We start from the raw sequence: 60,948 nt of genomic DNA, 5'->3' as shown, positions 1-60,948 counted from the left end.
ATATAGTATTGCGAATTACAATGAGTAAAACGCAGTACTATATTGCGTTTTACTTTAACGGCTAAATTTCCGTTAAAGTAATTCGCAGTATAGTACTGCGTTTTACTCATTTATGTAACTTTTTTTTTAAGTAGTAAAAAGTGTTTTTTATCCAAAAAATCATCAAAAAAGTTTCGGACTCTGGATTAGTACTGCACCAGTTCACTCAATAAAAGAATCTTCTCAGCCTTTGGAGGGCTGCTATACTGATGAAGCATCAGTTGAAAGGTAATTATGCTCGAATGATTATAGGTTTTTGCTTACTAACCCTGACATCAGGCATGATCAAGGTACTGATCAGCACAAGTAGAATAAGAGCTTGCTCGTGTATGAGATCTGAGACTAAAACCAATTTCATTTTGCCTCAATAAATTTCTGGGATTTCTTTTGCAACTGAGATGCACAATTTGAACTACAGAAAGAAAGCGTTCCCTTTACCAAATCCAAGTCTAAATAAGCGTCTCAAACTAGCTAAAGGGGACTGTTCTTCCACTTATATACTGATGATCTGGTGGGAATAACACGAATAAGACATGCAATTTTAAATGCCCTGTACATTAAAGGTTCTTTGTTTACCACGAAGCTCTATTCTTGATCAAAAACCATAATATTGTTACAAGGGTAACAATATATTCAATCCAGTTTCCATGAGGTTTTCTAGTTGCTGAGTGTTTGGACAATGGTGTTGTGCCATGGGTTGGAGAGGTGCTGCAGAAGGTTGTCAAAAGGTCCCTTTCCTACTACCTTATGCTGCACTATGAATCCCAAAAATGCCAACATTGCCAATCTTCCTCCAAATTATCCACGTGAAAGTCAGTAACTACACTATTAGGGTCGTTTGGTATACGGACTAAATTATCCCGATACTATCGTCCTGAAATTATAATTCCTAGAACAATTTATGAGACTAAGAGCTCGTTTGGTATGAGGGATAAGGAATAATTAATCCCCGAGACTAAGTTTAAGAAGAGTTTATCTCATATTTGGTTAGTAGAAAAATGCGGTATAATTAATCTCGGGATTATAATATTTTTTTTAATCCCCATAGAAAGGTGGGGTAACTAATCCCAGGATAATTAATCCTGGGATTACTTCTTTCCAACCAAATGACCCCTAAGTTTATACCATATTTGGTTGACGGTATAATTTTATCCCGGGATAAATTTATACCATCAACCAAACATGGTATAAATTTAGTACCACACTTTATCTCACCTTACCGCGTACCAAACGACCCTTATAGTGGATAAAAGTTATTTTTATGTGACAAAGACTAGTTTTGTGATACTATTGTTACAGCGGATAAAGTTTAGTGACGTGAAATACAACAAGGTTGCAGTTGTTAAGGGACTTTCCTTTTCTTTGGCCTCCGCAGTTGGTGTATTATACAGAGAAAATAATAGTGTATAAAAAAGACTATTAATTTACTAGAATTGCAGCTATTGTGATTGTACTATCTTGTTGTGATTTTAGTGTCAAGTAAGTTCATCTAAGTGGTTTCAAGAAACTTTCTTTGGTTTCTCTGAGTTGAGCTGGCCAGCTATTAATTGATTGACATTGGCTAAATATTATAATCTGAAAGCACCTTTAAGCTTCAAAACTTTTTACAGTTCTTGAAAACAAACTTGACAAACATATTTTGGAGGATGTTCTTCCAATATAACAGAAGATTTTCTACAAACACACATTAGTTTCATTTTAATTTAAGAAAAACAGGATGATATCAAGTTGGAAAACTCGTAAACACGGTCAAGTTTCTTTCTAGCTTTATATTTCCTGAGTCATACGTCACGACCCCAAAATCCCACTTTTAGGATAGTGTGGCAAGTAGGGGTGGGCATAAAATCCGAAAAACCGAATTCCGAACCGAACCAAATTAATTTGGTATTTCGGTTTCGGTTTTTTCGGTATTTCAGTCTAATTCGGTACTGGATTTTCGGTATTTCGGTTCGGTTTTCGGTTTTATAATTGAACTATTTCGGTAAACCGAAATACCGAAATTTGGTAATATATTATAGCATACAGCCCAAACCCAATTACCTATTTTATAGGCCCACACGGCCACACACCCACACCCAGCCGCGTCCCACTCCCACCCAGGCTCATCTCCCCCAACTCCCAACCCAAGCCCAATCTTCAGCCTCAAATAATCGATTAGACGATTACCCTATCAGACACTAGTGTTCTTCGACACTTCGTTTGCCCAATGGGAGATATCATCGAGATAGGGTTTGCTTATTGCTTCAGTCTTTAGTGCTTACTGCTTAGGAGATATCATCGAGAACGAGAAGAAGAAGACGAGAATCGACTGCGACTCTAGGATATCAGTCTGCGAATCGAGTTACGATCAGTCAACATTCGAGCTCGAGTCTCATCTCATCTTCACCGGTTAACTTTACTACTTTTGTAAGTTTTGTAAGTCTCATCTCATTCTCATGATCTCATCCCAGTACTCGACTACTCTCTGAGGTTTTTTTTTGAGTTTTAATTTCTGATTTTCTGCATCAAACTAATTTAGGATTGTAGGCGGCGATTCCCAGCTCGATTCGATTCCTCACTCCTTACAAATTCTGGGCAAACGAAGTGTCGAAGATGCTGCTGTCCTGTTCCAGTATTCCGAGCTCGATTCAATTTCAATTTCAAAGGTATGTTTCGTTTTCTTTTGGTTGTACTGCTGATTGAATGAACTGTTGTTCCGAGCTTTTCCCTTTAGTAGGCAAATATCATATGTATCACGTTCATGCTGTTTAATTAATTTGCTTGTATAATAACAGTTGTGAGTACACGACTATGTGTTACGCTTACCATATGATTACTTTGTTTAGGTCTGATTTTTAGAACTTTCCTTCCATTTTTCTTGTGATAGACACTTTAGTATGATGACAGTTGAGTGAATTCACTGTTAGTCTTCTTTGTTGTGACATTCTTATGGTTGTTGATTGCTAGAGTCATAATAAGTTAGCTTATTGAAATCTTAGTTTCTTTCTGGAATATTTCACAAGGATAACAGAATGTGAAAAAAGTTATAATCATCTCTTGCTGGAATCTTAATACTTTTGCTGTTGGAAAGATATTGTTAAGCTGATGCATCTGTTGGTTAGACTGCTGCATCTGCATATGTTAATTGGTAATGCAGCCAGTAGATGAGCTATTTAGGTGTTGCATCTGTTGCATCTTTGAGCCTTTGAAGTGTGCATACTACTGCTGCATGTGTTGTTGCCTTTTGAATTTTTAGTTTTTGCTTAGCTGTAGTAACATTAGACTGCTGTTGCATCTGTTGGAAAGATATTGTTAAGCTGCTGCATCTGTTGGTTAGACTGCTGCTGCATCTGTTGGTTAGACTGCTGCTGCATCTGTTGGTTAAGACTGCTGCATCTGCATCTGTTAATTGGTAATGCAACCAGTAGATGAGCTATTTAGGTGTTGCATTTGTTGCATCTTTGAGCCTTTAAATTGTGCATACTGCTGCTTCTTGGAATATTTGATACATAATATTGTCATGGCCATGGTATTCCTTGCTTATTGACATGATATTGTTCAACCCACTTTCCCAAGGGCGCTGACACGCAAAATATTTAAGGGTTTGTCAAACTATCAACCATTGTCTACTTGTCTCTGGTGTGTGGTAGCTGAAGAGCTAGCAACTTTCACTTGAATCAATTTACATGGACTCGTTTACGGGCATATATTACTCCCATTGTTCTAATTTTTTTGGTTAAATTACTGAAATGCAACAATCTGAATGGGTCTTGGTTAAACCGAAACCGTACCGAAACTATACCGAACTAAAATAAGAAATACCGAACCGTACCGAAATAATTTGGTATACACAATCGATAAACCAAATACCGAACCGAAATTCTTAAATACCGAACTAAAATACCGAATGCCCACCCCTAGTGGCAAGATTGAGTTATTGCTCTTGTTCTTGAATGAAAAAAAAAAGTGTACATTAAGCATAAACGAACCATTATTTGATTATGCCATTTGGCAATAGGCTACGTTGTGCATTTGAATCACTCGTCTTTCACGAGTCACTAATTTTTGCCTTTTTGGTTGAACGAATCAAATTTGTTTTTCTGTTATTTGAAATTGAATAATTTTATCTTCAATCAAACTTATAGTCTATTTATTACCTCGTTGTTAGAAATTTTTTATTCTACTATTGACTCATCACGAAACGTAGGGTAAATCCAGGAAATTAATAACTGAGGTAACGACAACAATTTAATATTTATATAAGAATCTGGAATCTTGGATTTTTGGATTATAACTATTTCACATCATTAATTTTGTTGTTTAGACCATTTCTTTTTTTATAATAATGTGTCATGGAGATATATTTTTTATAATGGTATAAAGTCTTAGCATGTGATATCTACCTTCTTTTTTGGTTTTCACTGCTAGTACATGTTAATACATCTAGGTATTAACTCTAGAAATATTTCGAATCTGCAAACTGGACAAAACCAAATCTTGAATACATCAAGAAATACATTCTCACCTCTCAACTTAGATTGCTTAAGTTATACGCCTATACATGTACAAGACCTGCTTGGAGGTAAAATGAATGTTACTGGCAGAGACAGACCTATGTATAACATTGATATATGTGTGTATATACCTTGCAAGAAGCTAAATCATTACTGCTTAGTACTTGTCTTCCATTAGCTTTGCTTCTTTTCCGTTTAGTTTGTCAATTTTACCATAAAGACTACAAAAAAAAAAAAAAATTAAAAAATAGTATTTTATTTTATTTTCAACTTTAATATAAAATATTATTTGCATGGCCAATGTTTTGTTTTATAATTTGGTCAATTATTTCTAACTTCAACTGGAAATAGAGAATTAGAAATTAAAATATGGGGTTTGGTGAGTATTTCAAGTGAAATAATGGTTTTTGCTCATAAAATTTTAAATTTTTTTTCCAAGTGAAATACATGTTCAGATAGATCCAATTTCAACTTCAACTCTTTTATTTCCACTTTAACAAAATATTGTCCAAACACATGTTTAGTTTTAAAACATTTAATAGAATAAGGTGTTAAACTTCTGTACCACCTTAGTGCTATTCCTCTCAAGGTCGAAGAGATTTATTCTTGGGATTTTTACATATTTATACCATATATCAAACCTTATTACCCTCAATGTTTAAGGTTTGTGTTTATTACATTTAAGCATACCAAATTACCATCTCTATACCATAATTCAAATTAGGGATATAATTAAGGGTTCATTTATATTAGGCATAATTATAGGACTGTATCTTCCCACTTTCTCTTTTCTTTCATCTCAACTGTTCACAACACACACACAACTCACGATGCTCCTATGCTTCCTCTCGTTGATCATCCCCAACTGCCCACCACCGTCGAAGAATATCATATTTTCAGATTCACAAGAAAATTTTAAATTCTTTGATCCAACCGCTTGAATTCCCACTAGAAATAATAATGGCAGAGGGTTCGAAATTCTTTGACCTATTTTTTTTTTTGGACAGTGGTTGAAGGTTACTGGTTAACACAGTCGATTGAAATTCGAAGAAGAAGATGAGGAAGACATATTTCCAGAATTTGTAGATATTTTGTAGTCAAATTGTAGTCAAATTAGAAAAATTGTAGATAAATTGTAGACTGTTTTTTGCAGAAGATTTTGTAGAAGCTTTAGTCGTTTTGGATTTGTGAAAACAGAAAATAATGCATCTACAATCAGAATACAAATAATCTACAATTTATCTACAAGATATCTACAAAATAGATACATTGAATTTTAATATCCAAATTCTCATTTCAATTGTAGCATAATTGACATTTTCGACATAATTGTAGAAGATTTGTAGAAGTTTTAGTCTTCCCAATCTACAATTCATCTACAATTTATCTACAATATATCTACAATTCTACAATTTAACTACAATTTCTGGAAATACGTCTTCTTCTTCTTCTTCTTCTTCTTCGAGTTTCAATCTAAAATTCAGTCAAAACCAAGTCTAATCTTCACCAAAACCCCTCAAAATTGAGATATAAACTCCTAAACATATTCCGAATTATTTACAACAACACTCAATCCAAACAAATAATGATTTTTGAAAACCCAAATTTGAATTCAAAGCTTTCAAGCTTTTTAATGGCTATCAATGGTGGAAAATATATGGAAGAACAGATGAAGATGAAGATGAAGATGAAGAACAGAAATCTCCTTTCCGTTTGATTACTGGAGCTTCAGTAGCTTGCGTTTTTTGAGAATTGTAGTTGAGTGAGAGAAGAGAGATCTCTTTCCGTTGATGAAGGAGAGAATTACGCAGCAATTCGAATTTGATGTTGACAGAATCACACGCAGATCTGGTGCCTCATTTTAGGGCTTTTTTTATGGCAAAATCTACCTATTTTTGGATTGATATATAATTTGTAGTAAAAGTGTGGACTACATGGGTAAATAACAAATTATAAACATTTTTAGTAATAAGATTTGATATATGGTATAGATAGGTAAAAATCCCTTTATTATTCTTTAACAAGAAAATGGTGGGTGGTCAAGTACTTATTCCTCATGCTTGTGATATACTGCTAATTGACGGTAGTGGGATTAGCTGTGACATAGCGATTGTGATTGTGTCCTCCTTTGATCTGCTTATCAATTTCGGGTCGGGTCACTCTAGCCCATATAGCAAAATATCAAATTTGCTAAGTATACATTTGGCATTTAGTTTGATCTTAGCTTGATCCTGTGACGTTAAATTTGAATTTGATCACAGAACATTATCAAATAAATTTTAACTTTGTATTCTAGAATATTGTGGAGGCTCTTTTAGATAAGTATATCTGCCCACCTCTAATGGTTGCAAACATAATCATTTGAACTATTTATTTTTGGTGATTGCATATTTTATGTTACATATATATAGGGGAGGAAATGGCTGAGGAGATTACAAGGTGGGAAATCGAATCCTCATTAATAACATAAAAATTTAGGTAGTCAATCAATTGAACTAATAAGGTTCCCCAAATAAACAATTAGTATCTTAATATGGGACTTAAATTTTAATCATATTGAGTCATTAACTTAGATTGTATCGTTACACTTAGTATTAGATTGAGAACCAGCTTAATATATATGAGTTGCACTCTTTCTGCAGCTAAGAACACCTAATGATTGTTGGATAATTTTGTATTTTAGATAAAGGAAATCAATGAAAAAGGGTCACACGCTAAAAAACTATAATAAAATTCTAAATACCTCTAAAAATCCATAATCATAAACTTGCTCTTCTATATAGAGTGTAGAGACAAGTCTCTTGCTCAATACAACAAGTGTTATGTCTCTAGAGATAAGCATATTAGCACCTACGAGTCTAAGACAAGCATTTAAGTCTTCCAAAATGTAAAAATTTAAAATTACACAAAATACCAATTCACAAAGAGCGACTAGAGTACAAATATGAACTCTTCTAATATGAACAATCGTTTTATTCTTTTACTATGTCTGGAATTACCAAATACTACTTGTAGTATTATCCACATGGTTAACAAACTCAATATCGAATCACAAATGATAACACATGTGTTGGCCCAAGTAAATGTTGGTTTTGAATACTGACAAAGGAACTCAGGCCTCCATCCTTCTAGGTCCATCCCTTGTGTGCATAGAAACATACAGATTCGAGCATGTGGGATGAATATGAAGGAGATAAGCTTAACTTGGTATATTTGATATCTCCTGATTGAAAAAGTTGCATATTGGATAAGGAGAAAGACTCCTTACTCAAAGAGAACACGGTTTAAGAAAGGGAAGGAGTTAGAGGTTGAGATCAACTAGAACTCTTCCACCAAGGAAGAGTAGCATCAGAATTCTAGTCAATCTCTATTTACTAACTCTATAAATATCAGTGTTGTTCTCTTTTACAGGTAATGCACAAAAATACAGAAGTTAAACATGAATTGAAAGAAAAATAGCAAGGCTTTTTGCAAGCAGTTCGTGTGTGATTCAAGTGTGCAAACTTGAAGCTACATGAACCAGATCGAAGAACCAGCTCCATAAAGAGTTTTATGTGTCTTTCTTTATTTCTAGTTCAATTGTAGTAGGTGTTTTCATATTGTACCTTTTAGCTTCATTTAGAAGCAATTGTAATAGGTACTTTGAGTATTCAAGTTAGAGTTAACTTAAAGTTGTCGCAATAGTTAGAGGATGGTTGCTACAACGTGATTAGAGGTAATCCTTAGGTTTACAAAGAGTTTTGTAAATGTTGTTTTGACTCAGTGATTTAGTGAAGTGTTGGAGAAAATCCTACTGAGTAGTAGGTCGTAATTTTTTAACCTTTTGAGCTGGGTGTTTTTCACGTAAAAATACTTGTGTTCATTACTTTCTACATTTATTATTCCGCAACAGTAATAGAAGGAACACATAGAAGAACCAGGTCCTTCCATAATCAGTTTAAGCGAAAAATTGGTCACCACACAAATCACCCCCCTTTTGTGTGGTATTGAAGTATAAAACATCAATTGGTATCAGAGAAGATTATCCTTGAAGAGGCTAACACCTTAGGAACAAATCAAGATGAGCGCACCACCTGAAAACTGGGAAGGGCAATCCACTGATGGGCCTCTACTCTTTAATGGCCAGTACTACTCTTAGTAAAAAAACAGGATAAGAGATCACATCATCAAAGAAGACTATGAGGTATGAGACATTGTCATTGATGGTCCCCTAGCTACCATGAAGAAGAATGTTGAAGGAGTAGATGTGCCAAAAATAAGAGTTGACTGCAATGCTGTGGACTTGAGGAAATGGGAAAAGAATGCTAAGGCCGAGAAATGGCTTGTGTGTGGACTTGGTCCAGACGAGTACAGTAGAATTCAAAGATGTACCACTACTAAGAAAATTTGGGACACATTGTAAGTGGCTCATGAAGGAACACCTCAAGTGAAGAGGTCCAAAGGAACACTGCTGTATTCTCAATATAAGAATTTTACCATGAAGGAAGGGGAAACCATCCAGGAGATGTATACAAGGTTCACCACACTGACAAATGAACTTGAGTCTCTTGGAAGGGTTATTCTTGAAGAAGACAAAGTTGAGAAGATTTTGACAAGGGTTCTGCCAGTCTCTTAGGAAAGCAAAATCACTACTATTTATGAATCAAAGAACATTGCCACTCTTAAGTTGGATGAGCTAATTGGAAATCTTACGGCCTATGAACTTAGAAGGCAAACCATGAAGATGGATGCACCCAAGAAGGAAAGAAGCATGGCACTCAGAATCACTAAAGTTGCTGATCTAGAGGAGGATGAAATGACCATGATAACAAAGGACTTCAAGAAGTACCTAATGAGAGAAAAGGGTCCTTCAAGAAGTGGAAGCTACAACAAACCAAGGGTTCCCGAAAAAGAAACCAATGAGGGGTGTTACAAGTGTGGCAAGACTGATCACCACATCAAAAACTAACCTCAATGGGAAATTGAATGTAAGATGGAAAGAGCTGAACGAAGGAACAGGAAGAAGAAACATGTTCAGCCCAAGAAGAACAAAGGATCAACAAAGGCTATGGTTGCTGCATGGGGAGAAAGCTTAGATGAGGAATCAGAGGGTGAAGATGGAGATGAACAAGCACTTATAGCAATTGGAGAATCCGATGAGGAATCTGAGGTAAGTATAATTCATCTCAAAGATAAGATTAAATTTTTGTCTAAAGAAAACCTATATGAGTTACTCCTGTATTTTATTGATGAATCTGAGGATCTAAAGAATGAAAAGGAACAGTTGTTTAAGGAGTGTGTGATTTTGAAAGCTAAGTGCAAAAATCTGGAACTTAGGGCTAGTGAAAGTAAAAATGCTAAGTTAAAGAAAGCTTGACACCATTGTCCTAGAGGTTAGATTTGAAAATCTAAAATTGAAATTAAGAACTGGTAAAAAGAAAGCTGATCACACACAACTCACTTTAGAAGCAAATGTAGGAAAAATGAAAGATGAGTTGTACAAAAGAGATGAACAGATAAGAGTCCTAAAGGAGGATCTGAGCAAGTTCAAGCATGAGCTAGACAGAACCTGTAAATGGAACAGGTCCTCTGATGCATTTTCATGGCTACATGAACACCAAAGTAGCAACAAGAGAGGACTTGGCTATGGGACCCCTACACCTAAGCGGGATCCCAAAAGCAAGTACCTCACACTTCTTGAGAACAAAATTTGCATACACTGTGGTAAAATTGGTCACTATAAAAGTGAATGTATTGCAAAAGAAAAGGCTAGTCAAAAGAATAAAGAATTTGTTCAAGGAAAAAATAGGCTGCCAGGTTGGGCTAAAAGGAATCTAATTCACCCTTTTGCCTATAGAAAGGGACCCAAACTAGTTTGGGTTCCTAAGACTAACCCCTAATTTTTTTTTGCAGGTCCAAGTGAAGGGGAGCAGCCAAATATGGTACATGGATAATGGCTGCTCAAAGCATATGACAGGAAGCAGAACCAGTTCCTTTCACTTGAGGACCTCAAAGGAGGTAATGTCTTCTTTGAAAATGAGAAGAAAGGTGAGATCACTGGGGTTGGAAAGGTAGATAAGCCTGATTCTCACTCTATTGAGAATGTCTACTTGATAGATAGCCTAAAATACAGCCTAATCAGTGTATCATAATTGTGTGATTGGGATAACTTGGTAGCATTCACCTCAACAAAATATTTTGTGATAAATCTTACCACTAACAAAATTGTTTTGCAGGAAAAAAGAGTAAACAATATTTACATTGTAGATTTGTCCACACTTTCAGAAAATAAACTCACTTGCTTAAGTGTGTTGGATAATGATCCCCTCCTTTGGCACAAAAGACTTGGACATGCCAGTCTAAGTCAACTCAACAAACTAGTCTCCAAGGATTTGGTGATAGGACTGCCTAACATTAAGTTCAAGGAAGACAAAGTTTGTGAGACTTGTGCAAGGGGGAAGCAGGTAGGATTCTCTTTCAAAAGCAAAAAGTGGTAAGCACTACCAGATCGATGGAACTGGTCCATATGGATCTCTGTGGTCCAATGAGAACATTAAGCAGAAGTGATAAAAGATAAGTGATGGTGCTTGTTGATGATTACTCTAGGTTTACCTGGACATTATTTTTAACATCTAAAAATGAAGCATTTGACATGTTTACCTTTTTGTTAGAAAAACCCAGAAATAACTAGGTAATCAACTTGCATCAATTAGGTCTGATCATGGAACTGAATTTGAAAATGCTAAGTTTGCTGAATTTTGTGATGTGCATGGCATAAATCATAATTTCTCTACTCCTAGGACTCCACAACAAAATGGAGTAGTTGAAAGAAAGAATATGACACTTGAAGATATGTCTAGGACTATGATTCTTTCTAGTAAACTGGCCATATAGTTTCTGGGCAGAAGCTGTAAATACTGCATGCTACATAATCAATAGGTGCATGACTAGACCTCTTATTGAGAAGACTCCCTATGATTTACTTAAAGGGTGAGAGCCAAATATATCCCATCTTAGGGCATTTGGATGCAAGTGCTTAATGCATAATAATGACAAAGATTCCCTAGGTAAGTTTGATCTCAGAAGTGATGAGGGAGTATTCTTGGGATATTCTTCACATAGTAAAGCTTATAAGATATATAACAAAAGAACTATGTGTATAGAAGAAAGTGTACATGTGAAAACTAACATTCTTTCTGAGAGACAGGAACATGAAGATGAAACAATTGGGCTGGTAAGGAATTTAAATGAAATCACAGCCCAAACTGAAGCTGCAGAAGAAGGAACACTTGATGAAACATGTTCTTCTACTCAGGGCAACCTGACAGGGGAAATTGAACAAAGAGGAACTGAATCTCAAACCTCGATGGAACCTGTCCATAAACCTGTTCCACAACAACAAATCATTGAAAGAACATCAAGGGGAAACCAGTTGGTTGTAAAATCTTACAAGTATCAAAGTTCTCATCCCATGAGAATATAATCATTGACTTAACCTCTGGAATCAAAACAAGATCTTTATTAAAGAATATTTGTGCTTTTGATGCTTTCTTATCTCTTATTGAACCTAAAAATATTGCTGAGGCTTTGCAGGATACAGACTGGGTAAATGCAATGCAAGATAAACTCAACCAATTCGAAACGAGTCGAGTTTGGCATCTAGTACCAAGACCCAAGGACATATAAATAATTGGCATAAAATGGGTCTTTAGAAACAAAAGCCTTAAGTAAAGATCACTTTGAGAGGACCAAGTTGGAATTAGGGATGATTAAGATCACCTAAAAGGATTAGTTCAAAGTTAAACGAAAAAAATAAAGAAAATATATTTGAGAAAAAAATTATTGGTTAGAAAGTCTATAAATTTTGTATATAATTAGATTAAATCTTGGTCAGTCTCATACTTTCAACGGTATACTCATGCGTCATGTGCTAAAATGACTCATTAATCTCTAATGATATTTTCTCTGTTTTGGCAAATTTAGACTTATACAAGAGAACTTACAATGAAGAACCTGGTTCATCAAGATAAATATGTGTGTTTTCTACACTCTGCATAATTTGAAAAAATTATATTTGGATCATGAGCAAAGTCTTACCTAATTCCAAACTACTTTTGGACTTATCTGTTACAAGTGAACCAGTTTCGTTCAAAAGAGTCCCAACCGAATGGAAGTACCTAGATTCTAGGGATACACTCCAACGTCTCTTCAAAACTGAAATTCTGTCTGATTAGACTTCTAAGAGTCTGAAAAGCTATCGTTACCCCATTAATTATTCCTCTGTTTATTGATCAATTTTAGTGTATTTCTTACTTCATCTCTCTCAAGCTGTCAAAAACTCTCATTCTTCTTTCATCTTCCAAACACAATCTAATTCTCTTCTCTTCCATACCCTAGCCCAGATATGTCGAACACGTCTGAAAATCCTTCATCACCACCATAGGAAACTACTTCTACACCTTCTACCACTCCTTCAACCACACCAATCTCTAAGAAAAGTAGAGTAAAGAAGATGGCTCGCAAAATTGTCATTGAAGGATAGCAAATCAAGGAAATAAACAAGCAATTGAAAGCAGGTAGGGAAGAAGAATCCCAGAAATCTGAAGATTCATTTAAGTCTGCTACTAAGGGGAAAGAAAGTAGTTCTTCCAAAACTGAACAGGTATCTTCTGATTCTAAAGTTACTCCTGAGACAATTTCTAAAGTTGCTGCAAATTTGGAGAATAGATTTGTACTGGTAGGATCTATAGCAGGTGTTGAGACTACAGAATCTGGAGAAGTTGGTGGTAAAAATAAAAAAGGGAAAAGAAAAAGAGAGCAAGGCTGCTAGGAGTGCTGTGAGGGAAAAGGGTAAAAGAGTGGTTGATTCTTCACCCAATCCTGTTGGTCTAACAAAAGAAACTATTGCAATGGTTGTTTGGGGAGAGAAATTTACTAAAATAGAAGAGAGTGTGAGCAAAACATGGGGAAGTGGGTCTGGCGAAGCTGCTGAGGGGTTGGTTCAATTTGAGAAAAATATAGATGAACATGTTTCATCTGAAGAGGAAACCCTCGCGGACCTACTAATAGGGTTATAAATGGCTTCAAGACTCATACCATTCCCTATGGCTTTATTCTCACAACTGTGCTTGCACATTTCAAGGTACCTATGAAGAAGTGGGAGGTTAGTACAAGCAAGGATCATTTTTGGGTTAATACTCTGCTTGCTTGCGATTATGAAGTCAATGCCACTCCTAAAGAACCTGGCTCATCCAAAAGGTACCAGTGAATAGCAAGGTCAGAGCCTTGGTGCAAGAAAGTGGGTCTAAGGATGTTGAGATTGAAAGGCTGAATAAGAGGTTGGTTGAGGTGGAGACTAAGAGAGATGCTCCCAGAGCTGAGCTGGCAAGAGAAAAAGAGAAGAATGATGGCATTCTTCAATGCATGCTGAAACTCCTCCAAGTCAAAAACCAAGTACCTAGTTCTTCCCAACCTTAAACCTCCCAGCCTAGTGTAGATCAACCAATGACCCAGTTCGGGATTTTTTGTTTGTTTTTGCTCATGTTTTTAGTATTTTTATTTCTTCTTATGCTTTGTGGTAGAATCTTATCAATCATCAATGAAATTCATTATCTTTTGCTCTAACTATTTGTTTATATTTCTTTGATGGTTAAAATTCTTAGCTTGATCTATGATGATTAATCAATGATTGCATTTGAAGTAGTCCCAATGGCCATGAGCAAGCTTTAAAATCAGGCTATCTTATATTTTTAGGCAACTTTTCGATGATGCCAAAAGGGGAAAATATTATGCTTTAAACAAGTGATGTTTATCTTTGAATAGTGATGTTTATAACCTAATGCACATAGTCCTTGATGATAAATGATAAAAAGAAAAAAATGTTTCTAACATTGTGTTGATGTTGAGCTAAGTTTAAATAGGGCCTAAGTGTATGAAAAACACAGAGTTTGTCATCATCAAAAAGGGGGAATTTGTTGGCCAAGTAAAGGTTGGTTTTGAAGACTGACAAAGGAACTCAGGCATGAACTAGGCTCATCCCTTGTGTGCATAGAAACAGGCAGATTCAAGCATGTGGGATGAACGCAAAAGAGATAAGCTTAACTTGGTATATTTGATATCTTCTGATCGAAAAAGTTGCATATTGGATAAGGAGAAAGACTCCTTACTCAAAGAGAACACGGTTTAAGAAAGGGAAGGAGTTAGAGGTTGAGATCAACTAGAACTCTTCCACCAAGAATAGTAGCATCAGAATTCTAGTCAATCTCTATTTACTAACTCTATAAATATTAGTATTGTTCTCTTTTACAGGTAATGCACAAAAAAGCAGAAGTTAAATGTGAATTGAGAGAAAATAGTAAGGCTTCTTGCAAGCAGTTCGTGTGTGATTCAAGTTTGCAAACTTGAAGCTACATGAACCATATTGAAGAACCAGCTCCATAAAGAGTTTTATGTGTCTTTCTTTATTTCTAGTTCAATTGTTGTAGGTGTTTTCATATTGTACCTTTCAGCTTTATCTAGAAGCAATTGTAATAGGTACTTTGAATATTCAACTTAGGGTTAACTTGAAGTTGTCGCAACAGTTAGAGGCTGGTTGCTACAACGAGATTAGAGGTAATTCTTAGGTTTACAAAAAGTTTTGCAAATGCTGTTTTGGCTCAGTGATTTAGTGAAGTGTTGGAGAAAATCCTACTTAGTAGTAGGTCGTGATTTTTTCACCTTTTGAGCCGGGTGTTTTTCACATAAAAATACTTGTGTTCTGTACTTTCTATATTTATTATTCTGCAACAGTAGTAGAAGGAACACATAGAAAATCAGGTCCTTCCATAATCAGTTTAAGTGAAAAATTAGTCACCACATAAATCACCCCCTCTTGTATGGTATTGAAGTATAAAACATCTAACATGAAATATTTCAAAGGTTCAATGACAAGGCGACATGATTAGGACTCTTTGGAAGTGCCATATAATAAGATTGATTTATCCTTATAATTTATTTTAAGTTTTAATCATCAACTTATATTTGTGAGCTCTTTCACTACTAAATAAATTATCATATTTGTCAAATTAGATAATGAAAATAACGAAAGGACATCATGCTTGTCAATGCATGCAAACATTAATAGCTTTCTGCATGATGATATGGACAAAGCTATTAGATCCACACTATTTGCTAAGGAATTTCGAAGCTCAGAGGCGTATCCAGGATTTTAAGAAAATGGGTACACCATTATCTTTAAGATAAATATTTGGTTTGATTTTATAAAATTTATGGTGATAACAAGTTGAGAAGCAAACTATATTAATAATATATTCACAAAAATATCATTCACTTTACAATTTTCCTCAACGAGTTTTCATACTTTGAAAACGGTCAATAATAGTATCATTACTTACAGTTTTAAATATCTTATGCTCTATATAGCAAACTAAACAATCATTTAGAAAATCATCATCCATCTTATTGCGTAGATCATTTTTTATGTACTTCATTGATGAGAATGCTCTTTTCACGTTTGCGGTAGCAACATGTATAAGTAAAGTCAACTTCACAAGCAAATAAATAAATGACCAAGTAAGATCTAGTTTTGTCTCTATCATAACTCTAGCAAAATCCTTAATTTCCTTCAGGTTAAGAAATCTGTTATCACACTTTTGAGCATAGACAATGAAACTATCAAGTTAGAAACCAATTTCTCGAAGCTTGTTATCACCAAATTCACTTGGACAATACTCTGCCAACTTCATTATTCTGTCCTTATCAAAATTAGCAAATGAATCAACCAGACTCAAACTGGACATACCAAGTAGTAAGTCAGTAGTCACAACATCAAAACGATCATTAAGCTCTTGAAATTCCAAATCAATAATCGTATAAAACACTTCCACATGAAAGTGATGTAAATATGAAACTTTGGACCTCTTACGCTTCGACTTTCCTATAGTATAGTCTTCATTCATTTTGGGAATTAAAATATCATGCTTACTATAAAATGAGCATACCTCATCCAACAAAGAGTTCCATTCAATTTCTCTCGTCATTTGCAATCTTTTCTTTGCAAGGTCAAGCATTCCCATAACATTAACAATATCTTGATCTTTCTTTTGTAAAGCTTTGTTCAATTCATTTGTAAATAACAACACCTTAAACATCAAGTGCAATATAAAAACAAATCCAAATTCTTGAATTTGGCTCAAACAATTTTCCGCTGCAAATCTATCAAGATGATATGGACAGTCACGCTTCATATCCACGAAATGGAAATACCGAAATTAAAAGAAACCTTTCCACATCAATTGAGGCATTTAAGTGCATCCGGTAATCACTTTTACTTTTTCACTTTGCTTATCAAAAGAAGATTGAATCGATTGATGTTGATTTTTCAAATCTAGCATCCTATTGAAGTATTTATGATGAATACTGTTTACTTCACCAACATGTGCTTTAAATTTTTCCACAACTTTGTTCCAACCCCTAAAACCATCTTTTGTAAGTACATCCCCTGCATTTCCGTGGCTTTAAAGTTCATTCTTGAACAAATTACAACACAAACAAAATGCCGCATCTCCTTTTATGCTATACTCCAACCATTAAGAATATGGTCCCCTAAACTAAGTGGGACTAAATTGGCGCATTTTACTCCCAATATTAGTTTTAGGAAAGGCATGACCAATCGGTTGACAAGGCCCTTTGTTTATATAATATCCCCTCACTTCATCTCGAATATTAGGACTATAATCCGAAATTGGCATTCTTTCTTTGGGATCTGGTTCAAAAAATTTCAAATCAAGCACTTTATCCACATTTGAAAGTAGAGAAGGATTTCTCTCCCTTTGAACTTCCAGAGCGATTTGTAAACTCATAGACGACCAACTATCACTAGAACTTGGTTCACCATTTTTCGGCTTGGTGAGAAATCTATCCATTTTAATCTTATGGATCGTTCCTACAAAATTAAATATTCATACTTCTATTTAATCTATCTTAATTCAAATAAATTGTTAACTTCAAATCAATCATATTAAAGCATGTCCATCAACAAATGAAGAAGTTATTGCACAAAAATTAAGCATCAATTAAATATATTGTTTGGTTTGAAAACTTAATTTGTTTTGACTAAATTTAAACGAAGAAGTGTTATTATAGATATACAAAACAATATATGCAGTTTCTTGTTTAAATTAATATGACACATTTATGCTTATTTAATCTAGAGACTGGAGAGTGAATTAAAATACAGATCAAGGAGAGAGATAAGTTACATACCTGAGAATTTTAAAGGAGCGTGGAGAAGAAATTGCTGCTTTTTCAGTTTCTTGAATAATCCAGTCACATAGAGCTGATACAGAGAGAGAGAGAGAGATAGAGAGAGAGAGAAAGAAAGAGAGAGAGAGAGGGAGACATATAGTATAATTTGGTTTTAGGTATTTGATTGTATACCCAAATTGCCCCCTAAAAAGCGTGGGCCATGTTTTTGGCCAAAGGGACTTTCCCCTAAAAAAACGTGGGCTATGTTTTTGGCCAAAAGGAACTTTAAAAAAAAACTTAATTAAAAGAAGATTAAGGGACAAGGAATCGAACCCTTGATCTAGTGGCCATAGGGGCACTAACTTACCAATACACCAAGGTAGTCAATTGAGCATGGTGGTCACCAATATGTTTATATAGATAATTTTAAAATTGGTGCTATTTATACATAGCCTAGGGAGGGGAGCATAAGTGCATGTACCCCACCCCCTCCACATAAATCCGCTTCTGTCGAAGGTGCTACTATATAATAAGACCTATCATTCTCTACTAGTATGTATAGGCAGGATTATGCATCCATGATCCTAATATCAAGTAATTGGAGGAGTGTTATGTTTTTTTAGTTGATATTGTAAATAAAATCATAAATTTTATGGTGAAAAAGTAAATCAAAAGTTCTCGATCTTACAAGTGACACAATGAGAATCTCCCACACAATAGATGTACGTTCGATTCTCACTGTTCTCCTTTCATCCCTCCTTTCATCACTCACAATCCTGATAATACAAAACTAAAAACCAAATGTCTCGGGTTCAACTTGTTCTTTTTAGAGAAACTTTCAGAAACCACTATGTTTTAGTGGTTATTAGCTAGTTGTAGCTATCATTTACTATATTACTTCCTATAGCTATGTTTTCAGATTTTTTAGAGTGTATTCGATGTATTCAAGCTATTGTATTCATGAATACAGTAACATTTCTAGGCGTGCATGAAACAGGGAATTACAGCTAGACAGATTTTTGTATTCGACTGTATTTATGGCGTGAAACATGAGATTACAGCTGGACAGATTATTGTAGTCGACTGTATTCACGACGTGAAACAGGGGATTACACTGTTTTAAACGGAAAGTGAATCAATTAACATAATAGACTCCTAATATAACTCAGTAAACTCAATTATAACACACAAATTTGTATTTTCATTTATAAAAAGGATTCTCAACCGAAAAACACCCCAAAAATATAGCAATCTTCAGAGAAATTATATAATACATCTGAATACATAAATTATATTAATTAAAAAAAACATATGAACACATTCATGGAATATAGAGAGATAGTGAATACAATGAAATACATAGAATACAACGGGATATATTGAAATACAATGAAAAAAGACAATGAATACAATAAAGTACATAGAATACAACGAGATACACTGAAAATACAAAAAAAGGACAATGAATACAATGAAATAAAGCGAGATACATTGAAATACAATAAAAAAGGTAACTGACTCTTCAAGTTCCTCAGCCCCAAATTTCGTTCCCAATCTACCGATATCCAGGCCGCTGCCATGTGGGGCGTCCTCGCCGATTAAATGAAGACAGTTGTTGGAGAAGCTTATGTAATCTTTGTAAATTTGCAACCAAGGAACCAGAGACTCAAAATTATCTAATCTTTAAGTCTGAAATAAATTCTTTTAGGCAAAGAAGCAAATGGCCTAAAACAACATGTTTATAAGATAGAAAAACGGCAGATCCAGAAATGGGTTCGCGGTTCAGTAGTGCCAATGTTTGGGGTTGAAACCCGTATCTATGCGCAAAAAAAAAGAATGCTAGGGTTTCTAAAAGCAGGGGAGAAAAAAATCGGGGGAAAAAGAGAAGAAAGAGGAAAGAGAAATGAGGAGAGAGGAAGAGAGAGGGAGAAAAAAATAATACACAGCGTATTTAATGGCTTAAAGGTAGGAAGTGACCATAAATAGATATTTTGCTATAAAAATTAAAAGGTAGCTATAGGAGATATTTTTTTATAAGGGTATTTATTTATAATAAATAATGTATCAACCTTTGCTATAGGAGTAAAAATTGAAATTTTTTATAAAGCACTATCTTTTAGTAGTAATTAGCCATTTTTAGATACCATTTGCTATATTACGGATTATAGATACCTTTTATGTAGTTATAAGATGTATTTGATGTATCTAAGCTATTGTATTCATGAATCCAATAACAAAAATAGGCGTGAATCAGGGAAGTCCAACTAACCAATTGTTGTATTCGAGTGTATTTGACTGTATTCATGGAGTGAAACATGGGATTACAGCTCGACAGATTATTGTATTCGACTGTATTCACGGCGTGAAATAGGGGATTACACTATTTTTAAAATGGAAAGTGAATCAATTAACATAAGAGACTCCTCATATAACTCAACAAACTCAATTATAACACACAAATTTTGCATTTTCAGTTATAAAAAAGATTCTCAACCGAAAAATACCCCCAAAACATAGCAATCTTTAGAGAAATTATATAATATATCTGAATACATAAATTATATTAATTAAAAAAAACTTATGAATATATTCATGGCATATAGCGAGACAGTGAATACAATGAAATACATAGAATACAACGGGATACATTGAAATACAACGAGAAAAAAGATAATGAATAGAATAAAATACATAGAATACAACGAGACACGTTGAATTACAATGAAAAAAAAGACAATGAATACAATGAAATACATGAAAATACATTAAAATATATTAACAGAAAATCAAGTTGCTCAGCCCCAAACTCCATCGTCTTTGTTCAAGAACAAACCAACCGGATTATATGTCGGCGGCTGCTGTTCAAGAATCAGTTTAATGTCGGCGGCTGCCGTTATTGGTGAGAATCTTGAACATAGCAATCTTCAAGAATAATTTTTTTTTTGAATATTCGAAGATTCCCAAAACAAAGTTCTGAATGCTGAAAGTGCTCAGATTGCAAACAGTCTTGCTTTTTCCGTGTTGGTTTGTTTATGGAAAACATGTACAATTGTGGTATTTAGTTTTATGGAAGACGAAACAATTGTTCTCTGGCAAACAAACTACAATTTTTCTCTGAGAAAGGTTCGTGGGTTTGTTGTGTTCTTTGCACAAATCCGATGGAAGGAGGAAGAGATCGGAAATTTTAATGGGATGGAGGAAGAGAATGAGATGTATCAAACTAGAGAAAGAAAGAAAATAGTGTAACTGATTAACGTATTTAGTGGCTTAGGGCTAAGAGGTAACCAAAATTAAATATTTTGCTATAAACCTTAAAAGATATCTATAGAATATAACTTTTTTAAATGATATTTATTTAAAATAAATAAGGTGTTAACCTTTGCTATAGGAGATAAAAATTTACTTCTTTTTAAAGCCCATAGTTTCTAAATGGGCCAAATAGAAAGCAAAAAAACTTATGGGCCCAGCCCAACAAAATTGAAACACCCTACATTTTTTTCTATCATATATGGAGATTAAGAAGAACTTATTTAATCCTTTTTTGGGGGATTGAAATTTCAGAAGTCTTGGTCTTTCCCCCTTTCCCTGAACTTTCACTCTCTTTCCCGCGGCTCCCCAACTCTCTCTTCTGTGTCTATCTGTCAAATCATTATCAACTGGGGTTTTCTCTCTCTCCATATTCATAATTCGGTTATACTCCTTTTCATCCCAGGCGCGTGGCTCATACGGGTAAGCATATTTCTGTGTGTGTACTGTTTCTCGATTTGTATTGTGATTCAGGGTTTTGGGTCACATGGGCTTTAGAAGTTTGAAGTATTTGGATTGTGTTTGCTGCCTTTTTTTCCCCCCTATCAATAATAGAGTATGAACTCCGATTCTCTTAATTGAAGTTTTAGGGTTTAGGATATTTGTTGATCTGTTTTTTGGTGTTTGAATTCTGGATTTGTCTCAGTTCCTGATACTTTGACTAACTAAGGGTCTCTATTAATTGCTTCCCTTTGTTCGTTTTTTGGTAAAATTTGAGCTGCTTGTGTTACTCTCACTGTCTGATACCTTATATTTTGCTCTGTCACGTTTAAGAAATATGCTCAGAAGTCAGGATTCTAGAAATAGACTTACCTCCAAACTTTAAGATACCATTTGAGTTGAGAAATCCATATGCGACATCTAGAGTTGGCAAAATGGTTAAAACAAAACAGTTATCTACCCATATTATCCATCAAAAAACGGGTTGGATAATGAACCATTTAAAAACGGGTCAAATATGGATAAAGAACCATATTATCCACTTAGGAAATGGTTAACCAAATGGATAACCAATGGATAACTAATATATTTAAATTTTACATTTGTAAAGCCTCAAATTGGAGTTCCTCAAGTTTGGAATACTAGGAATTTTCTCATAATTGATCATATTTAAGAAGCCATAACCGCGGGATAAACCCGTTTTTATCCGTCTCAAATACGGGTTGGGTCGGGTCGGATAATTTATCCGGGTTTTAAATTACCCGTTTTGACCCGTTCATATCCGACCGACCTGTCCGCTTGCCACCCCTAGCGACATTATTGTTATGTGTTTTGTTTATTTATATTTTACTTAATCGTTTTCCATAGATTAGTTGAAATTAGCTATTCTTTGTTGCAGATTTTGATATCTTGATATAAGCTTCCGGTCTTTCTGTGGTTTTGATTTGCCACTAATCTCGCTCATAGCTGCTCCAAAAGCACATAAGTTATAACTGAAGGTAAAGTTCCTTATCTAGAGCTGTTGCTATGCGACATAACTAATAGTAAAAATGTGTTTTTCTATGTCTGTCTTGAGAAATGCAGCATTTCCTTCTTACCATTTAGTACTCTTGTTTTGCTTTGTGGAAGTATATGTTATTTTGTCAATATCCACTTTGATTTCTGTTTATATGTATGCACTTTTTTTTTTTTTGGCGATATTGATGTTACTTTCCTTTTTTCTTCTTATAGAGTTGAGATGAAGAAGACAAGTTAGGAACTTATACTTATCACTTGGCCAGCTAATTTATTAAGTTCAATCTGCGATGGACTGCAACAAGGACGAGGCCCTAAAGGCCAAAGAGCTTGCGGAGAAGAAATTGCTGAATAATGACTTTGAAGGGGCTAAAAAGGTTGCGGTGAAAGCAGAACGACTTTACCCTCAACTGGAGAACATTTCCCAGTTACTTGCTGTCTGTAATGTTCACTGTTCATCTCAAAACAAAATAGTGGGATCAGAAAGGGACTGGTATGGGATTCTTCAAATTGATAAGTTCTCTGATGAAGCGACCATCAAGAAACAATATCGGAGACTTGCACTCGTGCTTCATCCTGACAAGAATAAGTTGCCTGGTGCAGAGGCAGCTTTCAAGCTAATTGTGGAAGCAAATATGGTTCTCTCTGACCCAGTTAAAAGGTCTTCATACGATAATAAGTGTAAAGTTCTATCCAAATCTTTCGTAGCAAGGCAACCACCTCATCAGGTTAATCGATATCCATTTGTCAGGCAAAACAATGTTCACAATGGTTTCAATGCTCCGTTCAATAATCTAAATCACCGTCAATCTACACAACCAGCTTCATCTGCAGTGCAGGAAACGTTCTGGACAGAGTGCCCCTCTTGCAAAGTTAGATACCAGTATTATAGTAATTATGTGAACAGTGCTCTGCGCTGCCAGAAATGCTCGAAGCCTTTTATAGCATTTGATATAGGTTCTCAAGGTGTCCCTCCTGGACCCAAATGGAGTCAGCCTGCATTTCAGGATGTGCCCCTTAAATCTAATCTCAACCAGTCTTTTGTGCAGAAAGAACTTCCTAACCAAGGAACCTCGAAAATGACTGCAGGAAGTGCTGGGTTTCCACCTACACGAACTGGACCCCAACAGGGTCCAGAGATATGCAGAGGAAAGACTGCTCCAGTGTTTGAGGATATGAGAACCAAACGGAAGGATGGAAAGCGAACAGGTGGTATGAGAGGAGGAGCTGCAATGCCAAAGGTGGATCGCAAAAGTAGGAAAAGGGGTCGGAAGCAGACAGTTGAATCGAGTGAAAGCTCTGATACTTCAACCAGTGTCGAGACAGAAGATGTGGAGATTGAAAATGGAAACAATCCACCTGCTGGACAAGGAACTGGACTTGATGCCTATGGCGCTAGGAGATCATCTCGGCGTCGGCAGAATGTTTCATACAATGAAGGTGTAAGTGATGATGAGAATGATTTGGCAAGCCATCTGAAGAAGGTGCGGTCTAACCAGTCAGCTGGAGATAGTAAACCTCAGCAGAAAGAAGATGTTGGTGGTGATAATCAAAGACATGCATGTGCAACTAGGCCATGCAGTAATTCTGTGGAAAGATTAAATCAAAATGGATTGGGCTGTCCTGAAAGGGATGTGCAAACCAACAATTTTAAAATTGGGACTGTTAATGGACAGGCTTCCAGACCGCCATCAGGGGGTGCCAAAAATATTGAACTTCTCGTTGATTCTGATTCCGAACCAGATACCATTTCTGATAGTAATCCTGCACAGGTGTATGATTATCCTGATCCTGAATTCAGTGATTTTGACAAGCACAAAGCAGAAAATTGCTTTGCAATTGACCAAATCTGGGCTTGCTATGATACGGAGGATGGTATGCCAAGATTCTATGCCCACATTAGGAAGGTATCCAGTCCTGAATTTAATGTGATTTTCAGTTGGCTCGAGGCTCATCCAGAAGATCAAGGAGGCAGAGCTTGGGTCAGGGCAGAATTGCCTGTTGGCTGTGGGAAATTTAAACGTGGGTGTACTGATTCCACTTCTGATCGACTTACATTTTCTCATCAAGTTCAGTGTGAAATGGGCAAGAGAGGTCTGTACGCTGTATATCCTAGGAAAGGGGAAACGTGGGCCCTTTTCAAGGATTGGGATATTTGTTGGAGCTCCGATCCAAAGAACCATAGGAAGTACAAGTATGAAATTGTGGAGATTCTTTCTGATTATGTTGGGGATGTTGGTGTCCAAGTTGGTTACTTAGATAAAGTGACTGGTTTTGTTAGCCTTTTCCAGCGAACAAGGATTACTCTATCTGGTACATTCTTTGTAAAGCCAAATGAACTTTACAAGTTCTCTCATCGAGTTCCCTCTTTCAAAATGACTGGAACTGAGCGAGAGGGTGTACCAGCGGGATCGTTTGAACTTGATCCTGCTTCCCTACCCCTTGATCCAGACGATATTTGGTACCCTGGCAAAGTTAAGGAAGAAAGCAGGACTTCAAATTCTCAACCTGTAGAAGAAGTTTTGTTTGCTGTTCCCCCTGGAACTAGAGACAAATCCAGGACATCTGAGAATGCGACGATATCTCTGAAGTCCGGGGACTTGAAAGGCATCAATGCTACTGATGGTGAGTCTGCTAAGGTTCGAAAATCTCCTAGAGGAGTGAACATCTCGGAGAAAACGCAAAATAAAATGAGCTCTCTTTCTGCCGATGACAATCCTTCCACTGATTTTGACGATAATTGTGTTAAAAAGAACTGTCATTCAAGTCCCAGCATACCAAGTCATTTGTCATGTCAAGCTGATGAAGAGTCGCATTCACACACAAAGAGCTTTGGTCTCGGCAACTCCTCTGGAAGCTCCAAAAATCCAATAACTTTATCAGATGAAAAACGTTTTGAAGAAGTTTTTTGTGATTTTACGATGGACAGATCTATGGAGAAGTTTCAGGTAGATCAGGTATGGGCTCTTTATGGTCAAAATAGTACATTGCCAAAGACTTATGCTCAGATTAAGAAGATTGTTCCTTCCCCATTCAAATTGCATGCAGTCCTTCTTGAATCTAGTGCAGGGCGTAAAACTGCTCCTCAGACTGTTTGCGGAACATTCAAAGTGCAGAACGAAAAATGCCAAGTCTTTGATCCCAGTAGCTTCTCGCACGTGGTGAAAACAGTCTCTAATAATAGAAATAGGTTTGAAATCTATCCAAGAGAAGGAGAGATTTGGGCACTGTACAAGAACTGGAAAAAATCAAGTTTGGATCCAGACAAGTTTGAGTATGAGATAGTGGAGGTCATCGAGAATTCAAAAGACCGGATAAAAGTTTCATCCATGGCGCGTGTGAATGGTTTCAAGTCAGTCTTCAGGTCTCTAAGAAAACAAAAATTGAATCCTGCTATTCTAGAAATAAAAAAAGATGACTTCGGGAGATTCTCTCATCAGATCCCTGCATTTCAGCTGACTGGGGAAAAAGGAGGGGTTTTAATAGGCTGCTGGGAGCTTGATCCTGCTTCAGTACCGTGTTCCCTATAAAGTGATGCCCCAATTATAGTGTGACGAGACTCAAATGTGAATTGGTTCTCCTGGATTTAGAGAGTCTTGGCAGAGAAAACTTCCTCTCTGTTGCACCATATCATCAGTTTATTGTTCGATGGTTGCATGACTTGTAGACATGACAGATTCTTCAGTCTTTTGCTTTACTTCGCTAGAATTCATTGTTAGTGTAAATCTTAAGGATGATGTTCACTACATTTAATAGGATAGTTGGCATTTCACGTGAACCAACTTTTAATTGCTGTATGTTTGCAGCAGCAGCTATTAATATAAATTGGTCCTTTGCTGTATGTCTGGTGAATGAAATGTATCACCGGATGGTTGCAGAAACATATTGCGACTTGCGAGGATATTGGTCCATTCAATGGCATCGTGGTTTCTGTAATCCATCCTCTTCTGCGAGGGGAAAGGGCAACTTGAAAGTTTCAGGCCTTTCTTGTTTTCAATCAGCTTTTCTTTTGATACTCTTTGTGATCATTCCCCTTCAGTTTTGAATTGGATGACTTTGTGACTTGAGAGTTCAGCTATATAAAAAGAAGAATATGTATGAAACTAAAAGTTCCAATGTGAGCCTGTTAACCATATCGTATATTAAACTGGAACTTGGAAATAAATATTCCTTTAAATGATTGGAGCTGAAGATAAAAAAGATTCAATTCGACTGTATCCCCATCTCTGCAAAATAAGTTTAGTTGTATTGATCTGACTATGTCGTTCGTATATTTTTAGAAAAATGTAAACTTATTTCACCAAATTGGGCAACAGGAGAGAAATGAGGACGGATCCGACGTTGCTGCGGAAAGGATGGAAAACTTATCCTACACTTGAAAACGATATTGTAGTTGCGGTTTAATGTTGCAATGTTACTTCATATGAGTTTGAAAGGACTAGTGTTTGGGAACTTGTCAAATTGATCATGCATCAGTAATTGGTACAATGGTTGTTTAAAAACAAACCCCATTAAACAGGTAAAACTGTATAATAAAGTTTCCATGAGCATGTAGGTTCGGAACCCCTGCATACTTTTTCAGTTGGGCTCGTCGCACAGGGCGAGCTATTGCACAGGAGCGGAGTTTACCCAGCGAAGGATAGCGGCTGCGAGTTTACTAGTTTCAGAAAAGAAAAAGGTTCCATGAGCACAATCTCCTTACAACTTGCTGCCTCCTCTCTCCTTTTTATTGCTAACTCACCTGCCGTTAAAGTTGGCAATATTTCACCTCCTAACGAAGCTGAAACCTCGCCTACATAACCTGTCCCCCATTCCTTTTCGACGGTCGTTTCCTTACACTAAAATTGGCTATCAACAAAATTTTCATGTTTATATTTTTTTCTTAAATAGGAACTTAACCAACATATAGCAAAGGAATAGCCGTAAAGATGTAATGAGAAAGTCACGTATCTGGTATTTTTTGGTATGCTATTTTACAATTCATTACCACATGATTGATTTCCTTTTGCTGTCCCAGTCAGAATATGAAGTACATATATCTAGAGAAATCATACAGTAACATCAACTAATTTGGAATTGAAACCTTTGTTGATTGTTTGCTTGAAATATTCTCCACATCGTCCTATATAAATAACTTTCTACTCTTTTTAATTTGGTCCTGATCAAATCTGGATCAAGCACTCATTGATCAAAGGAAGGAGATGATGAAGAACAGAGAGAAAAATGAGCGGGAGAAACGAGCTGCTTTCTCATTGAATGAATTAAGCTACAAATGCAATGAATAGCTAATATATACAACTAACTGCTAACTGCTTCTTTAACTTAACAGTTGTGTACATCTGTCAGACTGTCACTACTAACTAACTAACTGCTAACTTCCTAACTAACAACTCTCACTCTTCAATACCCTCCCTCAAGCTGATGGTTGAAATATGTTCTTCAACCCCAGCTTGGATACAAGATAGTCATGCTGCAGGCACATGATGTGTCTTGATCATTCCTTGAACTATTTTCTCCCAGACAAAGTGACAATCAATGTCAATATGTTTTGTCCTTTCACGGAATATAGGATTTGCTGCTATCTGAATGACATCTTTGATGTCACAGTAAAGATCTATAGGCCATTGAACAGTTACTCCTAGCTCCTTGTACAACCCAATCAGTCAGGTTAGTTCTGCAACAATTGAAGGCTTGCTTCTAAACTCTGCTTCAGCTGAACTTCTAGCAACAATGTCTTGCTTCTTAGATTTCCAGGGTACTAGAGCATTGCCAAACTTCACTAGGTAGCCATTGGCATACCTTCTAGTTTGTAGGCATCCTTCCCAGTCTGAGTCAGAGAAAGCTTGTAGTTTGTCTGATTCTTCAGCTGGCATTAGCAGGCCAAGTTCAGGTGCAGCTTTAATATATCTACTCTTAAAGCAGATTTCATGTGTGACTGCTTGGACTTATGCATAAACTGAAAGCACTTGCATTACAAAGGCAATATTAACTCTGTTCATTGTCAAATATAGTAGTCTACCAACAAGACTTTGATAGGAACCTGCATCAGCGAATAACTTGTCCTTAGTGTTTTCATTCATTGACAAATGAATCATACTCAACAGAGGTCAACTTCACATTAGTTTCCAGTGGTGCACCAGTAGGCTTAGCACCTCCAAGTCCCATTTCTACAAGTAGTTCTAGGACATTCTTTCTTTGACTCATGAAAATCCCTTTGTCTGACCTAGCAAATTCTATTCAAGGAAAAACTTAAGCTCTCCCAAGTCCTTCATTTTAAACTTTAGCTTCAGGTCATTTCTTGTCTTCAATATTAACTCATTATAGCTTCCAGTCACAAGGAGGTCATCTATATAGATTAACACTACAACCAACTCATTATGTATGTGCTTTGTGAACATGGAATAGTCAAAATGGCTTTGAGTAAAGCCTAGTTGTAGTAGTGTATCAGTCAACTTCTTATTCCATTGTCTTGGAGTATGCTTAAGTCCATATAGAGACTTATGTAGGTTGCAGACTCTATGATTCCCACCCTGGCTATTAAACCCATGAGGGATATCCATATACACTTCCTCTAGAAGATCTCCTTGTAGAAATGCATTGTGTACATCCATTTGAAATATAGACCAGTGCTTAGCAGCAACAACAACAACCACAGACCTAACAATCACCATTTTTGCCACAGGCGAAAAAGTTTCAGTGTAATCTAGGCCTTCTTGTTGGCTGTACCCCTTATCTACAAGTCTATCTTTGTATCTCTTTACTACTCCTGAGGCTGTGTACTTGACCTTGAACACCCATTTATAGACAATGAGAACCTTGCGAGTAGGTATATCAACAATACCCCATGTCTTATTTTCCTATAAAGCTGCAATCTCAAATTTCATAGCTACAATCTAGTTGAGATTTTGAGTGCTTCAAGATAGGTTTTAGGCTCCTCAATAGAGGAGTAAGCAGCTAGTGCAATACTGAATGAAGCAAAAATATGATCATAGCTTATATAGTTGGATATAGGGTAGCAACAATTGGCATTCCCTTTGCCTTGAGTAACATAGTCTTTCCGCCAATGAGGTGGCTTGCTAACTCTGACTGACTTTCTGCCTATGTCTGATTCAGGCTGTGTGGGAGCATTATGCACTGTTCCACTGGGCAGTGCATCCATAAAAGCAGCTGGTGAACTTTCATCAGAAGAGACAAGCATGTCTGAAGGGGCAGTAACTTCTTCATTGATTGCTATGGTAGGAGGTGTAACTGGATTAGGGATATCTGGCATGTGCTCTGAAGTAGGAATAGTAAAGAAGTCTAGTACATGAAACAAGGAAGTAACTAGAGTGTTCAGGTATTGAAAAGAAAAAACATCTTTCTTGAACACCACATCTCTACTGACTAAGAAGCTCCTTGAGTGAATAGTGTACATCTTATACACCTTCTGTGTCATAGAGTAGCCAAGAAATACAGCAGGGACTTCCCTAAGAGAGAATTTATCTTCCTTCCTCTAGGAAGCTAAACACCTTTAGATGATCTAAACTGGAGGCTTACCATGGAGCATTTCAAAAGGAATATTAGTTTTGTCTTTAAGGGCTAAGCTAGGCAGCCTGTTAATAAGATATACTGCTGTGAGCACACACTCACCCCAAAATATAAGTGGAATTTCTGCTTGAAACCTCAAGGCTCTAGCTACATTTAGAATGTGTCTGTGCCTCCTTTCTGCAACTTCATTTTGCTGTGGAGTGTAGGTGCAAGAGCTCTAATATACTATGCCTAGACTTTGTCGTAGGTCTGTCATCCGAGAGTTAAAACAACTCACAACCATTGTCAGTTCTTAGAAACTTTACTGTGGAGGAGTATACATTCTTAACTATAAGAAGGAAATTTCTGTGAGCAAAAAAGACTTCAACTATAGAATGTAAGAGAAAAATTCAAATATACCTAAAATGATCATCTACCAGAGTTAGAAAGTACCTTTTCCCATCATGAGTAGGTACTCTATATGTCCCCCAGACATCACCATGAACTGTATGAAAGCAACTAGTAGAAATAGTAGTACTCAAGGAAATGGTAGCTTTATTTGTTTAGCCAAAGTGCATATTGTACAATATTTATCAGAATTTGCATTGTCAATAGTCCAAAATATAAGTAATTTCTTTAGAACATTAAATGGCATATGGCCTAGTCTCTTATGCCACAAGGCTACATTTATTCTACCATCCATCTCCTTTATTGTATTTATAGCAAGTGATGTTGAAATGTCCTTTTCTGAACTATCCACAGACTGTAGTCTACTGCTAGAAGTGATCCTTACCAATCCCTTTCACCTTACCACTGAATAGATCCTAAAAAATACATAAATCAGGAAAGAAACAGAATGCACACTTCAACTCTTTTGTTATCTTTGATATTGATAATAAGTTGTACTTGAACTCTGGGATATGCATGACATTAGTTATCATCTGTCTTGGGAAGGTATAAATAGTTCCTATGTGCTTAACAGTAGCTAAACTTCCAATAGGTAGGAGCATTTTTCCTTCTCTAAACTTATCACAGGGTTTAGAGTCAGTCAATGAATTCATACTTCTAACCATATGATTAGAGGATCCTAAATCTTTTATCCATTTAGTGAATTAAACAGCCACATCAGTGACATCAGTAATAGTTATAGCATCATTGTCCATACCTACTGCTATAGCTACTTCATTACTTTCACTTTTGTTTCCTAGGAGCTGAAGAATCTGTGAGTATTGTTCTGGTGTGAAGTGAGGCAGTGTCACTGAGTTACTCTTATTCTGACTATAATATGCCTCTTCAGCAGTTGAGGTGCTTCCTGCAAAGTTAGCTGTAGTACCTTCAAAGTTTCCTCCTATTGGACCAAGGTTTGAAGCTTTATTTGTTCCCAGCATGCACACCTTGACTCTCTTTTGCAAAGTTCCCTGCAGGGTTGTACTTCTTTTTTGACTTGAAGTCTGGTGGGTAGCCATTAAGCTTGTAACAAGTATTTCTAGTGTGACCTTCGAAGTTACAATAGTCACAATACAGAGTATTCTTTCTTGTCCTGAAATTGTTCATCGAGTTAGGACCTCCTTTGCTGGTGAACAAGGTTATGTTCCCAGAGTTGTAAGCTCCACTGTTGCCACTGCTGAACAAAGCTGTGTTCTCTTGATTGTCAACAACATGTGTAGAGGTTGCTAATGATTGTCTACTCTACTCTAGATGATCATAGCATAGGCTTTGATTATAGTAGGAGTGGGGAACATCATCATAATCTGAATACTGGACTGGACATATGACTCATTTAGTCCCATGAGAAACTGCAAAATTCTATGAGATTCATCATATTTTTTCGACTCCTCACAACCACACCCAATGACAAGGCATTAAGGCATCAAATTCTTCCCAAAGCTCCTTCAATTTTAAGAAATAGCTGGACACAGAGGAGATTCCTTGAGACGAGCTGGCTATCTGTCTATGTAGGAACAAAATTCTAGCTCCATTTACCTTGTCAAAACTCTCCTTAAGGTCTGTCCAAAAGAGCACTCCTAGCATAAACCATTCCACTTAGCAGTTCATTACTAATAGAATTCATTATCAATTAGAGTGCTATTGTATTACATTTCTCCCACAAGTCATGTAGTGATGAATCAAATTTTGACTTAGGATATCTACCATCAATGAATCCTAATTTTTTTTCTTCGGGTAAAATCATTCACATAGAGCTACTCCATAGAGCATAGTTTTCAGAACCAGTGAGTTTGATCAAGATTAAAGAGCTATCTGGAGTGTCACAAGGTTATAGAAATAGTAGCCGATATTGGTCCACTATTGGAATTGGTGCGGTGACTCGATCAATTGCTGGTGCAGAGCTGGTATCCAATCAAATGCCTGTATTCAAGACAGAGCTACTGTCTCTTACTTCCATTGATGAAGAATTTTGAAGCTCGAATAAGAAAGAAAATAGGAATCAATAAATTCAATCGCTCAACCCTAGAATTGAGGAATTGAGAACAACTGAACAACAAACTCAACAAAGACACTTGAATCCAGAGTGAGGAAGCAGAAACAAAGCTCAGATCTATATCACAAGCTCTGATACCATGATCAAATCTGGATCAAGCACTCATTGATCAAAGGAAGAAGATGATGAAAAACAGAAAGAAAAATGAGCAAGAGAAAATAGTTGCTGTGATGACCAAATTCTATGTTTCGGGGCCTTAAAAACCTCTTTCTGTCTCACCTAAATTTGCGTGCACAGTCCGGACACGTTTCCGGAAAGCTTTTATGTGAAAACTAAGTAAAATAAGGAAATTGGCTTTAAAAATAAAATAAAGTTGACTTTGGTCAACATTCTTGGTAAACGGACCCGGACCCGTGATCCGACGGTCTCTTAGGGTCCGTAGTAAAATTTGGGACTTGGACATATGACCATAATCGAATTTCAAGGTCCCAAGCCCGAGAAATGAATTTTTGAAAGAAATTGTTTAACTGAAATTATAAGAGTTTTTGAAAATGAAAAGAGGTTTGAAATTGATGGTATAGGGCCCGTATTTTGGTTTCGAAGCCCGGTACAAGTCTTATATAATAATTAAGTTGAATATGTGAAGTTTGGTAAGAATCAGAGTTCGTTTAGTATAAATCGGACCTTTATTTGAGAAATTGAAAATTTTGATGTTCTTGAGTGATTTCATGAATTTGAAGTTTAATTAATAGTTAGTGATGTTATTTTGATAATTTGATCACACGAGCAAGTCCATATGATATTTTTAAACATGCGTGCATGTTTGGTTTGGAGCACCGAGGGCTCGGGTGAGTTTTGGATAGGCCACAGAGTGAAATTGGACTTAGGAAAACTGCTGTTATGTTGCAGGTATGTAGGATTCGCAATTGTGAAGCCTGGCTCACAAATGCAAGCTCGCATTTACGAAAAAACATCACAATTGCGATGATGGACTGGGACAGGGGGACCTTCGCATTTGTGAGGCTCATGTCGCAAATGCGACCTTAGCAGGCACCGCAACTGCGAACAGTTGTTCGCATTTGTGAAGAAAGCAGAGGCAGGCCTTCCTTTGCAATTGCGAAGCTTTTACCGCAATTGCGAGTTCGCATTTGCGAACATGACATCGCAAATACGATATCTACGCATGTGTATAATCAAAATTAAACGAAATTTTCTTCATTTTTCAAACTCCCTCAAACCCTAAGCTCTCTTGGGCGATTTTCTAAAGAAAAGGGGATTTGGACCTCGATTTGAGGTCCGATTTCAAAATAAATTATATATTTGAGTTCGTAGGTGAATGAGTAATCGGGTTTTGGTTCGACCCTCGGGTTTTAACCATGTTGGCCCGGGGTCGATTTTTGACTTTTTGGGGGAAAACATTAGAAAACCTATTTTCATGCATTAGAATTGATTCATTTAGCATTTATTGATATCGTTAAGTAAATTGTGGCTAGATACTAGCGAATTGGTTGTGGAAACAAGAGGTAAAATAGTAGTTGAGGCTTGAATTGTGTTCGTGGCATTGAGGTAAGTGTTTGGTCTAACCTTAGCTTGAGTGGTTAGAAGTTGTGTCTTATTTGCTATGTGTTAATTGTTGATTACGACGTATAGGTATGGTGACGAGTATCTATACGTCGGTGTCAAGCATGCCTGTGAGTCTTATACTATGATTAGTGTGACACCGTTTCGTATTGTTCATGCTTTATATGATAATTTCTATTGTTGAACAAGGCTTGTGGAAATATTATTGGTAATTGAACATCGTAGAGCGTTGGCTCAAGTTGAGAATTGAGTTGTGAAGTAATTGTGGAAAAGAGAAGAGGTTTATGATATTGTCTCCCTTGCCAGGATGTTATTGATTTTGATATTATCTCCCTTACCGGGATGTTATCACTCATGATATTGTTTCCCTTGCCGGGATATTGTTGTTATGCTATTGTTTCCTTGCCAGGATTTTATTGTGATATTATTGACTCCCTTGCCCAAAATTGGTTTGTGATTGTTGCTTGGGTGAGGAAGAGTGTAAAGCACGAAGGGTGATGCCGTGCATGATTTTGAGAGTGTTAATGCACGAAGGGTAATGCCGTGCCGCACGATGTAAAATGCCGTGCCCTAATATGAGTGATATTGCACGAAGGATAGTTCCGTGTCATGATTATGTGAGGTAAAAACACGAAGGGTGATGCCATGCCGATTATATTGATTCTTATGGTGAGGACGAGAGTAAAAGCATGAAGTGTGATGTTGTGCACTTGTCATTGATTACCTTATTCTTGTTTATAGTTGAATTTTCGTGTTCCTTTCACTTATTTACTGAAATTTAGTTTGTACATGATATTCCCTGCAACATGTTTCCCCTTACCATCTTTAACTGCTAGTTTCTGTCGATATTACTTGCTGTATATGATATAACTGCACAAGTTTATTTGGTAGTCTTGTCCTGGCCTCGTCACTACTTCGCCGAGGTTAGGTTAGGCACTTACTAGCAAATGAGGTCGGTTGTGCTGATACTACATTTTGCAGTGTGGGCAGATCCCGGTATTACAACTTCTGGATCACAGTGAGGTTGCTGCCTTCAGTCCATCAGGCGACCCGAGGTAGTCCTACAGGCGTCCGTAGGCCTTGGCGTCCCCTTCCTATCTAGTTTTTCTTCTGTTCTTTACTATTTCAGAGACAAACATGTATCTATTTTATTCAGACCCTATTTGTAGTATTCTTAGATTGTCTGTGAGATTGTGACACCAGTTCTGGGTAGCTTATATTTATGGATTTGTATCGGTATTATTTTAAATTGTTACATTTCATTCTTTCGCTTTTTTATTTCTGTTGTTTATAAAATGTTAACTCACAATTGTTAAGGGATTAAAAATGAAAAGGGTTAAATAATTGGAATAATTGGCTTGCCTAGCTTTCACTAATAGGTGCCATCACGACTCCCGATGATGGAAAATCCGGGTCGTGACATCTGCTTTCTCATTGAATTAATTCAGCTACAAATGCAATGTATGGCTAATATATACAACTAAACACTAACGGCTTCTTTAACTTAACAGCTGTCACTACTAACTAACTAAGTACTAACTTCTTAACTAACAACTCTCACTCTTCAACAGGTCCAAAATAAGTAATTTATTTAAAACGTAATTGAGGTATTAATGATTTATTTTCAAAATTATCCTTTTCTAATAAATAATTGAATACAATTTTAAAAGTCTTTCTGTTATAAATATATTATATTATAGATGTTTATTTAGTACTCCGTTGTAAATAAACTTCCTGGAGAAGCTTATCCATATGGGACACCGCCGTAAATATGTTTACCTATTTAGTACTCTATTGGAAATAAGCCTCCTGAAAAAGCTTATCACTTCGGTACCTGGTTATGGATAAACATTACCCCCGGTAAAAGATTATCTATATCAGGTATAATAAGCTTATCCTTTCGATACTCCGTTAAGGATAAACATTACCCCCGGTAGAAGATTATCTATGTCACGCCCCGAACCTGGGCCTGGACATAACACGATACTCGGTGCCTGACTACATGTGACCGAGCGAACCAACTGGCTGGCTGAATCAACATGTGGTATCATAACTGTTACGACTCCAACCCCGGTCATGAAGGCGCCCAACATACTTCTAGGCAAGCCCGACCATTCAACAACATTATCCCAAATTTTTATTCAGATTATAGATAAATATCACAGAGAATTTACTACGTCATCACTTTCAAGTGTATAATTAATAATAATATCTGCGGAAATTCAACTAAAATACCACACCATAGCCCAATAGAATCCGGTGTCACAAATATGAGCCTCTAATACAGAATATCCACCTACTACAAGTCTGTCTAGGAAAAATACGGAATAAAAGATAGAGATAGAGGGGAGAGATCAAGGCTGCAAACGCCATGCAGCTACCTCAATACTCCCAGATACTGCCTGCTCAGCTAAACAATTCCTCACTTAGCCTGTGGTGTACCTGGATCTACACGCAAGGTGCAGGGAGTAATGTGAGTACTCCAACCCAGTGAGTAATAAACATAAATAAAGGCTGAGAATAAGAAATCATGGAAAAATACAAAGTAAACTATAACTGGCAGTTTAGAACAACAAATAGTGAAGTAACAAATCAATTAAATCAGAGTACCAAATACTGAGACAGGTATAACCGATAAAAACATATGCATGAGTGCAATGCAATGCATATGAAGGTACACTCTAGTACCCACTGCGGCGTGCAACCCGAGCCATCCATTTATTTATCGTCGACGACGCTCACTAGGGGTGTGTGCAGACTCCGGAGGGGCTCCTACAGCCCAAACGCAATATCAAGCCATCTTGTGGCATCAAATCTAGGCCCTCGGCCTCATATCAATCTCAGTATAATCACCCAGGCTCTCGGCCTCAATATCAATGTAATCAACCAGGCTCTCAGCCTCAATATCAATATAACATTGCTGCGGCGCGCAGCCCGATCCAGACTCAGTCCAGAAATCATCATAAGCCCCTTGGGCATTTGTAAAACAGTAGTTCTCAACCCGAAATATCATTTAGAAATATCATTTAAGTTTTCAAATCTTAGAAAGATGGTTGAGTTTGCAAAACAGTATTTAAAACCTTGGACCGAGGTCAAATGATATGCAAAATATGCGAAAGAAGTGATATCAATCCCTGAAGGATTCAAATAATTGGCAAGAAGCCCAAATGTAACAATTATATCCAAGTAAGGATGATTCTCAATTTAGTTCAAGTAGAAAACACGGTAAAAACATCTCTCGGGACGGACCAAGTCACAATCCCCAACGGTGCTCTACCCCACGCCCGTTATTCGGCGTGCAAGTTACCTCAATATAGCGTTACGATGTGAACCGGGGTTTCAAACCCTCAGGACATCATTTACATCAATTAATCACCTCGAACCGGCTACTTCTTTAGCTCGCGACGCCTCTGCCCCTCGAATTAGCCTCAACGTGCGTCGAATCTATCCAAAATCAGAACGAACATGTCATAATATGATAAGGGAACAAAGCCCAATCAAAACAATCGAAAATACCAAAATTCTCAAAATTAGGAAAAACTCGAGCAAAATACTACTCCACAATGCCTTTTCCTCTCAAATCGACCTCCGAATGCCTCGAATCTAGCCACAATAATTCGATTCAATCAATAAAAATTATAGGAATTAATTCCATATGGAATTCTACACTTTCCATTAAAAATCCGAAATTGCACTCAAAATTCGCCCGTGGGGCCCGCGTCTCGGAATCCGGTGAAACTTATAAAATCAGACAACCCATTCCGATACGAGTTCAACCATACCAAAATTATAAAATTCTGACAACAACTCGACCTCCAAATCTTAAATTTTCATTTTTGGAAGATTTTGCAAAAATCTTGATTTCTTCCATTTAAATCCGAATTAAACGATGAAATAATCATGGATTTATGTAATATAAACACTTTCGAGTATAGAACACTTACTTGAGTTGAAATCGTGAAGAACACCTCAAAATCGCCCAAGAACCGAGCTCCAAAAATCCCGAAACGAAAATGAAGAAATCAGCATTTTTGGTCCTTAAGTTTCTGTCCGCCCGTCACTAAAAGTCCAGTTTCGTCACTAAAAGTCGTCACTAAAAGTCCACCAGAGACAGCTTTACCATCTATATTCAATCGATCATAACTTTCTGTACAAATGTCCGAATGACAAATGGTTTAAATTTCTGGACACTAGAATACAAGGGCTACAACTTTCATGTTTTATACATTTTCCGATTCCATATATATTTCGAGATATAAGCTTCCACATTAGCCTCCCCGCATCAGAAATTTCTGGAAAATTTCAAAACAGCTTTACTATCCCTTATTCAATCAATTATAACTTTCTGTACAAATATCCAAATGACAAATGGTTTATATTTTGGGAAACTAGAATACAAGGGCTACAAATTTAATGTTTTATACATTTTCCGATTCCTTATAGATTACGAGATATAAGCTTCCATATTATGCTCCTCGCATCAAAATTTTCGAACCTTGCTGTAAAAAATCCAGCAAGTTAAATTGGCCTAAAAATGGCCCGAAACCATTCTGAAACTCACCCGAGCCCCTCGGAACTCTAACCATGTATGCCAACATGTCTTAAAACATCATCCAAACTTGCTCCAATCATCAAAACACCTCAACTAACACAAAAATCATCGAATTACATCGAATTCAAGCCTAAGTTCTTTTAAAACTTCCAAAACACGCATTCGATCAAAAACCCAACCAAACCATGTCCGAATGACCTGAAATTTTGCACACACATCACAAATGACATAACGAAGCTACAGCAACTCTCGGAATTCCATTCCGACCCTCAGATCAAAATCTCACCTATTAACCGGAATTCGCCAAAATACTAACTTCGCCAATTCAAGCCTAATTCTACACCGGACCTCCAAAATTACTTCCGATCATACTCCTAAGTCACAAATCAACTCCCGGAGCTAATCGAACCATTGGAATTCACATCCGAGCCCTCTAACTCATAAGTTAATGTCCGGTTGACTTTTTCAACTTAAGTCTTCTTAAAAGAGACTAAGTGTCTCAATTCCTTTCAAAACCTTTCCGAATCAACTCGTTCACACCCAACACTGATAATGAAGCATAAAGAAATAAGAAATGGGGGAAAACGGGGCGGTAACTCACGAGACGACGGGTCGGGTCGTCACATCCTCCCCAACTTAAACAAACGCTCATCATCGAGCGTACCAGAGTTGTCCTAGAAGCCAACCAATAGCTGAACGACTTTACCAAGAATATACCCGAGGGTGATCCCACACTACCCTATCTCGCATAGGTCCGATACCATAATATAGCTGAAATTTCACAATCCATCTAGTCCATAGACCATAGAACCACACTGCACCTTCCGAAATCATACACAAGATTAGAACTTCACATCCATACTCAGAATAAGCCCGAACCAGCTGTAATAACCCATACCTGAAACATCAGGTGCAATTATCTGATATACCACATAACTCAAACACTCAAAACGATAATTTTTATTCATAGTAGTTGCACATAATAATCGAATATCAATAGGAAACCTCTTAACAACTAAAGCCTCATTCCAACACTTTCACATACTGCCAATGATAAAGGAAACACGCAATAAATCATAACCATTTCCTATGTCAACCATTCATGAAGTCATTTCTCTCATGGTAATTACCATAGCAAATTTTGAACTGAACCTCAATATTTACCCATCACATATATTGAAATCGAATCCGTTCGCATTCATTAATGATTTGAACGATCTCTTCTGATCAAACACACTACTCAGGTGACATGACACATCAATACATGCCTAAGCCACAACTTGCATAATACGTGCACCAATAAGAAACGGTCCGAACATACTCAAATCATGAAAATGACTCAACTGAGAGAGCTGTACCTAAAACTCACCAGTACTGCCACAACACAAGGCTGAGACCCTGTCTCACATCATAGAAATAGGACACACAAATTTGACCCGCAATGTCATGTTTCCACATAGCTTTGCTGCAACGCGCGTTCCTATCCAAATACTACTCCACAGGAAACACCTCAAGTCACTATGCTTGAAATCGACAACTATGCTCAATTGATGTCTGGAGCCAAAGCAAATCATTACACCCATGGTGAAACAAATAACACACACCACGCAAACCTGATAGAACATAACCGGTACGTTATCCACCGAACAACACCCAATTACTCATCCTGCTCGACTTCCACTACTACAACTCCTATTGGAGCCAGACGATCCGGCACCCGGCACCAAATTAATACCGAAATCAACAACCTTGCCCGACGACATGCCTAGCCATATGAAACTCATATGAAAAGTCCCCCAACACCGGAACTGAATTAATGATAGCAACCTTTGCACTAACATCCATCAAGAATGCCCAATTAAGAAAGAAATCCTTCCCAACCGTCTGCTGGTCCTTTGAAATATAAACCACTATACTAGAATATAATCCAATGCACTTCATCACTCAACCCGTGGCATTTTCGGTATTGCCCGTAGCGCAATAGTTCAGAATCACTCAATACTAAGACAACCAGTTTGAATTCCGACATCACATCCAAAATCTGACATACCAGCAAACAAAGATCCACTCGAGCCTATGAATCCCGATTGCCACTAAACGGTGCCGAATACACACGATCCACCACCACAACCTAGCCTGTACATGAGAACTCCCAGTCTCCAACTCCATATGGCACACAAATCATCATACCTGATTCCAGTTTCCACCGTGCAAATACATGCACACCTTTGATACCCAATCATTCCACGATAAATACTCTAAAATTTCCATGTGCCATACAAACAACTCGAATATCAACAGTCGATCCAGCCTTAAAGTGCTGCAATACTATTAAAGTGCCATCAACTTAATCACATTGGCCTTTTTTTCCTGAAACATATACCCTCTACAAATCACTATGATTAGAAATACAATTTCCTTAATCATCTGAAGATCATTCACCCTAATAATCTGAAGCTCATTTCTCTAATCACCTAAAGCTGCCCGTACCACCTAAGAATGTTATGAATTTCCATTCAGAACTGAACTGTAACCTTACACATGCAAATCTCAACCCTTCACAACATATCGCATATACCATACCATCCTAAGGTAACATGAGGACTTCACCTCATTTCCGAACCATGAACGTTTACGTACTCAACTAGTCCAGAACTTCCATTGATCCCATCTAGAAGAAAAATCATTACACATCCCATGCTCTGCATGACATACATAGGTCTTATTCAAATTCATACAATACCGATACGACGGATGAGATCTGTATAAATTCATAATACCGCCGAATCAACAATTCATTGGGTCTATACTTCTGGCAAGAAATATCACCTCATTATGAACCAAAAATGGTCTTATCCCCTTAATTTACTTCATATACTCAGATTGCACTGATCTCGAATTCAATGATCTTGTCTCACCCATTACGAATTGCTCAGGCCACCCCAGACATAATCGAAAGCCGCATATGATGCCCTAATATGCCAATAGGCTACCAATTCGAACGCGATACAAAAAAAGAAAACAAACTCTGGAAGGAATTACCAATCCCACACACTAATACAAACTTTCCTTAGAAAACAAGAAGCAAGGCATACAAAATAGCATATAGAAAACTATATTCAACATCACACTGTTGTGGCGTGCAAACCGATCCAGATAACATACCCATGGCGGCGTGCCACCCGATCCACACATAGATCTCACATAAGGAGATGCACATCGAGCCAAATTTGCTCAGTACAACAAAATACCGAGTATCGGTCGTAAGCATGCTAAGTGCATAATAATATCTCTGAGGGACATATAGCGTTATAAGATACAAAACTCAAGCACAACTGAGGTGCGATGTACAGTCTGAATTTCAAGAGCCAAGATGCTCATATAACGTCATTCCTACGCGGATTCTCAACACATAGCAATTTATCAAGCCGTCTCACAGCTCACACGGCGCAATGCATTACTACGCGAAATATCTGACAACGAAACATCAACCTAATTACTCCTCCATGAGGACCGCGTTACTAAAATGCACACATCTGGCCTGATATAGAGCCATTATTCACATTAAATCTATCCACCGACTGCAAGCTGATTCTGATCACACTGAACTAGTCTGATTACCTTTTAAAGGTCCATAATAACTCCCATTTTTCTCATAACACACAAGAACAACCATCATAATCGGAGTAATCCTCCCAGTTCACAACCCAATAAGCCAAGTGCCCTCCAAGCATGAATCTTCAATTTAATGACACCATCACAAACTTCATACTTGGTTTACATCTTTAATCAATCAAGTGATCACATGCCACACTTATATAATCTTCCCGTAGGACACACTCCCACAACCTACCACAACAATATCTAGAGCGTACCTCCAAACCACTGGTCGGACTAACACTGAAGAGCGATCAAGAATCATTAACCAGGACGCAAAACCCTTTTTACAAAACACTGATCTTAGGTGACGCTGAAGACAATACCAACTTACAGTAAACATCGAAACTTATCTCCTGCTCATCCGAGCTCATGACATCTTGTCAAAATTTTCCTTCACTCGTGCCATTCTCCACCCAATTTCCACAACCAGAACTGATTCACCAGCATGTATCAAATCGGAACTAACATAGTACATAACCGCACAATCCGCTAACCAATAGCAAGCTCCCCAACTTGACTCGAAGCCATAGATCACAACACACTATACTCATAACGCATATACTCCATTGTTGCCTCAATACCTTAGTGAGGTTAAACTCAAATCCTCTGTAAGCTTGTGTAAACACATTTCATTTAGTACTTCAACTCTTTGTCAATCTCGCAACAGTTAAACTCACTCTCTTAAGTGAACCAAAAATTTCAAACTTCAACACTTACAATTCATTTGCACATGAGATCTTCTGTCATTCACATGAGGATCACACCGGCTTAGCACACTTCACGTGAGATAACCCACCTGCTTTGCCTCAATATAACATTTTCGTATACCTTCCACCGCCATAAGCATTACGCAGTCACTTGATCTTCCTGAGTCTGTACTCATACCGCAACATGAAATTTACTTCACTCCCAACTAGGAGACATGAAAAGATTCTTCACACGCCCATAACTCGGGCTATAGCTTTAATCACGATGGACTTCAAGCATCTATTAGTTCTTCCATCATTCAGTATACCCTTCTCGTCGCTTCCAAATCATATAGATATGCCTCGCAGTACTAACATACTCATCACATAGCCACAACCATCATTTCCTCTAACAAGGACACTACCGAACATATAGCCTGTGGTGTACCTGGATCTACACGCAAGGTGCAGGGAGTAATGTGAGTACTCCAACCCAGTGAGTAATAAACATAAATAAAGGCTAAGAATAAGAAATCATGGAAAAATACAAAGTAAACTATAATTGGCAGTTTAGAACAACAAATAGTGAAGTAACAAATCAATTAAATCAGAGTACCAAATACTGAGACAGGTATAACCGATAAAAACATATGTATGAGTGCAATGCAATGCATATGAAGGTACACTCTAGTACCCACTGCGGCGTGCAACCCGAGCCATCCATTTATTTATCGTCGACGGCGCTCACTAGGGGTGTGTGCAGACTCCGGAGGGGCTCCTACAGCCCAAGCGCAATATCAAGCCATCTTGTGGCATCAAATCTAGGCCCTCGGCCTCAATCTCAGTATAATCACCCAGGCTCTCAGCCTCAATATCAATATAACACTGCTGCGGCGCGCAGCCCGATCCATGCTCAGTCCAGAAATCATCATAAGTCCCTTGGGCATTTGTAAAACAGTAGTTCTCAACCCGAAATATCATTTAGAAATATCATTTAAGTTTTCAAATCTTAGAAAGATGGCTGAGTTTGCAAAACAGTATTTAAAACCTTGGACCGAGGTCAAATGATATGCAAAATATGCGAAAGCAGTGATATCAATCCCTGAAGGATTCAAATAATAGGCAAGAAGCCCAAATGTAACAATTATATCCAAGTAAGGATGATTCTCAATTTAGTTCAAGTAGAAAACACGGTAAAAACATCTCTCGGGACGGACCAAGTCACAATCCCCAACGGTGCTCTACCCCACGCCCGTTATTCGGCGTGCAAGTCACCTCAATATAGCGTTACGATGTGATATTCCGGGGTTTCAAACCCTCAGGACATCATTTACATCAATTAATCACCTCGAACCGGCTACTTCTTTAGCTCGCAACGCCTTTGCCCCTCGAATTGGCCTCCACGTGCGTCGAATCTATCCAAAATCAGAACGAACATGTCATAATATGATAAGGGAACAAAGCCCAATCAAAACAATCGAAAAATACCAAAATTCTCAAAATTAGCAAACACCCGAGCAAAATACTACTCCACAATACCTTTTCCTCTCAAATCGACCTCCGAATGCCTCGAATCTAGCCACAATAATTCGATTCAATCAATAAAAATTATAGGAATTAATTCCATATGGAATTCTACACTTTCCATTAAAAATCCGAAATTGCACTCAAAATTCGCCCGTGGGGCCCGCGTCTCGGAATCCGGCGAAACTTATAAAATCCGACAACCCATTCCGATACGAGTTCAACCATACCAAAATTATCAAATTCCGACAACAACTCGACCTCCAAATCTTAATTTTTCATTTTTGGAAGATTTTGCAAAAATCTTGATTTCTTCCATTTAAATCCGAATTAAACAATGAAAATAACCATGGATTTATGTAATATAAACACTTTCGAGTATATGACACTTACTTGAGTTGAAATCGTGAAGAACACCTCAAAATCGCCCAAGAACCGAGCTCCAAAAATCCCAAAACAAAAATGAATAAATCAGCATTTTTGGTCCTTAAGTTTCTGTCCGCCCGTCACTAAAAGTCCAGTTTCGTCTCTGAAAGTCGTCACTAAAAGTCCACCAGAGACAACTTTACTAGCCATATTCAATCGATCATAACTTTTTGTACAAATGTCCGAATGACAAATGGTTTAAATTTCTGGAAACTAGAATACAAGGGCTACAACTTTTATGTTTTATACATTTTCCGATTCCATATATATTTTGGGATATAAGCTTCCAAATTAGGCTCCTCGCATCAGAAATTTCTGGGAAATTTCAAAACAGCTTTACTAGCCCTTATTCAATCGACCATAACTTTCTGTACAAATATCTAAATGATAAATGGTTTATATTTATGGAAACTAGAATACAAGGGCTACAACTTTCATGTTTTATACATTTTCCGATTCCTTATAGATTACGCGATATAAGCTTCCAAATTATGCTCCTCGCATCAAAATTTTCGAACCTTGCTGTCAAAAATCCAGCAAGTTAAATTGGCCTAAAAATGACCCGAAACCATTCCAAAACTCACCCGAGCCCCTCGGGACTCTAGAGAAGTATGCCAACATGTCTTAAAACATCATCCAAACTTGCTCCAATCATCAAAACACCTCAACTAACACTAAAATCATCGAATTCAATCCTAAGTTCTTTTAAAACTTCCAAAACACGCATTCGATCAAAAAAACCCAACCAAACCATGTCCGAATGACCAAAAATTTTGCAAACACATCACAAATGACATAACGAAGCTACAACAACTCTTGAAATTCAATTCTGACCCTCGGATCAAAATCTCACCTATCAACCGGATTTCGCCAAAATACTAACTTCGCCAATTCAAGCCTAATTCTACACCGGACCTCCAAAATTACTTCCGATCACACTCCTAAGTCACAAATCATCTCCTAGAGCTAACCGAACCGTCGGAATTCAAATCCAAGCCCTCTAACTCATAAGTCAACGTCTGGTTGACTTTTTCAACTTAAGCCTTCTTAAAAGAGACTAAGTGTCTCAATTCCTTTCAAAACCTTTCCGAATTAACTCGTTCACACCCAACACTGATAATGAAGCATAAAGAAATAGGAAATGGGGAAAATGGGGCGGTAACTCACGAGATGACGGGTCGGGTCATCATAATAACATACTGAATGCGGAAGATAAACTAACACATGCTGATATACTGAAAGTCTGGATGATATAAATCATTTCCTCTAACAAGGACACTACCGAACATATAAGTTCAAAAACACTTGTTCACACAATCAGTACCTCGGCGCTCTCGCCATAGGCAAAGATCCAACCTCAAGTCCTCCAGACTGGCCCACCATAAACTCACAGAGATAACACCTCGCCCCTCGATCGGGGAATCACAAGCCATCGAGGCACATCTGATACTGAGCGTCCACGCGCGCATACGAACGCGTGGAAGGAATTTCAAAAGTTTCTTTTCAAGATGAATCAAGGACGCACGATAAAAATTCAAGAATGTAAAGTTTTCCTAAAGGTTCTGCAGCCACTCGAGGATAAATACAAACGTCTCCGTACCGATCCGCGAGACTCTACTAAACCGACTCATAACTCGCGAGACCAATTAACCTAGGCTCTGATACCAACTTGTCACGACACCAACCCCGGTCATGATGGCGCCCAACACACTACTAGGCAAGCCTCACCATTCAACAACATTATCCCAAATTCTTATTCAGATTATAGATAAATATCACAGAGAATTTACTAAGTCATCACTTTCAAGTGTATAATTAATAATAATATCTGCGGAAATTCAACTAAAATACCACACCATAGCCCAATAGAATCCGGTGTCACAAATATGAGCCTCTAATACAGAATATCCACCTACTACAAGTCTGTCTAGGAAAAATACGAAATAAAAGATAGAGATAGAGGGGAGAGATCAAGGCTGCAAACGCCATGCAGCTACATCAATACTCCCGGATACTGCCTGCTCAGCTAAACAATTCCTCACTTAGCCTGTGGTGTACCTGGATCTACACGCAAGGTGCAGGGAGTAATGTGAGTACTCCAACCCAGTGAGTAATAAACATAAATAAAAGCTGAGAATAAGAAATCATGGAAAAATACAAAGTAAACTATAACTGGCAGTTTAGAATAACAAATAGTGAAGTAACAAATCAATTAAATCAGAGTACCAAATACTAAGACAGGTATAACCGATAAAAACATATGTATGAGTGCAATGCAATGCATATGAAGGTACACTCTAGTACCCACTGCGGCGTGCAACCCGAGCCATCCATTTATTTATCGTCGACGGCGCTCACTAGGGGTGTGTGCAGACTCCGGAGGGGCTCCTACAGCCCAAGCGCAATATCAAGCCATCTTGTGGTATCAAATCTAGGCCCTCGGCCTCATATCAATCTCAATATAATCACCCAGGCTCTCAGCCTCAATATCAATATAACACTGCTGCGGCGCGCAACCCGATCCATGCTCAGTCCAGAAATCATCATAAGTCCCTTGGGCATTTGTAAAACAGTAGTTCTCAACCCGAAATATCATTTAGAAATATCATTTAAGTTTTCAAATCTTAGAAAGATGGCTGAGTTTGCAAAACAGTATTTAAAACCTTGGACCGAGGTCAAATGATATGCAAAATATGCGAAAGCAGTGATATCAATCCCTGAAGGATTCAAATAATAGGCAAGAAGCCCAAATGTAACAATTATATCCAAGTAAGGATGATTCTCAATTTAGTTCAAGTAGAAAACACGGTAAAAACATCTCTCGGGACGGACCAAGTCACAATCCCCAACGGTGCTCTACCCCACGCCCGTTATTCGGCGTGCAAGTCACCTCAATATAGCGTTACGATGTGATATTCCGGGGTTTCAAACCCTCAGGACATCATTTACATCAATTAATCACCTCGAACCGGCTACTTCTTTAGCTCGCGACGCCTTTGCCCCTCGAATTGGCCTCCACGTGCATCGAATCTATCCAAAATCAGAACGAACATGTCATAATATGATAAGGGAACAAAGCCCAATCAAAACAATCGAAAAATACCAAAATTCTCAAAATTAGCAAACACCCGAGCAAAATACTACTCCACAATAGCTTTTCCTCTCAAATCGACCTCCGAATGCCTCGAATCTAGCCACAATAATTCGATTCAATCAATAAAAATTATAGGAATTAATTCCATATGGAATTCTACACTTTCCATTAAAAATCCGAAATTGCACTCAAAATTCGCCCGTGGGGCCCGCGTCTCGGAATCCGGCGAAACTTATAAAATCCGACAACCCATTCCGATACGAGTTCAACCATACCAAAATTATCAAATTCCGACAACAACTCGACCTCCAAATCTTAATTTTTCATTTTTGGAAGATTTTGCAAAAATCTTGATTTCTTCCATTTAAATCCGAATTAAACAATGAAAATAACCATGGATTTATGTAATATAAACACTTTCGAGTATATGACACTTACTTGAGTTGAAATCGTGAAGAACACCTCAAAATCGCCCAAGAACCGAGCTCCAAAAATCCCAAAACAAAAATGAATAAATCAGCATTTTTGGTCCTTAAGTTTCTGTCCGCCCGTCACTAAAAGTCCAGTTTCGTCTCTGAAAGTCGTCACTAAAAGTCCACCAGAGACAACTTTACTAGCCATATTCAATCGATCATAACTTTCTGTACAAATGTCCGAATGACAAATGGTTTAAATTTCTGGAAACTAGAATACAAGGGCTACAACTTTTATGTTTTATACATTTTCCGATTCCATATATATTTTGGGATATAAGCTTCCAAATTAGGCTCCTCGCATCAGAAATTTCTGGGAAATTTCAAAACAGCTTTACTAGCCCTTATTCAATCGACCATAACTTTCTGTACAAATATCTAAATGATAAATGGTTTATATTTATGGAAACTAGAATACAAGGGCTACAACTTTCATGTTTTATACATTTTCCGATTCCTTATAGATTACGCGATATAAGCTTCCAAATTATGCTCCTCGCATCAAAATTTTCGAACCTTGCTGTCAAAAATCCAGCAAGTTAAATTGGCCTAAAAATGACCCGAAACCATTCCAAAACTCACCCGAGCCCCTCGGGACTCTAGAGAAGTATGCCAACATGTCTTAAAACATCATCCAAACTTGCTCCAATCATCAAAACACCTCAACTAACACTAAAATCATCGAATTCAATCCTAAGTTCTTTTAAAACTTCCAAAACACGCATTCGATCAAAAAAAACCCAACCAAACCATGTCCGAATGACCAAAAATTTTGCAAACACATCACAAATGACATAACGAAGCTACAACAACTCTTGAAATTCAATTCTGACCCTCGGATCAAAATCTCACCTATCAACCGGATTTCGCCAAAATACTAACTTCGCCAATTCAAGCCTAATTCTACACCGGACCTCCAAAATTACTTCCGATCACACTCCTAAGTCACAAATCATCTCCTAGAGCTAACCGAACCGTCGGAATTCAAATCCAAGCCCTCTAACTCATAAGTCAACGTCTGGTTGACTTTTTCAACTTAAGCCTTCTTAAAAGAGACTAAGTGTCTCAATTCCTTTCAAAACCTTTCCGAATTAACTCGTTCACACCCAACACTGATAATGAAGCATAAAGAAATAGGAAATGGGGAAAATGGGGCGGTAACTCACGAGATGACGGGTCGGGTCATCATAATAACATACTGAATGCGGAAGATAAACTAACACATGCTGATATACTGAAAGTCTGGATGATATAAATCATTTCCTCTAACAAGGACACTACCGAACATATAAGTTCAAAAACACTTGTTCACACAATCAGTACCTCGGCGCTCTCGCCATAGGCAAAGATCCAACCTCAAGTCCTCCAGACTGGCCCACCATAAACTCACAGAGATAACACCTCGCCCCTCGATCGGGGAATCACAAGCCATCGAGGCACATCTGATACTGAGCGTCCACGCGCGCATACGAACGCGTGGAAGGAATTTCAAAAGTTTCTTTTCAAGATGAATCAAGGACGCACGATAAAAATTCAAGAATGTAAAGTTTTCCTAAAGGTTCTGCAGCCACTCGAGGATAAATACAAACGTCTCCGTACCGATCCGCGAGACTCTACTAAACCGACTCATAACTCGCGAGACCAATTAACCTAGGCTCTGATACCAACTTGTCACGACACCAACCCCGGTCATGATGGCGCCCAACACACTACTAGGCAAGCCTCACCATTCAACAACATTATCCCAAATTCTTATTCAGATTATAGATAAATATCACAGAGAATTTACTAAGTCATCACTTTCAAGTGTATAATTAATAATAATATCTGCGGAAATTCAACTAAAATACCACACCATAGCCCAATAGAATCCGGTGTCACAAATATGAGCCTCTAATACAGAATATCCACCTACTACAAGTCTGTCTAGGAAAAATACGAAATAAAAGATAGAGATAGAGGGGAGAGATCAAGGCTGCAAACGCCATGCAGCTACATCAATACTCCCGGATACTGCCTGCTCAGCTAAACAATTCCTCACTTAGCCTGTGGTGTACCTGGATCTACACGCAAGGTGCAGGGAGTAATGTGAGTACTCCAACCCAGTGAGTAATAAACATAAATAAAAGCTGAGAATAAGAAATCATGGAAAAATACAAAGTAAACTATAACTGGCAGTTTAGAATAACAAATAGTGAAGTAACAAATCAATTAAATCAGAGTACCAAATACTAAGACAGGTATAACCGATAAAAACATATGTATGAGTGCAATGCAATGCATATGAAGGTACACTCTAGTACCCACTGCGGCGTGCAACCCGAGCCATCCATTTATTTATCGTCGACGGCGCTCACTAGGGGTGTGTGCAGACTCCGGAGGGGCTCCTACAGCCCAAGCGCAATATCAAGCCATCTTGTGGTATCAAATCTAGGCCCTCGGCCTCATATCAATCTCAATATAATCACCCAGGCTCTCAGCCTCAATATCAATATAACACTGCTGCGGCGCGCAACCCGATCCATGCTCAGTCCAGAAATCATCATAAGTCCCTTGGGCATTTGTAAAACAGTAGTTCTCAACCCGAAATATCATTTAGAAATATCATTTAAGTTTTCAAATCTTAGAAAGATGGCTGAGTTTGCAAAACAGTATTTAAAACCTTGGACCGAGGTCAAATGATATGCAAAATATGCGAAAGCAGTGATATCAATCCCTGAAGGATTCAAATAATAGGCAAGAAGCCCAAATGTAACAATTATATCCAAGTAAGGATGATTCTCAATTTAGTTCAAGTAGAAAACACGGTAAAAACATCTCTCGGGACGGACCAAGTCACAATCCCCAACGGTGCTCTACCCCACGCCCGTTATTCGGCGTGCAAGTCACCTCAATATAGCGTTACGATGTGATATTCCGGGGTTTCAAACCCTCAGGACATCATTTACATCAATTAATCACCTCGAACCGGCTACTTCTTTAGCTCGCGACGCCTTTGCCCCTCGAATTGGCCTCCACGTGCGTCGAATCTATCCAAAATCAGAACGAACATGTCATAATATGATAAGGGAACAAAGCCCAATCAAAACAATCGAAAAATACCAAAATTCTCAAAATTAGCAAACACCCGAGCAAAATACTACTCCACAATACCTTTTCCTCTCAAATCGACCTCCGAATGCCTCGAATCTAGCCACAATAATTCGATTCAATCAATAAAAATTATAGGAATTAATTCCATATGGAATTCTACACTTTCCATTAAAAATCCGAAATTGCACTCAAAATTCGCCCGTGGGGCCCGCGTCTCGGAATCCGGCGAAACTTATAAAATCCGACAACCCATTCCGATACGAGTTCAACCATACCAAAATTATCAAATTCCGACAACAACTCGACCTCCAAATCTTAATTTTTCATTTTTGGAAGATTTTGCAAAAATCTTGATTTCTTCCATTTAAATCCGAATTAAACAATGAAAATAACCATGGATTTATGTAATATAAACACTTTCGAGTATATGACACTTACTTGAGTTGAAATCGTGAAGAACACCTCAAAATCGCCCAAGAACCGAGCTCCAAAAATCCCAAAACAAAAATGAATAAATCAGCATTTTTGGTCCTTAAGTTTCTGTCCGCCCGTCACTAAAAGTCCAGTTTCGTCTCTGAAAGTCGTCACTAAAAGTCCACCAGAGACAACTTTACTAGCCATATTCAATCGATCATAACTTTCTGTACAAATGTCCGAATGACAAATGGTTTAAATTTCTGGAAACTAGAATACAAGGGCTACAACTTTTATGTTTTATACATTTTCCGATTCCATATATATTTTGGGATATAAGCTTCCAAATTAGGCTCCTCGCATCAGAAATTTCTGGGAAATTTCAAAACAGCTTTACTAGCCCTTATTCAATCGACCATAACTTTCTGTACAAATATCTAAATGATAAATGGTTTATATTTATGGAAACTAGAATACAAGGGCTACAACTTTCATGTTTTATACATTTTCCGATTCCTTATAGATTACGCGATATAAGCTTCCAAATTATGCTCCTCGCATCAAAATTTTCGAACCTTGCTGTCAAAAATCCAGCAAGTTAAATTGGCCTAAAAATGACCCGAAACCATTCCAAAACTCACCCGAGCCCCTCGGGACTCTAGAGAAGTATGCCAACATGTCTTAAAACATCATCCAAACTTGCTCCAATCATCAAAACACCTCAACTAACACTAAAATCATCGAATTCAATCCTAAGTTCTTTTAAAACTTCCAAAACACGCATTCGATCAAAAAAACCCAACCAAACCATGTCCGAATGACCAAAAATTTTGCAAACACATCACAAATGACATAACGAAGCTACAACAACTCTTGAAATTCAATTCTGACCCTCGGATCAAAATCTCACCTATCAACCGGATTTCGCCAAAATACTAACTTCGCCAATTCAAGCCTAATTCTACACCGGACCTCCAAAATTACTTCCGATCACACTCCTAAGTCACAAATCATCTCCTAGAGCTAACCGAACCGTCGGAATTCAAATCCAAGCCCTCTAACTCATAAGTCAACGTCTGGTTGACTTTTTCAACTTAAGCCTTCTTAAAAGAGACTAAGTGTCTCAATTCCTTTCAAAACCTTTCCGAATTAACTCGTTCACACCCAACACTGATAATGAAGCATAAAGAAATAGGAAATGGGGAAAATGGGGCGGTAACTCACGAGATGACGGGTCGGGTCATCATAATAACATACTGAATGCGGAAGATAAACTAACACATGCTGATATACTGAAAGTCTGGATGATATAAATCATTTCCTCTAACAAGGACACTACCGAACATATAAGTTCAAAAACACTTGTTCACACAATCAGTACCTCGGCGCTCTCGCCATAGGCAAAGATCCAACCTCAAGTCCTCCAGACTGGCCCACCATAAACTCACAGAGATAACACCTCGCCCCTCGATCGGGGAATCACAAGCCATCGAGGCACATCTGATACTGAGCGTCCACGCGCGCATACGAACGCGTGGAAGGAATTTCAAAAGTTTCTTTTCAAGATGAATCAAGGACGCACGATAAAAATTCAAGAATGTAAAGTTTTCCTAAAGGTTCTGCAGCCACTCGAGGATAAATACAAACGTCTCCGTACCGATCCGCGAGACTCTACTAAACCGACTCATAACTTGCGAGACCAATTAACCTAGGCTCTGATACCAACTTGTCACGACACCAACCCCGGTCATGATGGCGCCCAACACACTACTAGGCAAGCCTCACCATTCAACAACATTATCCCAAATTCTTATTCAGATTATAGATAAATATCACAGAGAATTTACTAAGTCATCACTTTCAAGTGTATAATTAATAATAATATCTGCGGAAATTCAACTAAAATACCACACCATAGCCCAATAGAATCCGGTGTCACAAATATGAGCCTCTAATACAGAATATCCACCTACTACAAGTCTGTCTAGGAAAAATACGAAATAAAAGATAGAGATAGAGGGGAGAGATCAAGGCTGCAAACGCCATGCAGCTACATCAATACTCCCGGATACTGCCTGCTCAGCTAAACAATTCCTCACTTAGCCTGTGGTGTACCTGGATCTACACGCAAGGTGCAGGGAGTAATGTGAGTACTCCAACCCAGTGAGTAATAAACATAAATAAAAGCTGAGAATAAGAAATCATGGAAAAATACAAAGTAAACTATAACTGGCAGTTTAGAATAACAAATAGTGAAGTAACAAATCAATTAAATCAGAGTACCAAATACTAAGACAGGTATAACCGATAAAAACATATGTATGAGTGCAATGCAATGCATATGAAGGTACACTCTAGTACCCACTGCGGCGTGCAACCCGAGCCATCCATTTATTTATCGTCGACGGCGCTCACTAGGGGTGTGTGCAGACTCCGGAGGGGCTCCTACAGCCCAAGCGCAATATCAAGCCATCTTGTGGTATCAAATCTAGGCCCTCGGCCTCATATCAATCTCAATATAATCACCCAGGCTCTCAGCCTCAATATCAATATAACACTGCTGCGGCGCGCAACCCGATCCATGCTCAGTCCAGAAATCATCATAAGTCCCTTGGGCATTTGTAAAACAGTAGTTCTCAACCCGAAATATCATTTAGAAATATCATTTAAGTTTTCAAATCTTAGAAAGATGGCTGAGTTTGCAAAACAGTATTTAAAACCTTGGACCGAGGTCAAATGATATGCAAAATATGCGAAAGCAGTGATATCAATCCCTGAAGGATTCAAATAATTGGCAAGAAGCCCAAATGTAACAATTATATCCAAGTAAGGATGATTCTCAATTTAGTTCAAGTAGAAAACACGGTAAAAACATCTCTCGGGACGGACCAAGTCACAATCCCCAACGGTGCTCTACCCCACGCCCGTTATTCGGCGTGCAAGTCACCTCAATATAGTGTTACGATGTGATATTCCGGGGTTTCAAACCCTCAGGACATCATTTACATCAATTAATCACCTCGAACCGGCTACTTCTTTAGCTCGCGACGCCTTTGCCCCTCGAATTGGCCTCCACGTGCGTCGAATCTATCCAAAATCAGAACGAACATGTCATAATATGATAAGGGAACAAAGTCCAATCAAAACAATCGAAAAATACCAAAATTCTCAAAATTAGCAAAAACCCGAGCAAAATACTACTCCACAATACCTTTTCCTCTCAAATCGACCTCCGAATGCCTCGAATCTAGCCACAATAATTCGATTCAATCAATAAAAATTATAGGAATTAATTCCATATGGAATTCTACACTTTCCATTAAAAATCCGAAATTGCACTCAAAATTCGCCCGTGGGGCCCGCGTCTCGGAATCTGGCGAAACTTATAAAATCCGACAACCCATTCCGATACGAGTTCAACCATACCAAAATTATCAAATTCCGACAACAACTCGACCTCCAAATCTTAATTTTTCATTTTTGGAAGATTTTGCAAAAATCTTGATTTCTTCCATTTAAATCCGAATTAAACAATGAAAATAACCATGGATTTATGTAATATAAACACTTTCGAGTATATGACACTTACTTGAGTTGAAATCGTGAAGAACACCTCAAAATCGCCTAAGAACCGAGCTCCAAAAATCCCAAAACGAAAATGAATAAATCAGCATTTTTGGTCCTTAAGTTTTTGTCCGCCCGTCACTAAAAGTCCAGTTTCGTCTCTGAAAGTCGTCACTAAAAGTCCACCAGAGACAACTTTACTAGCCATATTCAATCGATCATAACTTTCTGTACAAATGTCCGAATGACAAATGGTTTAAATTTCTGGAAACTAGAATACAAGGGCTACAACTTTTATGTTTTATACATTTTCCGATTCCATATATATTTCGGAATATAAGCTTCCAAATTAGGCTCCTCGCATCAGAAATTTCTGGGAAATTTCAAAACAGCTTTACTAGCCCTTATTCAATCGACCATAACTTTCTGTACAAATATCTAAATGATAAATGGTTTATATTTATGGAAACTAGAATACAAGGGCTACAACTTTCATGTTTTATACATTTTCCGATTCCTTATAGATTACGCGATATAAGCTTCCAAATTATGCTCCTCGCATCAAAATTTTCGAACCTTGCTGTCAAAAATCCAGCAAGTTAAATTGGCCTAAAAATGACCCGAAACCATTCCAAAACTCACCCGAGCCCCTCGGGACTCTAGAGAAGTATGCCAACATGTCTTAAAACATCATCCAAACTTGCTCCAATCATCAAAACACCTCAACTAACACTAAAATCATCGAATTCAATCCTAAGTTCTTTTAAAACTTCCAAAACACGCATTCGATCAAAAAAACCCAACCAAACCATGTCCGAATGACCAAAAATTTTACAAACACATCACAAATGACATAACGAAGCTACAACAACTCTTGAAATTCAATTCTGACCCTCGGATCAAAATCTCACCTATCAACCGGAATTCGCCAAAATACTAACTTCGCCAATTCAAGCCTAATTCTACACCGGACCTCCAAAATTACTTCCGATCACACTCCTAAGTCACAAATCATCTCCTAGAGCTAACCGAACCGTCGGAATTCACATCCAAGCCCTCTAACTCATAAGTCAACGTATGGTTGACCTTTTCAACTTAAGCCTTCTTAAAAGAGACTAAGTGTCTCAATTCCTTTCAAAACCTTTCCGAATCAACTCGTTCACACCCAGCACTGATAATGAAGCATAAAGAAATAGGAAATAGGGAAAATGGGGCGGTAACTCACGAGATGACGGGTCGGGTCATCATAATAACATACTGAATGCGGAAGATAAACTAACACATGCTGATATACTGAAAGTCTGGATGATATAAATCAAAGTGCGAAAATACTAATACAATTCTGAAACATATTTGTAGCCAACATAGATTAATATGAAAAGTACGTGACTTTGTCTAACTGTTACTCTAGTCTATGAAGCCTCTATTTGAGTACTGAAAACACTGACTGTATGTGAATACTGAAGACTGTAGTAATGATAATGCCCTGGAAGAACTGGGATCACCAAATAGCTGGTACAAGAATCCTAGCGCTTGGAATCATCAACCTATAATTTATTGCCTGCATTGTGAGATGCAGGCCCCGTGCAAAAGGGACATCAATACATTTGAATTGTACTAGTATGTAAAGCAACTGAAAGAAAGAATTATAAATGCTGAACTGAAACTAAGCTGATAACTGAAAATTTATAATTGATAACTGAAATGATAACTATTCAAAATGAAACTGAAATGATAACTGATAACTGATAACTGAACTGATAACTGATAATTGGACTGATAACTGATAACTGAACTGATAACTGGTAATTGAACTGATAACTGATAACTGGTAACTGATATGATAGCGGATAACTGAACGGTAACTAATAATTGAACTGAAAGGAAGTAAGGATATGAATACTCCCTCTTCTGAATGATGAACAACCTATTTATTTGAATATTAAACTGCGGCCTCAGGCCCAATATATATATATATGTGCACAAGCTGCGGCCTCAGGCCCAAGTATACGTATACATAACTGCGACCTCAAGTCCAAAATGCATAAAGCATAAAGTGCGGCCTCAGGCCCAAAGATGCATAAAGCATAAACTGCGGCCTCAGGCCCAAAGATGCATAAAGCATTAGCTGCGGCCTCAGGCCCAAATATAGGTGTTCAACATTCAGAGATTTAAAATCAGGAACTGAGAATCATACTGCAATACATAATAGTGAAATACTGAATCATGCTGAGTTATATGATAATGGAATACTGGATCACACTAAGTTACAGTATACTAGAATACTGAATCATACTGAGTTACATAATACTGGAATACTGAATAGGACTAGAATGAGACATGTATTCTTGAACTGGTTATGAACACTAAAACTTCAACTGTTTATGACATGCTGAGTAAGCTATTCTGAGACTTAGGGACATCAAGCCCAAGTCTATATTGAATACGAACTGAGCTCACAACGTTCAGAATGAAAGTCATGAACGAGTTATGAAGCTAGAGAATAGAAGTTTTACAACTATTCAAGGAACTAGGCTTAACTATATTTCTGAGGCAATTGATACGTCGTAAAAGAAACGTAGTGTAAGGAGAATCATTAATATTCCCAAACATAGAGAGTTAGCCTCACATACCTTAACTTTCTACTCTTGAGCGTAATACAACATTCGCCAACTCTTTTGACTTTAATCTATATCAATACAAGTCAAAGGGATTCCATAGTAGCAATAATTCTCATATTTTGGTTACTTAGGCATTTTCACAAACACTTGGTGAGAATAAAGCTTCATAGCCCTTATTAATGGTGTCTCTACACCCAATAAACCATTCTCTTGCTTCTAGATAAATTCTAAAGTCTCAAATGGTTATAATCAACATCATTCTTTATCACCCATAACGTAATCAACACCCATAACCAATAATAACCAATCAACAACCCAAACTTATCACCGTTCATGCTTTTCTATCAAACCCATCAACTCATATCTCATGAACTAGAGTCTATAATCATTAATTCAATGATAGAATCAATTAGAGGGTGAAGATATTACCTTTTTGACGTTCAATCTCCTTGAATTCGAGTTCTAGGGTTTCTTCTCTCAACAATGGTGTATCAAATCGAATATCTAATGATATGGAGGGTTTACCCATGTTAATAAGATGTTGGAAAATTAAAATTAACTTAGAATCACCATTAGAACTTACCTTGGATGGTGGAGGGACCCTTGAGGAATTAGGTTTTTGAGAGTTTTCCTTTGTAGAGCAAGTTTTTATGTTTTGAGGTTGTGGGGAAAGAAATTGGGCTAAAAAAATGACTTCCCAAGTCGTCCACCACGTCCCGGTTGGCGCGTCCGCGGTCCCGACCATGGTAAATCACTGGAACACTGCCTCGCCTCGCGGTCGCGGTAAAATGCGGCAGGACCGTGGTGGTTGCATACCATTCGGTAAAACAGGCATAACTTTTTACACAAAGCTCCATTTGGGATCCATAATATATCGTTTGAAATCTATTGCACATGCGTACAACTTTCATCCTTTGAGTTTTTCTAGATTCCTTATACATTTTAACTATAACCTGCTGGAAGACAGACCTTCTGCAAACTTAGTCGATTTTGCCAAATCTTATGCACCTCACTTTCCATCTTGATTTTGAAATAACTATTTTCACCCATAATCATCCCGATGGGACTTTACATGTTCAAAATATATCCTTACTACTCCTTTAACTCATTCATACCTAAGCCGAATTTTTTACGGGGTGTTACAATCCATACCGGGTACAATAAGCTTATTCTTTCAGTGCTTCGTTATGGATAAACATTAATCCCAATAGAAGATTATCTATACCTGGTATAATGAGCTTATCCTTTCAGTACTCCATTATGGATAAACATTACTCTCAGTATAAGATTATCCATATATGATATAGTAGCAGCTTACACAACAGCTTGCAGTAGCAATTTACACAACAGTTTACACATCAACTTCCTTTCTTCTATAAATAGAAGAGATTTCAGTTCATTATGTACAACAATTTGAATTCGCATAATATATCAGTTTCTCTCTATACTTGTCTTTACTTTACAGTCTTTATTTTATAATACATTATCAGCACGAGACTCTGCCATCTCGAGCAAATACTTTGAAAGTATATGAGGTACGAACTTTCTTTTTCTATATAATGTCAAATCTTTATAAACTTGAATTTGTAGCACTGTATATATCGGGCAAAAGCTACATGTCTTGGGTGCTTAATGCTAAAATTCATCTTGATGCGATGGGTCTGGCAGATACCATCAAGGATAAAAATCAGGCATCAAACCAAGACCGTGCCAAAATTCCTACGCCATCACCTTGATGAGGGCCTGAAAATGGAATATCTCACTATTAAAGATCCAGTCATACTATGGAATAATTTGAAAGATAGATATGACCATCTGAAGATGGTCGTTCTTCCACAGGCACATTATGATTGGACTCATCTAAGGCTACAAGATTTTAAATCTCTAAGTGAATATAATTCTGCTATGTTCAGAATTATTTTCCAATTGAAATTATGTGGTGATAATATTACTGATCATGATATGTTGGAGAAAACTTTCACCACTTTTCATGCCTCGAATATGCTCATGTAGCAGTAATATCGAGAGAAGGGATTTAAAAAATATTCTGAACTTATCTCACATCTTCTTATAGCCGAGCAACATAATGGGTTATTAATGAAAAATTATGAAAGTCAACATACTCGTTCTTGTCCATTCCCTGAAGTGAGTGAGACGAACTTTCACCAAGCTAGACGTGGAAGAGGTTGTGGCCCCAGTCGTGGTCATGGCCATGGTCGGGGAAGAAATTTTAATCATGGTAATAATAATGCACCAAAGAACCCTCCTTACCACCAGTAGTGGAAAAGGAATGAACAAAAGCATGGAGCTGTCACGACCCAAAATCTAACTAGTCGTGATGGCACCTAACCCATCCCACTAGGTAAGCCAACTCATCAAGTCCAATACAATATAACTTACTGAGGAAAAATAAATGATCTCTTATACACCTCCTCATGACTGGTAGTACAAATCATGAGCTTTTAAGAATAGAGTTTACAAAGCTGATATAAAAAAAAATACATCATCTGTTTGACAAATACATAAAAAGAGTTTAAAATTCTAAGGCTACCATGAACAAGAGGCAGCTACAACCGCGATACCGATACATTTTCCAAGTCAGCTCCCATCGAACGCAGCAACGTTGACATCCGAAATCTGCACACAATGTGCAGTAAGTGTAGTATGAGTACAACCGACCCCATGTACTCAATAAGTAACAAACCTAAACTTAGGTTGAAAATAGTGACGATCTTGTACCAAGGTTAGAGTCCACACCAATATCCAATAACATCTCATTACAATATAATTAAAGCAT

The 60,948-nt window shown here is 37.5% G+C and overlaps 2 protein-coding genes across 3 annotated transcripts; one reads left to right on the top strand and one right to left on the bottom strand.

Moving 5' to 3' along the window:
- Positions 1-16,189: 16,189 nt before the first annotated feature.
- Positions 16,190-17,434, bottom strand: LOC104248656 (uncharacterized). Its single transcript, XM_009804963.1, has 2 exons — positions 17,222-17,434; positions 16,190-16,651 (listed from the first exon to the last, which is right to left on the bottom strand). The coding sequence occupies exons 1-2, from the start codon at positions 17,432-17,434 to the stop codon at positions 16,190-16,192; spliced, it is 675 nt and encodes a 224-aa protein (XP_009803265.1).
- A 3,867-nt stretch (positions 17,435-21,301) lies between these two features.
- On the top strand, positions 21,302-26,358 carry LOC104248655 (uncharacterized). Of its 2 annotated transcripts, XM_009804960.2 has the most exons (3): positions 21,302-21,485; positions 22,402-22,501; positions 22,734-26,358. In XM_009804960.2, exon 3 carries the CDS (start codon positions 22,808-22,810, stop codon positions 26,045-26,047), a length of 3,240 nt encoding a protein of 1,079 aa, XP_009803262.1. In that variant the 5' UTR covers positions 21,302-21,485; positions 22,402-22,501; positions 22,734-22,807; the 3' UTR covers positions 26,048-26,358. The 2 variants fall into 2 exon arrangements, with proteins under 2 accessions (XP_009803262.1, XP_009803264.1); XM_009804962.2 differs by lacking the exon at positions 22,402-22,501.
- Positions 26,359-60,948: the final 34,590 nt, after the last annotated feature.

The sequence above is a fragment of the Nicotiana sylvestris genome, chromosome 1 (assembly GCF_000393655.2).
Source record: "Nicotiana sylvestris chromosome 1, ASM39365v2, whole genome shotgun sequence".
NCBI classification, from domain to species: Eukaryota; Viridiplantae; Streptophyta; class Magnoliopsida; order Solanales; family Solanaceae; genus Nicotiana; species Nicotiana sylvestris.
The sequence above is the reverse complement of the archived record's forward strand: the minus strand, read 5'-3'. Positions and strand labels throughout refer to the sequence as shown.

What these genes read in the sequence shown, in the direction of transcription:
- LOC104248656 (XM_009804963.1), bottom strand. Translation starts at nt 17,434, where the DNA reads ATGGATAGATTTCTCACCAAGCCGAAAAATGGTGAACCAAGTTCTAGT. An exon ending in GTCCTAATATTCGAGATGAA is followed by an intron (nt 16,652 to 17,221) that starts GTGAGGGGATAT and finishes TTGATGTTTAAG; the next exon opens with GTGTTGTTATTTACAAATGA.
- LOC104248655 (XM_009804962.2), top strand. Translation starts at nt 22,808, where the DNA reads ATGGACTGCAACAAGGACGAGGCCCTAAAGGCCAAAGAGCTTGCGGAG.